The 72089-nt window shown below is 48.4% G+C and overlaps 2 pseudogenes; one reads left to right on the forward strand and one right to left on the reverse strand.

Moving 5' to 3' along the window:
* Nucleotides 1–29506: 29506 nt before the first annotated feature.
* LOC147748857 (5.8S ribosomal RNA) lies at nt 29507–29660 on the reverse strand (annotated as a pseudogene).
* A 5367-nt stretch (nt 29661–35027) lies between these two features.
* LOC147748858 (18S ribosomal RNA) lies at nt 35028–36797 on the forward strand (annotated as a pseudogene).
* The last annotated feature ends 35292 nt before the right edge of the window (nt 36798–72089 follow it).

The following is a 72089-nucleotide window of genomic DNA, read 5'->3' on the forward strand; positions in this document are numbered from 1 at the left end:
CTCCTACCTCACTACATTGAAATTGTATCTATGGGTCCTCAGAGACCAGGTTTGTGGCTGTGGTGGTAAGTGGTACCTACTGTATGTTTGATTGGCCTGGGGGAAGCCATGACGATGATGGATTTCCCAGGTACTGGAGATGGGCTGCCTATGGAGCCAAGCAGCTCTTGAAGGGTGTCCTGGTCGATGATTGTGAGGTCTTCTTTCACTTCATCATCATCATTTAATAGTGGGACAGGCTGCTGAGCAGGAGGCGATGTTTCATCCTCTGCAATGAAAAGGGCAGATACTGTTGTACGTGTTCAGGTTTTTCAAACATTTTGGGAGACAGAGGGAGTGAGACGGAGAGAGAGGGAGACAGATGGAGAGAGAGACAGACAGACAGACAGAGATACAGACAGAGACCGACAGAGATTGGAACAGACATAGACCGATAGAGGCAGAGACAGGGACAGGGGTATACAGATAGCGGCAGAGACGAAGAGGGAGACAGAGGTAGGGAGACAGGGGCAGGCAGAGACAGGGTCATACAGACAGATAGAGGCATAGAGAGGAACAGGGACAGACAGATAGAGGCAGAGACTGAAACAGACAGAGGCAGAGAGACAGAGAGGAAGAGGGAGACGGAGGGAGAGAGAGAGGGAGAGGGCGACAGAGAAAGGGAGACAGAGAGCGGGAGATAGAGGGAGGGAGGCAGAGGGAGACAGAGGGAGGGAGTCAGAGGAGACAAAGGGTAGGAGCAGTAGTCAGACAATGGGAGGGAGACAGAGATAGGGAGAGAGAGGGAGGGAGACATAGAGAGAGGGATAGAGAGAGAGGGAGACAGAGAGAGAGGAAGACAGAGAGAAAGAAGAAAGAGACAGACAGAGCGAGACAGACAGAGAGTGAGACAGAGGGTGACAGAGGGAGGGACACAGAGAGAGGGAGACAGATGGAGGGAGACAGAGAGAGGGAGACATATGGAGTGAGACAGGTGGAGGGAGACAGGGAGAGAGACTGACAAGAGGGAAGATGACAAGAGGGAGACAGACAGAGCCAGAGAGAGAGGGAGGGAGACAGAGAGAGGGAGAGACAGACAGAGTGAGGGAGACAGAGAGAGAGGGAGAGAGAGATAGAGAGAGGGAGGGAGGAAGACAGAGAGAGAGGGGAGGTCGACAGAGAGAAAGAGACAAAGAGAAGGAAGGAGACAGAGACAGACAGAGATAGAGACCGAGACAGACCGAGACAGGGACCGACAGAGACAGATAGAGGCAGAGACAGGGATGGGGCAGAAAGATAGAGGCAGCGACAGACAGAGACAGAGAGACAGAGAGGGAGACAGAGGGAGGGAGACAGACAGACAGGGACAGACACACAGATAGAGGCAGAGACAGGGACAGAAAGATAGAGGCAGAGACTGAGACAGAGACAGACAGAGACAATGAGGCAGAAAGACAGAGAGGGAAATGGGGAGGGAGATGGAAGGAGACAAAGGGACAGAGAGAGAGGGAGACAGAGGGAGACGGAGGGAAGAGGAGGGATACAGAGGGTGACAGACAGAGGGGAGAGACAGAGGGAGGGAGACAGAGGGAGAGGGAGACAGAGGTAGAGGGAGACAGAGGGAGGGAGACAGAGGGGAAGAGACAGAGGGCGAGAGACAGAGGGAGAGAGACACAGGGAGACAGAGAGGGAGACAGACAGAGGGAGACAGACAGAGGGAGAGCTAGAGGGAGGCAGGGGGAGAGAGGGAGGGAGAGGGAGGGAGACAGAGAGAGGGAGACAAAGAGAGAGAGAGAGAGGGAGACAGAGTGAGTGAGATAGAGGGAGACAGAGGGAGACAGAGAGAGGGCAAGAGGGAGGGAGAGAGAGAGAGATAGATAGAGAGAGGGAGGGCGAGAGAGAGAGAGGGAGGGAGAGATAGAGAGAGGGAGGGAGACAGAGAGAGAGAAAGATGTATGTATGCCGGGTCTGGTGGCTCAGTGGACAAAGACATCTGCTGCAGGGGCCTCTGTTCAACCTCATGGTCTCAAATTTTCTTGAAAATGCACTATTTGCTCACTTTTATTTCAAAATTTTCTCCCAGCGGGAGAACCCCCTTTAAGGGGTTCAGGCTCGCCCGCTACACTGCCTTACTGTGTCCCAAAATGAAACAGATCCAAAAAGTGTGTCACCAACATGAAAAGTTTGAAAAGCTGTGGCCTAGGGAATCGCTGGGGCTACACTAGACAACCAAAGGTTAGGAAGTAGGAGACCCACGGGAGACGCGTGCAGTGTCTAAATACAGTCGCAAGTTACCTTTGACTTAGAATGGAAAACGTAAACGTTACAAAGTTATAGATTTAGGGCACTTCCAGATGGACTACGACAAAACCACTTTAGACTAGGACACTTGGATAGTCAATACCCACGGGAGCACCGGAGTACTCGAGTTACCTCACCCAGGGAAGCCGGGTGCGTAGGTGTCTTTTGGTGTTGGGTTTCGTTGATGTTTTCTATGGAGATCTGCGAAGAAGTGCAGCCGGCGACCAGAGGAATAATGTGTGGGTGGGTCCAAGGTGGATTGAAGAACTGAAGAACCTGAAAGCAGAGGGCACAGAGTCTGGGTCACTAGCCAATGACCAGGAAGGAACCAAGCGATGTTGAGGAGATTTCAGGTGAAGAGGTGAAGCTTGTCTCTGCAGCCACGAGGACCAGGAGGTGTTGATGACAACCAGGAGCTGGATTTGTGCTGTACCACAAAGGATCTAGTTGACTGCGGTGTCGGTATCCGGACTGGACCCAGCAAGCCTGGGCAAACACAATCCATGCATGAAGTGAAGATTGGCTTCGAGTCAGACCAGCAAGATCTGGGGAGCTCCTCCTTTGGAGGAAAACTGGAGCAAGCCTGAAGCAATGAGGCCAGCAGTGTAAATTCAAAAAGAAGTCTTTGGAGGGCTTACTAGCCAATGGGCTAGCAACTGGGAAGATGCGTCGAGCTGAAATGCAGGAGCAGGCCCCACGCGGCACTCATGGAGTGTGGAGAGCTGAGCTTTTTGTGCAAATGGCGATCGGGTCTGGGGCTTCTCAAACCCAAATGCACAACTGCGAGGGTACCTCGGGAGTCAAGCAGTTAGCAAAATGCAGGAAGTCCAGGGTGTCCGGTCCCACGTCTCTTGTGTCCGTCACGGGTCAAAGCTTTGCTGTGGATCAGAGTCAGAGAAGTCTGGAAGTCCAGTTTCTGAGTCGCTGAGTCTTCGGGTTCCGGCAGGAGTATCGACAAAGCAAACCGGCAAGTTACTGGTGGTGCCTGTTTACACAGAGTGATCACTCCTTGACCACAAGGGAGATGTCTTCAGTCTTCTAGTCAATATAGAACATCGAAGGGCCAGGTGTTCTGTATCAGAGTTTCATTCCAGGATAATCTAAAGTAAGTATGGACAAATTTTGCGAATCTCGCGTTCGCGAATTTTGCGGATTTGCGAACTCGCAATCCGCAAAATCCGCGAATTCTTGCGAATTTGCGGATTTTTTTTGTGTTCGCAAAGGATTTCTGCCAGTTCGAGAGGGTTTTGTACCAGTTCGCAATTGCGAACTTACATTTCGGCTCGCAACGGTCGCGATTATGTTGTTTCTACATCTGGTTCATCATCACAGGTTCCCGGCACCCTCTGTTTCACCACTGCCACCCTCTGTTACATCAATGCCACCCTCTGGTTCATCATCACTGTAGATTATGGGGGGAAAAGCAAGCACACCAGCCCTGCTTCAACTGACATGAATTAATTTGGGGTTAGTTTATTAATCTGTCACTGTTTTAAAATTCCAGTCTGGCACCTGCTTCCTTATCTGTAATTTGCTTTCTGTTGCAGTGCATTTTTTTTTCCAGGACCTTTGTGGCCTACTTGTAGCTATTCTATGAGCCTGCTGTGAGGGTCAGAGCAGGGTCATACAATTGTTGCAACTAGCAACTGAACTCTGGAGGGGCCCCAGTCAGGAAGCACTACAGGGAATTGTTGCTAATGATGAGTTTGAACTCTTGCACCTGCCGAGTGCTTTCAGTTTTGCAAAACTCGTTTTACTGCAATTTCGCGGGATTTGCGGGGCGCGAACACTCGCGAGATCGGATTCGGAAGCCGCAAATTCGTGCGAATATGTGATTTGTTTTTTTGCGGCGTGTTAGTTCGCAAGGTTTTGTGCGTTTTTGCGAGCCGCTCGTAGCGCAAGGCGCGAAGTTACCCTTGCGGTCGTTCAAGGGCGCGGCCATCTTGTTTGCCTGACGTATTTCCGTTTCCGGGCGCGAAGTGTAATCTCGCAAAGTGTGCAGCTCGCCAGTACAGTTTCGCGAGTGTTCGCGAGGAAAATCTCACGCGAACTTACCCGCGCGGTCGTGAACGGGCACGGCCATCTTGTTTCTCATTCATTGCTATGGTTCTGGGCATGGTCTTTGTATCCTCTCTAAATCTCTGCCATCCTTTGCTTGTTTGAAGTTTTTTTTGATCTATTTTACTTATTATCTATCCCTCTATTTTTCTAGCCCTATATTTTTGTGTTTACTGGTACTTTTGGTTAATTTTAAACTACTTTTTTTAAACTCTTTTCTTTTCTTCTCTTCCCTATTCTATTTTCTTTATTCCTTTCCGCCCAGACCATGGTGAAGGGAGCCGGGAAGCATCCCGAGAAGGGGAAGGGTCCCGCACCCTGTGTCCGGCTCCCGTGCGGGCGTTTGAGGGGGGAGGAGGTCGTACCCAGGGAGATCTTTAGCCCGGAGGAGGTGGGCCAACTCATTTTTTATGTTCAGCTCCGCCTCCCCAGGACCATCATGGGAGGCGGCAAGATCAGTGCCGGGTACGGGATCCGGGAGCGCCGGAAGCGGTGGGAGAAGGTGTGCCAGGCCATTTACCACCACTCTCGGGTCTGGCGCACCTACAACCAGGCCACCCACCGCTGGACGGATGTCCTGACCCGTGAGCGAGATTTGCTCGACCTCCTTGGCCTTGAGATCCCCGGGCTTGGTGAGTAGTAGTAGCTATTTCTTTACTACTATGTTTTCTACTGCTGTGTTATTATATTGCAAATTGTTGTTTTTTACCAAGAGCAATAATGCTGCTCATTACATTGTAGGTAAATTATATTTCAAAATCTTCTGTGCATTTCAGATACACTGCTCTCCTTCTTCTCAGTAGTGTTGCTACTATGCTTATTTGTTTTAGATTTTGTGTTCATTTCATTGGCCTGTGAAATTATGTATGAGTGTAGTTTAAAGAACTGCGTAATGCTACACACTAAGGTTCAGATTTTTAATTACTGGCGCATCCCTGCAAAGTAGCAGGGATGCGCCAGTAATTGTGCTTCACGCCACCATCACCCATGGTGCGCCGTATTTACAATGCGGCGCACCATGGGCCCAAAATACCACCAAAGCGTTAGGCATCTGTGCCGTAAAGGCGGCGCATTGCTGGAGTTGCGTCGCAACGATGGTGCAGCTCCATGAATGCTCTGGGGTGCCCTATCTCCCCAATGCTGCGTCAAGCCGTACGTCTGCTTCAAGCAGGCGCAGGGTTTGAGTCACGCATCATTGTCCTCAAAGTGACTGATTGAAATCTTGTAGATTTCCCTCAGCCACTTTTAGGATGCGTTCGTACGCAGGAACGCCCTCCCTTGCGCCAGAACGCCCCCTATTGGCGCAGGGCTTTACAACGTGATGCATCTCCCATATGCGTCACGTTGTTAATATACGCCGCACCATTGCGCCGCTTTTGTGCTGCCGCTGCGTCACAAAAGTCACGCAACAATGGAGCAAAAGAGCCGCAAGGGGCTTCTAAATCAGCCCCTACAGACTCAAGTCCAGTCCTTTCTTTGTACACATGGCGATAAGAAGAAATAGTGGTGGTGGATTGATAGTTTGAGTATTTTAATGACTGGTTAATGTAGTAGGAAACTTTAGTGTTGTCGCTGATCTTCAATCACAATGGACTTTGGCTGTCACTTCACGTGCTGCGGACTGCTGCCTGCCAATCCTAGGCAAACCTTTTTAGTACTTTGTTTAGTGAGTTACACAAGGTAATTTCCAATTCGACGGTCCGCAAATCAAGCAATACTAAAGTAATAACGTAGTCGACCACATGAGATTGGTCAATAATATATCCCGTGGAGTAGTTGTCTATTTGCTATTTCGCAAAAATATTTTGTTAGTTCTTTTGAAATGTTTGATTTGGTTGACAAATATCATCCATGTTTTCTGTTTTTCTTTCTTTCATGTTGTACATCAGCTTCCACCAGGGGCAAGAGGAGGACACAGGAGGAGGAGGAGGAGGGTGCTGTTGACGATGCAGGCCAGGACCGGGCAGGCGAGGGCTCCTTTGCTGGCCCCAGTAAGTTTTAATTTTAATATAGAGTACTTATTTTTTCCTAGCGATCCTCATTCGATTTTTTCTAAATCGTCTTTGATCTTCTTGTAGACAGGATCTAAATTCTTATCCTGCCTCGACTATGACTCCGTGTGGTATTACTAGATTATTCTTATTAGTCTGTCTGTGTAGCTAACTAAGATTGCACATTTGGCATTTCCATTGGACTCCCATTCTAGTCAGCAATAGCTCTATGCACTGAGTGCAGTCCTCTGGGATTGTCCATAATGTCTTTTCAAGTATTCTAAATGTTTATGCTTTGACAATTGCCAACAATAAAAAGGTGAATGACCACCAAGAAAGAATAAGATACTACTTTACTTTTGGTTTGGATAGGAGGACAATCCATTCTACTACTGTTGCAGGGACAAATTTGCACAAACAGAACTATGGACACTAAATAATGCATTGCTTAGCTTATCAATTATAATAGGTGCTGTTAGACTTTCCACATACCTCAGTGATAACAGACTTTGTAGTTGAACCCCCAATATCCTTACTGACTAGATAGTGTGGCAGAGTCATTTAGCTCCCAAAGTCACCGATGGCAGAGGCACGGACTTATGCTTGCAAAAATTCCAAAACCTTTAGCTCATCCACTCTAGTCTGGAGGACCAAAAACCACAGAGTCTATTTAAGTTTAAAAGCTTTATTAAAAGTAAACACATTTATTAAAATCAAGTTTGTCATAAAAGTAAACGTTTAACTGGAAATGGAAAAGTGCTTAATGCTGACGATTAATTGGACACATTTCTTGTGGTCGAGCCAAGCTCTCACCTGGTTTGAACTTGATCCTGCTCGTGTTCTTAGAAGTCAAGCTTCTGTCTGTTAGGAGAAAAAGTGGTGCGTGTTAAAAATAAAAAGCAAGCAAAACTGTTTTTTTCACATTTCTTTCTTCCTCCTAGACCAAATATTATATAGTAGTGAGTGGTGTATTCTAACATTATTAAATGTACTTTGTAGGTGGAACATCTGGAGGCGGGTCCAGCGTCGAGGTGGTGGTGGCATTGGACGAGGACAACTCTGGGGAGGAGGCGGTGGAAATGCCGGACAAATCTTTGGGGGATGACACGGTGGTGGCGGGCAGAGGTAAGCTATACATTCCTTACTCATTTGAGATTGAAGACTGCAGAGTGTGCTTTCTGCACGGGTGTATTATAAATAAACCAGGTAGTAGCCTCCTCTAAATGTACTTCGACTTAGCTGTGAAGTTTTTGGCGAGAAGAATCCCAATCAGATCTGAGGTGAACTTGATTGAAGGGATGAACGAAAAGCGAAAGAAGGGTGTAAGTAAGTGTGGAAGGACGAGAAATGTAGAACATGTAACACCGCACCCGCACGTCCGTTCCAGTGTAGGAAAGGCAAGGAAAAGAAGTTGTAATTTTGTCCAAATACTACCATGAATAGTAGCAGTAGTTTGTATTGCAACTGCAAGCACAGCATATATCCAGTTATTACGGTGGACACTCCCTACCTCTCTTAATAACTTTAGTTTAGTAGTAGTACGTCATTCATGTGTGGGGGTATCACTGTTCACTCATTAATAAGCAAAGCACCTAAAGTCATCCCATATGTCACCATATGTCATCAAATACATCCCATGTGAAGTGATAGATAATCAGATTATTTAGCTTCTTTATTTTCCTTTTCTAATACTCATTTGCACTGTAGGGTGAAAGCTAAATTAATTAAGCAGTAGCCCTTTTAACAGAGTATTCTCAGTGCCACCCGTAATAGAAAAGTAAGAGCTTCACCACCTGCATGTACTGGACCGGTACAGTAACGCAAGTCTGTCTCACTCACCATGGTGTGCGTCTGTTTTTCTCGGGTGCAAGTTCACTGCGCTGGCATTATGCCGGCTTGCATAAGATAACGTACCAATTTTCCTAAACAAGAGAGAAGAAGAAGAATTAGACTGGTGTACTGTCATAGTCGACTGTAATGGAAGTCCATAGTGCTTGTAGAATTTGTTCCTTAAACTCCCACTAATGTTAGAGCAAGGATGAAGAAGTCGGAGGTTACATAGATACTGTCCTCAATAGTTATGTACTGTGCTTTCAATTTGCTACTTGTACTGTGACAACTTTCTGCTCAATCATTTTTTGTTAATCTTAAGGAGCATTGGTTACAGACTATGTCTTTCTTTCTTCATGTAGTTGCTCCTTCCAAATCCAAGAGACCATCAAGGAGGAAGGAGCTGGCTCGAATGGCCCGGCAACGGAGGCTGGATGCCACTGTCGCTGAATATCGGCGGCTGGTGGCCCTGGAGGAGGAGGAGACGCAGTCTGGTACAACAACAACGTCCACGGGGACAGCTGCATCCTCCTCCGTGCGGGCTGCCAGCCAGCGCAGTGCTCCAGCGCTACGGAGCCAGGCTACCAAAGCCAAACGCCACCGCCGAGCAGCAAAGACAGCAGCTGCCCCCCACAGGATTTGCAAGGCACACCGGCGCCGCTTATCCCTCAGACTGTCCTACCTGGAGCAGGAGGTCCTGAATTATAAGAACTTGGTGGAGGGCCTCCGCTTCGAACATGCCACCCTCCGCAAGGAGCATGATGCCCTGGCTGCTAAAGCCAGCAGCACCCTGCCATAGTGTCCCTTGCCCCTTTTTTAGAGACTTTTGGGGGGTGGGAATTGGGAGTTGGGTTTTTTGGGGACTTTTGAAGGACAATCGCTGGGGTTAGGGAGGGTCTTGCGGGAGATTATTTTGTTAGGGCTATAAAAATATACTTTTTGAAACTTTATCTGACCATACCTGTTTTTTACTGCTTTTGAGTCTGGTGGGTGGGGGTTTAACAGTAGGTTTGTTTTCCTGAATAGTCCTAGGACTTTAGTAGTACTACCGTCAATCTCTCGTCTCTCCTAATACTCCATTATACTACCTCCAACCAAACGCCTATCTTACCTGTAATTTCTGTTTGCAAGTAGGGCTAGGCCCAGGGCTGGCTCCACGGGAAACAGCGAATAAGGTTGGCAATCCTGGGCGGATAAAATTTCCTCATAGCGGTGGTACTAGTGGTGTGACACAGTGGCAGTTGCATTCCTATGAAAAAAAAGAAAAGAAAATCTGGTTTGTCCTCCTGAGCAATACAACGGTACAATAGAGAATATAGCAGGCGACAGTACACTAGAACAGTGCCACATTGTAGCCTAACAAATGGTAAAGTATAACTACTAATTCGGTTGAAGTTCTTTGACATTAGCCATGGGTCTTTGTCAAGCAGAGTAAGAATATATCCTTGGATTTCTTCACCAGCCTGGTGGTATCACCTTATCCTCCCCAGCAAGTGTGTGGATTTATTGCTGTAATTTAGTCACACATCAATCAAAACCACACAGCCCGGGGGAAGAGGGTTAGGGTTTGAAAAATGGATGGGTACGGGGGTTTTGGGAAAGGTTTTGGGAGACGAGAAAAAATAGCACAGCATGGACAAACAATTGTGAACATAAACAAATCTTTGGGTACAAACCTATCCATCAATCTTTGAAAGTGCATGCACTACTGCATGCATGTCAGTGAAAAGTAAGTAGTACTTTCGACAACTGTGGAAGAAAAAATGCGACAGTACAGGGCGTGTGTGGAAATATTGATAACTATATTCATGATAAGGTCTCTTTTGCCAGATACCTGAGAGCCTTTCTGGTCACTATAAATCCATTCACAACACTCAATGGGGTTGGTCTGGAAGGTATAATAGATAGAAAAGGAGAAATTGCTCTTTTTCTAGGTGTCCCCTCACTCACCAGGGTTGCCCCTTGGTGACATGCTTCATCATTGGGGCCATCCCAGTCCTCTACGGGCTGGGGCGTGCTGCGACTTGCGAATTACGTAGGAGCACTTACAAATGACTATGCGTGGTGCAGATGTGATAGTGGAGTGGACTAAGTGATGTGTTAAGGGATCAATTTAGAAGCAGAGAGATATCCAAGAAATGCAGTCACAGTCATAGAAAAACACAATGGATACTGTATCTGTATGTTGTTGTAGTTGTCCTGTTGAATTTGGTAAGTAAGTTGCATGCAGAAAAAAATTCCTCTTATTAGCGGCACTCCTCCATTCCATCTGACGCTTCGTCAATCAATGTTGGTGACCAGAAGACACCCTGTCCACTGCCTGCCTGGCGGATGCTGAATTGCGGCTCGCTAATGTGAAGCCTGACTACATCCTTTTTTCTCCATTGCACAGACTGAAACCCGGCCTGTAATTATTCAACGAAAAACAGGAAGTGATATAATATTACAACACCACTGATAAATAAATATAAGGTATGTAAGCTGTGGAGTGCAAAAAGTCACACTTTGATTTTCCTAGTAGACAGTACAATATTTTTGAAAGTGCGTACTCTGCCTGAGTCACCTTTTGAAGGATAACTAAGTATGGGCAAATTAATGTAGCTGATCTTTCCCCTCAAGCTAGGTGTACTGTAAACTGTGTTTTAGAACAAAATTAGATCTTCTCAGCAGTGCTCCCACCCAGACCCTTACTAAAGCCAGTCGCAAAAATGTAGAAGACCCCCAATCAAATCTAAAAAAACGAGGCCTAGCAGAAAACTGGTGACAAAACGTACTTTGAAAGTAAAAGTAGGCCCAAATACCCCCTTACCCACCGTGGATTGCTTTCAAACCACTTGCAAGCAACCAAGCAAAAGTATCCATAGCCAGCATCGCTCCAAGACTCGAAAACCCCCCCACCCAAACACATGCAATAGAAATACTGCTAACCCTAACGAACCCTAAGTTAAGAATAGTGGCAAAGGCTTTCTTTAACTATGCCAAATCCCCCCTTTCCCACCATGGATTTTCTTCAAATGACTTGCAACCAAAATTACACATTCTCACGAGTGCTCTAAGACCCCAGAACTCAGTTGCAAAAATCTAGAACACCCCGAAACACATGCAATCCTGCTGCTAGGGCTAACCCTAATGAACCCTAAGTTACAAAAAGTGCCAAAAGGCTTTTCCGCGTGGATTTTGTCCCAACCACTTCTATCCGGTATTAGACCTTCCCAGGAATGCCCCAAGACCCGCCAACCCACCCGCCAAAAAGCATAACACCCCCAAACAGGCCAAAAGCAAACTCTCATACTTACAATATTTCTCGGCCTTCGGTCCAAACGCGCTGTGTAGCTAGGCCATAAGTCCGGTTTACCACCACGGATTTCATGAAAAGCAAATGCAATCAAGATTAGAGTGTCCCAGCAGTGCTCACAGACCCCGAAACCCACCCACAAACACCAGGAAGCCCCCCAAACAGGCCCCCGGAAACGCTACATTGAGCAAAATGTCAGAAATAGCAACAACATAAAAACAGCGTGGATTTTGTCCAAACCACTTTTATCCGGTATTAGAGCTTCCCAGCAATGGCCCCAGAGCCGTCAACCCAGGAGAAAATGAGTAGAAGACCCCCAAACAGCCATAGAGCAAAAGTACAAAAATGGGGACTTAGTCATTTTTTGGCAAATTTCCCAAATCACTCCACGCGCGCTCTGCAGCTAGGCCCTAACTCCCCTCTGCCACCATGGATTTGCTTCAAACCTCTTGCAAAGTAAAGTATTCATAGCCAGCAGTGCTCCCAGACCCCGAAACCCACCCACAAACACCAGGAAGCCCCCCAAACAGGCCCCTGAAAACGCTACATTGAGCAAAATGTCAGAAATAGCCAAAAAAAATCGGCGTGGATTTTGTCCCAACCACTTCTATCCGGTATTAGACCTTTCCAGGAATGCCCCAAGACCCGCCAAACCACCCGCCAAAAAGCATAACACCCCCAAACAGGCCAAAAGCAAAATCTCATACTTACAATATTTCTCGGCCTTCGGTCCAAACGCGCTGTGTAGCTAGGCCATAAGTCCGGTTTACCACCACGGATTTCCTGAAAAGCAAATGCAATCAAGATTAGAGTGTCCCAGCAGTGCTCCCAGACCCCGAAACTCACCCAAAAACAGCCGGAACCCCCTCAAAGAGCACCTCAAAGGCAAGCAAGTCAGCAAAAACACCAAAAAATGTTCGCCTCGGATTTGGTCCAAACCCCTTTTATCAGGTATTAGAGCTTCCCAGCAATGGCCCCAGAGCCGTCCACCCAGAAGAAAACGAGTAAAAGACCCCCAAACCGCCAAAGAGCAAAAGTACAAAAATGGGGACTTAGTCATTTTTTGGCAAATTTCCCAAATCACTCCGCGCGCGCTCTGCAGCTAGGCCCTACCTCCCCTCTGCCACCATGGATTTGCTTCAAACCTCTTGCAAAATAAAGTATCCATAGCCAGCAGTGCTCCCAGACCCCGAAACCCACCCACAAACACCAGGAAGCCCCCCAAACAGGCCCCCGAAAACTCTACATTGAGCAAAATGTCAGAAATAGCCAAAAAAAAATCGGCGTGGATTTTGTCCCAACCACTATACAGGGGCTCACTGTGGTGACCCAATACCCAATCTGGTATGTACCTCAAGTACATGGAATCAATTTGGAGAGAGAACAGCTGGGCTGTGTATCTGATTAGCAGGCCCACAGCCACACTAAAATCGAAAAACCAGAGAATCGCAGCAAAAAGTGGGGGTGACTATAGGAAGCAGAACGTACTCTCCTACACCCCCCCCCCCCCCCCCAAACGCAGGGACTTTAAACTAACCTTGACCAGTTGAGTCTTCATGTTCTAAGTGGAAATATCTTGAGAGTCCATATGCATTGGCATGGTTAGTCCCAGGTCTATGTACCACTGTAAAGTCCATCCCCTGTAGGGAAATGGACCACCTGAGCAGTTTGGAATTTTCACCCTTCATCTGATTTAGCCACAAGAGGATGCTTATGGTCTGTCTGAATCCTGAAGTGAGTACCAAACAAGTATGGCCTTAGCTTCTTCAGTACCCAAACCAAGGCAAAGTCCGCCCTCTCAATAGCTTACCAACCTTTCTCTCTAGGGGTCAGCCTTCTGCTAATAAAAGCTACTGGCTGGTCTTGACCATCTTTATTCAGTTGTGAAAGAACAGCACCTACACCCTCTCAGAAGCATCTGTTTGAACAATAAATTATTTGGAGTAGTCTGGACTTTGCAGAGTAGGAGCAGTGCACATGGCCTGCTTCAGGTCATCAAATGCCTTTTGACAGCTTACTGTCCACTGAACTTTCTTTGGCATTTTCTTGGAAGTTAATTCATTAAGGGGTGTCACTATGCAACCATACCCCTTGACAAATTTTCTGTAGTACCCAGCCAGGCCCAAGAAAGCTCTGACCTGTGTCTGGGTGGTAGGAGCAGTCCAGTCCTTTATGGTCTGGATCTTGCTCTCAAATGGTTGAACCTGACCTCCACTCACAAGGTGGCCAAGGTATACAACCTTGCTCTGCCCTATCTGGCACTTGGTAGCCTTGATAGTTAGGCCTGCCTTTTGCAGGGCCTCCAAAACATTCTTCAGGTGGAGAAGGTGATCCTCCCAAGTGGAGCTAAAGACAGCAATATCATCTAGATAGGCTGCACAGTAGTCATCCAGACCTGAGAGGACTTGGTTCACCAACATTTGGAATGTGGCAGGTGCATTCTTAAATCCAAAGGGCATTACCACAAATTGATAATGTCGACCTGGGGTTGAAAATTTGGCTTTTGCATCATCAGCTAGTCTGATCTGCCAGTAGCCAGCTGTCAAGTCAAATGTACTCAAAAACTTGGCAGATGGATGCCATTCTGTCAATGAGTTCATCTGCCCTTGGTATTCGGTGGGCATCTGTCCTAGTGACAGCATTGAGGCCTCTGTAATCCACGTAAAACCTCATCTCTCTCTTACCATCTTGGGTGTGAGGTTTAGGCACCAGGACTACTGGACTGGCCCAAGGGCTCCCTGAGGGCTCAATGACTCCTAATTCCAACATCTTTTGGACTTCTGTCCTGATACAGTCGCTTACATGATCAGGTTGACTATAAATCTTACTTTTAACAGGCAGACTGTCCTCACTGTCCACTACATGAGTGCACCAGGTAGTCTGACCTGGAGTCAGAGAAAACTAATGTCTATAGGACTGTAGAATTTGTCGGCAGTCCTGTTGCTGTTGGTCAGTGAGGCTGCCTGCAAAAGCTACACCATCAACTGAACCATCATCGGGGTTCTGAGAAAGCAGGCCTCGGAGAGGGTCACTCTCATCCTCCTATCCCTCATCTGTAGCCATGAGCAAGCCCATGTCTGCCCTGCTAACATATGGTTTCAATCTGTTGACATGAAGCACCCTGTGGGGGCTCCTGGGAGTTCCAAGATCAACCAAGTAGGTTACCTCTCCCTTTTGCTCAACAATAGTGTGGGGTCCAGACCATTTGTCTTGGATAGCTGCTGGGGCCAGTGGCTCCAACACCCACACTTTCTGTCCTGGCTGGTAAACAGTCAGAACAGTCTTTTGGTCATGCCAGGCCTTTTGCAATTCCTGACTAGCCTCAAGGTTTTTTTCATGCCTTTTTCATGTACTCAGCCATACTGGAGTGGAGACCAAGTACATAGGCCACAATGTCTTGTTTGGGAAGTTTGAGAGGTAACTCCTCTCCCTCTTTCACCAGACAAAGGGGTCCTCTCACAGGATACCCAAACAGAAGTTCAAAAGTGCTTTAGCCAACCCCTTTCTGTGGGACCTCTCTGTAAGCAAACAAAAGGCAGGGCAGTAGGATGTCCCATCTTCGCCTAAGCTTTTCAGGTAAACCCTTAATCATACCCTTTAAGGTCTTCTTGAATCTCTCCAACAGACCATTGCACTGTGGATGATAGGGTGTGGTGAACTTGTAGTTCACTCCACACTCCTTCCACATAGCAGTCAAATATACAGACATAACGTTTGCACCTCTGTCTGAGACAACCTCCTTCAGAAAACCCACTCTTGAGAAAACTCCGAGGGGGGCTCTTGCCACAACAGGTGCTGTTGTGGTCCTTAGGGGAATAGCTTCTGGGTATCTGGTGGCATGATCCATTACCACCAGAATAAACCTGTGCCCAGAGGCTGTTTGGGGATCCATTGGCCCAACAATGTCAATCCCTACTCTTTCAAAGGGAACCCCCTCCACAGGTAGTGGTATTAGGGGGGGCTTTGTGGTGCCACCTGATTTGCTCTGGCTTGGCACGTGACACAGGAGTGACAAAACTCCTTGGTGTCTTTTGACATGTGGACCCAGCCAGTGAAAGTGAGGGACAAGCCTGTCCCAAGTCTTGTTCTGGCCAAGATGTCCTGCTAGGGGAATATCATGGGCTAGTGTGAGAAGGAAGCCCCTGAATGCCAAAGGTATGACCAACCTCCTTGAAGCACCAGGCGTGGGGTCTCTAGCCTCTGAATACAGGAGACCATCATCCCAATAGGCTTTGTGGGTCCCACTAGCATTGCCAGAAGCCTCAGCAGCAGCTTGCTGTATGAGGGGTTCAAGAGAAGGGCAGTCCAACTGCGCCTGCCTCAGGTCTGTCTTGGAGGGTCCCCCTGTCGAAGAAACTCAATCTGAGCAGGCTTAAGCTCTCCTAGGACAGTTTTCTCCTGGGTCTCATAATCAGCTTCCTGGAAAGTCTGACTCTCTTCCTGAGGCAAGGGGGAAGGCACTGCCTTAACCCTACTGCTTCTTCTCCTGGTAGGCAACTGGTCCATTCGTTCAGGATCCAGGGCATGTTCAGTGTTGCAATTTTTGACCTGTGACCTGATCACAGCAAGGGCATGTGCCGATATACCTAACATCTCTGCATGAGTCCTATACTCCACTTCAGACCAGACTGAAGATTCTAGGTCATTGCCAAGCAAAAATTCTACAAGGAGGTTTGAACTAACAACAACTCTTTTGAGGCCAGTTACCCCTCCCCAGGAGAAATTAACAATTGCCATACTATGGGTGGTGGTGACATTGCTTGCATTGGTCACTTGGTAATTGTCACTTAGTATTATCTGCTTAACCAGCTATACTCCACATCCTGACATTAATGAAATGTCAGATGTAGAATTACGAACTCTGCTCAAAGAGTTGATAAAAATCTACAGACAATTGGTTCAATATGTCATGCAGACTCTTACAGTCCAACCTGCAATAATGATTCCACAACATGCCCCTCACCAGGGGAATACACAAAAAATTACACCAAAGACTTTACACTCAGTCATTGGTAAATTACCTCCAAAATGGGAACAAATTCCATTCTGGATAGCTCAAAAAATTACTCAAATCGAAGAAGTATTTCCTAATACTAGCCCTCATGAGAAACACTGATCTTAACAATCTGTTCACCAATGTGGATTGCACCAAATCTGGAAGACTGTGACACTTGGGGTACAGTCTTTGCTGCAATCTACACAAAAACACATGGTGTTCCGTCCATGGCGGTAATACCTGATGTCCTGAAACTATTTCAAAATGAATACGGGGCAGAGCCTGCTTTAAATCTTGGTATGAAATTACTAAAAGATTTCAAACAGGTCTCATCAATAATATTAGCTAATATTAATGGTGAAGCAGCATCTGTGACGATCCACCAAAAATTAAGGGAAATTGATGTAACTGAGCAGCCACAAGAACTAGCCAGAATAATTGAAAAATCATATGAAGAATTTGAGAGAGACAGCTTGGGTGGGAATCCAGTAAAACCCCAACTGTCTGAAAGTCCTGAAAAAGTCTTTACTAAAAACACTCCTACTCCTTCTAAAAAGGTGTGGGAAAATAGCAAACCAACTTCTAAAGAGAAGTGTTCTTATTCCAGAGGTAGGTCTCCTCAAAAGGAGCCCTCTGAAAAGAGGTATAACCTCAGGAATAGGGATAATTTGAGAAAACCTGATAGATATCAAGATACTGATACACGTTCCTCTCGTACCTTTCAGACTTCATCACAGAAATCCAAAAGAAGAGGACGGTCAGAACACAAGGAAGAACGCGTGAAGTCCAAAGACGATCAGCACGTTCAGAAAAACAAGAAACTTCAATTCACCAAAAAGAAGGTAGCAGGTCTAAAAATCAGACATGCAGAGGATCTTGAGGACACAACTCAAGTATGGGGAATGGGCTCAGACAATGTTGGACAGCCCAGCAGAAGTCACCATAGCTCGCAAGAACTTGAAGGATCATCTGGAGACAGTGGACTTGAATGAATTCATTCAAGTTGAAACTGCAGATACCAGGGTTAGATGTCCACATAAGTTATATGAAATAACACTCCGGATGGAGGGAGACAAACCACAAAAAGTGAGAGAACTCTTTTAGGAGCGACTTTCTAAGGGTTATGATATTCTTCTAGCTGAACAAGACTGGCCACCAGAATTTGTCAGGGAGTGCCCACATGGCGACGACATCATTATGCCAGCCTTCTCCAACCACATTCCAATTCATTTTAAATATACTTATACCAGGAAATGGGCAGTTGCCCAAGCCCCAGCATTATACAAAAATCATGTAGGATGGGATGAGGATTCTCCTCACCATAAAATACAGTTAAAAAATCAACCAACTGCACAAAGGCAGTACCCAGTAAAGCTAGAAGCTAAAAATAGGTCATGAAGATCTTAGATCAACTTCAATACCAAGGGGTGATTGAAACATGTGTAGGAGAGTAGGGTCTGCTTCCTATGATCACTCTCACTTTTTGCTGTGATTCTCTGGTTTTCGACTTTAGTGTGGCTGTGGGCCTGCTAATCAGACCCACAGCCCAGCTGTTCTCTCTCTAAATTGATACCATGTACTTGAGGTACATACCAGGTTGGGTATTGGGTCACCTCTGTGAGCCCCTGTATAGTGTACCATAGGTACCCAGGGCAAAGGTGCATCCAAGGCCTACCAGGGGCTGCAGCATGTATTATGCTACCCCTGGCTGGCCCTCCAAACTTACACCACAGGCTGATCACTCAGCTTGGGTAAGGTGGTGTAATCACCCCTTACTTAGATATAGTATACCTATTTCTACCTTATATATAGACACATATGCACCTTTAAGTCACTCCTATGGTAGGCCTCGACAATCCTGGAGGCAGATTGCTTGGTTTTATGTGAGAGGGTGCCATAGCATGAGCTGAGCCCCTCTGCAGCTTTCGGAACCATCTCCTTATAGCTGTTCTATGATATAGCCATACCATATACTCTTAAGTGCATTATAATCCTCGCATTTAATGCTAACTTTGGTTTGGATTTATCAAAACATGCTGTGTATGGTGCCAAACACTTTGAAATACATCCCCCCCCCACCAATTCTAGCGGCGGGGTAGCATTCCACCCTTCTAGAGGGAAAAGACATGCATGTTACTGCTTTACCCGGTTAAAGTTAAACAGAGCCTCAGCAGCACAAAATGAATGCTGCTGCCACAGACACAAGTCTGACCACCTGGTGCTGGGGGAAACTCCAGCAAGGGTGGCCTGGATAATAGGTTTACTGTCCAGGGAGGTGCCAGCACCTCCCCAGACAGGGGTTATGTGTATTGAGGCATGGAGGGCTGCATTCAGTGAATGCATCTAGACATTGCCTGGGGCACACAAGGTGCTCCATGCATAGCCCAGTTCAAACCAGTTGCTGGGGCACTCCAGCCCCAGCTCTGGCGCGAAACTGGACAAAGGGAAAGGGGTGTAACCACCCCCTTCTCAGGTCCACCCATAGGAGGGACCTAGGCAGGTAATCCAGCACCTTAGCTTAGTATAAGTAGAGGAGCTGTGTCCCCAGGACCTTAGATTATCCTGGAAAGAAACTTTGATACAGAACTCTTGGACCTTCGACATTCTATTCTGACTAGAAGATGGAAGATATCTGAGGTACCCTTGCAGTTGTGCATTGGGGTATGAGAAGCCCCAAACCCGAGCGCCATTTGCAATGAAGCTCAGCCCTCCACACTCGACGAGTGCCGCGTGGGGCCTGCTCCTGCATTTCAGCTTGACAAATCTTCCTGGTTCCTTGCCCATTGGCTAGTGAGCCCCCTGAACACTTTCTTTTTGAACTAATCTCTTTTCCTGGTTGATCCAGGCTTGCACCAGCTTCCCTTCAAAGGAGAAGTGCCACAGACCTTGCTGGTCTGCAACAGAGCCAATCTTGTCATCCTGCGTGGGTTGTGGTTGCCAAGGCTTATTGAGTCCAATCCGGATCTGGATACTGACTCCGCAGTCCACTAGATGCATTGTGGGCAGCTCTTATCCAGCTCCTGGTCATCGTCAATGCCTCCTGGACCACGTGGCTGAAGAGAAAAACTTACCTTCTTCACCTTCAAGCACGCAACATCGCCTGTTCCTTCCTGGTCACTGGCTAGTGACCCAGATTCTGTCCCCTCTGGTTTCAGGTTCTTCACATCTCCGATCCACCCTTGGATCCACCCGGACAATTTTCCTCTGGTCGCCTGGAGCACTTCTTTGCAGATCTCCATAGAAAACGACCACAAAACCTGACACCAAAAGGCACCTATGCACCCGGCTTCCCTGGGTGAGGTAAAACGAGTACTCCGGTGCTCCAGTGGGTCTTGACTCTCGAAGTGTCCTAGTTTAAAAGGGTTTCATCCTAGTCCATCCGGAAGTGTCCTTAAACAGTAACTTTGTAACTTCTTTGTTTCCCATTATAAGTCAATGTTAACTCGCGACTGTGTTTAGACACTACAAGCGTCTCGAGTGGGCCTCCTACTTCCTCACCTTTCTTTGTTTAACGTAGGCCCAGCAATATCACAGGCCCTAGGCCCGCTGTATAACTCTAACGTGGTTCTTATACCACTTCTTTAGTATATGGTTTGAGAGGCCCCTAGGACATAACTGTATTTTTGCACCTTATCGTATGCTAATTGAGTAGCTTGTGATGTACTTCTATCTCTGACCTCATAAAGAGTACAGAGGGGTTGTGTTTAGAATAAATACATACATACTTGATATATATCTTGTGTGGTGACATTTCTTTTGGTATTCAAGGGATCATAATTGGTAAAACAGCTTGCTTCACATGCTCTCTGAAGTCTTAGCCTAAGACTGCTGGCCCATGCTACCACTAGGATAGCTTGTCTATAAGGTTGACTTTACACCCACCATCAATAAGGGTTGATTAGACTGGTGTAAGGTGCCCACTAGAATAGTGGACATCATATGCCAGGCTAACTTCTCACATTGGTGTGCAGCGGATGGGATAAGAGCTTGCTGTTGTTTTACCACATAATCTTGAGATATCAGTTAAAAGATGACATTAAGGTACCTGTAGGTACATATAAATCAAGTTCTTATAATACATAAGTTCTACTGAACTTAGCAGTTGTAGGTGGTAAGGGCCTAGCACACCCTGACTACAACTCCTAGAGAGGTTCTAGTAGGAAAACATTTAGTGTAGGTAGGTGCAGACTCCACACCTCACTAGAAAATGTCATTGGAAGCAGGCACTAGTGTACCTCTTCAAGAAGAAACCCAGAGGGTGCCTTCTAAGTAAAGATTATGAAAGATTATGCTGAAAGATTATGCTAAAAACCAGCTGCGTGACTGAATGCAAGTGACGCCGCTTCTCCTGTATTTTAAATAACTTTGATCTTCGATCTCTGACCGAGCAGCGCTGAATACTGAACACATGTTCGAGCGCCACACTCTTTTATCTCACTGCGCCGATTTGATTTTAAGAAACTGCACCGTGTGATTTAAATTGTGTATACCCACCTTTTACATAGCTTTCAAAAAGTATCTGTGTCCACTGTAGCCCCGGTCCTCCGCAAACGCTAGGCTTGTTTGTGGGGAGGGCGCAGGGCGGTACCTTCTTCCGGCCTCCTGGCTGGGGCAGGCACTGATTGGGCAAACTGACTTGTAGAGGCGGAGCTGACCAATAGCCCGTCCTCTACAAAAGCCCTTGAACTGTCACTAGCCTTTCTGTTGACACTGACGAAAGAAGGTTAATGCTGAAAGATTATGCTGAAAGATTATGCTAAAAACCAGCTGCGTGACTGAATGCAAGTGACGCCGCTTCTCCTGTATTTTAAATAACTTTGATCTTCGATCTCTGACCGAGCAGCGCTGAATACTGAACACATGTTCGAGCGCCACACTCTTTTATCTCACTGCGCCGATTTGATTTTAAGAAACTGCACCGTGTGATTTAAATTGTGTAAACCCACCTTTTACATAGATTTCAAAAAGTATCTGTGTCCCCTGTAGCCCCGGTCCTCCGCAAGCGCTAGGCTTGTTTGTGGGGAGGGCGCAGGGCGGTACCTTCTTCCGGCCTCCTGGCTGGGGCAGGCACTGATTGGGCAAACTGACTTGGAGAGGCGGAGCTGACCAATAGCCCGTCCTCTACAACAGCCCTTGAACTGTCACTAGCCTTTCTGTTAACACTGACGAAAGAAGGTTAATGCTGAAAGATTATGCTGAAAGATTATGCTAAAAACCAGCTGCGTGACTGAATGCAAGTGACGCCGCTTCTCCTATATTTTAAATACCTTTGATCTTCGATCTCTGACCGAGCATCGCTGAATACTGAACACATGTTCGAGTGCCACACTCTTTTATCTCACTGCGCCGATTTGATTTTAAGAAACTGCACTGTGTGATTTAAATTGTGTAAACCCACCTTTTACATAGATTTCAAAAAGTATCGGTGTCCCCTGTAGCCCCGGTCCTCCGCAAGCGCTAGGATTGTTTGTGGGGAGGGCGCAGGGCGGTACCTTCTTCCGGCCTCCTGGCTGGGGCAGGCACTGATTGGGCAAACTGACTTGTAGAGGCGGAGCTGACCAATAGCCCGTCCTCTACAAAAATCAGTCCCACCGGATGACGCGCAGCGAATACGCGCAGCAACCGCAACAAAAACCGCGACAAAGACTAGCCTAAGACATGCCCGTCTGGGCCCGTCCGGGACAAGACGGGGCACGGGGCAGGACACCCTACCCCTACCACCATTCAGGTATGAGCTCCTTGCAATTAAAAGCTTTACGCCCCGCAATACACCGCAACTGTATACGACTCTCGCCATTAGGTGTTTCACTCTGCACCAATTGCAATTTCCAACTCTCAAATATTCAACCTTACCAGGACTCGACACCTTTACCCCTAATCCCCACCAAACGTCCACAACGCACCAGCTGCAATTACTCCTTTTTTAGCGTAAATTGCAGATCCTTGCCACAGCACAAACTGGACATTCTTACTCTTCTATTAGAAGAGGCGCCAAGTGCCCTCTTCCTCACAGAAACTTGGCTGCATGAAAGCTCTGGACCGGATGTAGCAACTGCTCTCCCTGCCAACTATGCTATCACAAGACGAGATAGACAAGGCCAAGTGGGGGGAGGAATTGCCATTATATATCGCAAAGATTTTACTTGCAATCTGCTCCCAGTCAATATCCCAGACTGTGAAGCCGCCTCCTTCCAAATTACCCTTAACCCCAATTTTACTCTGTCCGGACTCCTAATATATAGACCGCCTGGAAATGCAAATACATGGACAGCCAACCTAGCAAACCACATTGCTCCTTTCCTGCTAGATTTAAAAAAATTTACACTCCTAGGAGACCTAAATCTGCATCTTGAGGACCAGACAAATGTGGCCTGCTGCAATCTAATAGATGATCTTACTGCCCTAAACCTATCTCTCCTCAATTCCGGCCCTACGCACAAGGCAGGACATTTATTAGACCCTAATATTACGAATATCCCTGACTTAAAATGGACCCAAACTAGCCCTATATGCTGGTCAGATCACCATCTCATCAATTTCAGTCTGACGAGTCCATTCTCCCCCAGTAATACCACCTGGCCTACACAATCCATGAGAAACTGGAAATTACTAGACGTAAACAAACTGAACCACGCACTTACAAGTAACACCCCCTTCCACGACCAAAATATGGATAGTTTAGCCCACGACCAAAATATGGAAAGTTTAGCCAAAGCTACCAACCAGTGGTTAGAAACGGCAGTAAATCAATGCCTACCTCTCACTGAGGTAAAAGGAAACTTTCACCGCCCCCCTGTCCCCTGGTTTAATGGTCTTCTCAAAACTGAAAAATCTAAATGTAAAGCCCTAGAAAGGAAGTGGCGCAAAGATTATAACCACGAAAATAAGAAAATATACAACAAGGCAAGAAATGCATATCACTCCTCCTGGACGAAAGCCCGGGCCCTTCACGTGGCCAACACAATTAACAATGCCACAAACAAAGCAAGGACCTTATTCAATACAGCTACCAATCGCCCGTTAACAAAAAAACAATGTCAACACCTTGCAACATTCTTTAATGATAAAATAGAAAATATTATCATCAACATCTCTACTAGACCCCATGAAAACTGCTCACAGCAGAAGATCTTAAAACCACCGGAGAAAATGTACTCTCTTGAGAAATGGCCCCCTGTAACCTTGGACTCTCTAAAAATGTCCCTGAAGTCCATTTCGTCAGGCTCCCATTGCGATCCTCTCCCTGTCCGTATTCTAAAGCAACTTGACACCCCCTCCTGACTACGATAGCAGACACACTAAATGCTTCCCTCCTTTCCTCCACTGTCCCGTCAAGTTGGAAGCACGCCATGGTAACTCCACTACTAAAAAAACCATCAGCCGACCCCACGGTCTTATCGAACTACCGACCTATATCTTTACTCCCTGCATTTTCCAAACTCATGGAAAGGCATATCCATTCCGCTCTCACTTCCTTCACAGAGGAAAACAACCTCCTCCACCAATCGCAATCTGGCTTCCGAGCAGGATACTCCACGGAGACCGCTCTACTGGGTGTGATGGAAAAAATCTGAAAGCTTCTGGATGAGGGTCAAACAGTCGCACTCATTCTTTTAGATTTGAGTGCGGCGTTTGATACCATATCGCACAAAACTCTTCTGGCCACTCTAGAGAGAAATGGCATCCGCAAGGATGCTCTACAGTGGATAAAGTCCTTTCTCACCGAAAGAACCTTCCAGATCAAATCCAGTATTGCATGCTCAGATACGTTTCCCGCCCCACATGGTGTCCCACAGGGCTCCATCCTGAGCCCGCTGTTTTTTAATCTATACCTTAGACCATTGGCCGATCTAGCTGACTGCACAGGCCTAACGTTATTGTCTTATGCGGACGACTCTCAAATCATCTTTTCCCTATCTGAGTCAAACCCCTCAGCCCCATCTCTACTTAAAACTGGGCTTCAGGAAATTTTCAACTGGATGACCACCAACCAGTTGAAATTAAATGGGGATAAAACTGAGGTCCTCCTATTAGGAAGGAATAAAGAGCTCTGGAACCCCTTACACTGGCCACCAGAACTGGGAAATCTCCCCTCCCCAGCTACACAGGTAAAAAACCTAGGAGTCATTATTGACAACACTTTGTCAATGAAACAGCAGGTAAATAAAATCGCGGGCCCCTGCTTCACCATAATAAAATGGTTGAAGAAAATCATTTAGATGCTGCCCCAAAACACACAAAAAACCGTAGTCAACGCATTATTAACATCGCGTATTGACTACGGAAACATTCTCTACCTAAACTCAAACCTAGCAGTGATCAAACGACTCCAAATGGTACAAAACACGGCTGCACGACTCCTGTGCAGGATACCAAAGTCTGAAAGAATATCAAAACATCTGAACGATTTACACTGGCTCAGGATAGAACATCGGATCAGCTTCAAAACCCTGAGCTTCATGTTTAAAATCAAAACCAAAACAGCGCCCAGCTACCTACAAGCCTTGGCCTCCCCTTACCTGCCAACAAGAAACCTTCGCTCTCAAACTGCAGCGAATTTCGCTGTACCCAGATTCAAATTGCAAAGAACCGGAGGACGATCGTTTGCTGTCAGAGGGCCTATTCTATGGAATCTACTCCCCCCCGCATATCCGGAAAGAAGAAAGCTACATGAAATTCCGGAAACATGTAAAAACCTGGTTGTTCCAGAAACAACTGTGTTAAAATGTACCACTTCAGCATATATTTCCTTCAATCTAACTGTATGTCACAGGCGCCGGGAAACCCTTTTTGGGTAGCTGAGCGCCATACAAATGGAAAAAATAAAAAAGAAATAAGTATGACTCATTCGCTTTTCATGAGGCGAGAAGCCTGTGTGCAGTCAGAAAGTTGAGACAAGGACAGAGTCCAACCTTTAACCACCTGGTAGATATCTTAGTGGCTAATGATGTAGAGAATGCATCAGACCCAGGTAACCATGGTAGTGGAGATGGGGGGCCATCTTTCAGCAGAGGAAAATAACACTGGAGATGATCCATTGGTCTCTGATGAGGATGATGACCAGGATGTAGCCGATGAAGCTCCCCTGGGCAACCTAGGACTATCTGTAGGTGGAGAGGGCCAAGGGAGGCCCCTTCCACTCACCCCAGTAGACCTAACACAGGAAACAGAAGGCACAGATCCCACTCCAGTGGTTCTGATCATTCTGATTCCTCAGTAGGGTCCAGTGCCTCTGCTGTGAGGAGGATGACTTCCCCTCAGAGGAGAGAGCACAAAGCTAGAATGAAGGAAGTCAAGCTTTGGATCAAGACGCAAGAAATTGCCATTGCAAAAGAGACCCTGGCTCTTGAAAGAGAGACAAAGTTGTGTGGGCTAGAGCCCACTGATGGCAGCACAATACCTAGAGATAGGGAAAGGTCTCATGCCTATAGAAACCTGAACAAGATTGTCCTTCCCTATCAGGTTGGGGATAACATCCACAAATGTATAACTGCTTTGGAAAGGGCCTTCAAAGTGCAGAAGGTCCCCAAGGCGCAGTGGGCAGCAATCTTGTGGCTCTCCTTTTGAGACAAAGGCAGAGATAAGCTCCTGACAGTTAGTGAACAGGATGCTGACAACTACAATGTCCTGAAGAGTGCTCTGATAGATTGGTTTGGCTTAACCACTGAGCAGTACAGGTTGCTGTTCAGAGATACCCAGAAGACACAGACTCAGGACTGTACTGACTTTATAGATTGTGCTACTAAGGCTCTGGAAGGCTGGTTACTGGGCAGTAAGGTTAATGACTATACAGGATTGTATAATTTGATCATGAGAGAACAAATTCTTAACAACTGTCAGAACCAGTTATTGCATCAGCACCTGGTTGACTCAGATCTGACCTCTCCCTAAGAATTGGGAAAGAACGCAGACAAATGGGTCAGAACCAGGATGAAGCAGAAGGTACAGAACCAATGTGGTGATCAGAGGAAGCAAGACCAAAAGGGTGGGGGAAAGCAAAAGACCAGTCTTCTCAAGGTCACCAAAAAGCTTCTTATGGTGGAGGTTCCCAGCCTGCAAAAAAGAAAGAAGGTCCTAAGAAACCATGGTGCAAAGTATGTAAGGTAAATACTCACTGGACCAGTGAATGCACCAAGAAGGAGGCAGCTCGAGCCACCATTGCCCCATAGGCAACTGTTCCCCCTAGTACAGCTAATAGTGGTGGTTCTCAACAGAAGGGTGTAGTAGGGTTAACCCTGGGAACTGAGATGGATTCTGGCCTAGTCAGAATACCAACTGAAGCTGTTCTTGTCTGTGATGTGGACATGGCTATGTCCTCTACTGTGAGCCTCAGTAACTTGGGCAAGTCCAGACAGACTCTTTTAATTAATAGCCAAGTGTCTCAGGCCTACAGGGACACATGTGCTAGTGTCACAATGGTGACACCCAACTTTGTGGACCCTGGACCCCTATATTAACAACAGAACAACTTACTGGGGCCAGCAGAAGAGCCTGCAGAGGACCGTTCCTGCCCACTTTGTCCTGCCGGAGTCTGGGGTGTAGTCTTCTTTCCCCTGGGAGGTGCTGATGATCATGAAATAAACACAAACATGGATGATTGTTTTTTTGAAATATTTGATTTCTTTGGCCACAATCTAAAATTATTTTGAGGGAAACAAATTACCAACAATTGTACTACATGTATTGATTGATTTGACCTATCTGATGTGGTCAACTAGGATAGATATTACAGTATTGCTGGATTTGCAGACCATTTACTTGGAAAGTTATGTATATCACTAACCAAACCAACAACAAAAAGGTTCTACTACGACTGCCAGCACTCAGCAGCACGTGACGTGACAGACGCAGTCCGTCATCATGATTGCAGACCACTAACAAATGTCCTACTACTAAATAACAAGTCATAATATACTCAACCTATCAATCCACCACTATCTCTTCTTAGTGCTAGCAGGAGTACAAAGGAAGGACTAGACTTGAGTCTCTAGTCTCTCTAGCATTACGCAGTTCTGCTCAAATGAGCATAGTAGCAACGCCACTGAGCAGGCGAGCACCTGCAATCACAGAAGCTATTTAAACATTAATTTACCTGCAATGTAATCGAATCAGCAGCAAGCTTGCTCTTCGGGAAAAACATATATTAGCATTATAACACAGAGCAGAAGAAAACAAAGTACTTATTACATAACTTCTCACCAAGGCCAGGGATTTCCAGGTCTAGCACGTGTAGCAGGTCCTGCTCCCGGTCAAGGACGTCTGCCCACCGGTGTGTCTCTTGGTCATAGGTGCGCCGGGCCCCGACTCCCTACGCATGGCCCGGCACACCTTAATCCAAGGCTGGCGATGCTCCTGGAGGCCATACCCTGAACCGGGTCTGCCCCCTGCTGCCACAGTCTTCGAGAGGTGGCGCTGACCATAAAATATAAGTGCGGCCACCTCCACCGTGCTGAAAATTTCCCTGGTCACTACATCCTCCCCTCTTAATTGCCTGCCCCGTAGCCAGCAAGGGAGCCGGCTATGGGGCGGGACCCTTCCCCTTGCTCTTCCCGGCTCCCTTTGCCATGGTCCTGGACAGGAATGTTAAATAAAAAATAGGAAAGAATAAAGAAAAAGTAAATAAAGAAAAGAGTTAAAAAAAGTAGTTTAAAGTAACCAAAAGTAGAAAAAAACACAAAATATAGATGTAGAAAAAGAGAGGGATAGATAATGAGTAAAAAAGATCCCAAAAAAGTTCAAAGAAACAAAGGATTGCAAAAATTAGGGGAGGATTGAAAAAGCATGCCCAGAACCATAGCAATGAATGTAAAACAAGATGGCCGCGCCCATTGAGGACCGCTTGGATAAGTTCGCGTGATATTGCCCCCGCGAGTACGCAAAAATGCACGCGACCACGTAATCACGACCCGCGCACAACGCGAGCATGCAACTAGTGCCCGGAAACGGAAATACGCAACGCGAACAAGATGGCAGCGCCCATGTACGACCGCATGGGTAACTTCCCCGTAGGTGCGCTGCAGGAGACCCGCAAACACGCAAAGCGCCCCGCAACCACGCAAAAAAAAAATCGTCAAAATCCCACAAATTTGCGGATCATGCGGAACGCAATTTCGCTTTCGCATGAATTTGCAAATTTTGCTCATACTTAGTTGAATCCTCGGGGAGGACTGCACGGACCCTACCTGTTTACCTCTCAATGGTTTCATGCCTTCTTGATCTCTCTCTTCAAAGTTCTTTTCAACATTCCCTTATGGTACTTGTTGGCTATCATTCTCAAGCCCGTATTTAGCCTTAGATGGAGTGCTCTACCCGCTTTGGGCTGCATTTCCAAGCAACCCGACTCCGAGAAGATCTGACACCAGCGCACTGGGGGCCGCTACCAGCCTAACACCTTCTGCTGACAAGCTTCGATCAGAAGGACTTGGGCCCCCTGATCAATGCCGGGGAATTGGTCTTCTGTATGCCACATTTCCCGCACCCAGTGCCGGGCGGGTGTTTGGTGCTGTGCTCTTCCCTCTTCACTCGTTACTGGGGGAATCCTGCTTAGATTTTTTTTCCTCTGCTTAGTAATATGCTTAAATTCAGCAGGTCACCACATCTGACTTGAGGTCGTAGTCAGAAAAACGCCAAAGCGTTAGGGGGAGCCGTGGAAGGCCAGCCCCTGCCAGAGTAGGGGCCTTGCATCCCAGAACCATGCGCCATCTTTCCCTGGCTCGGTTGTGGAGGGGGTTTGCCCTCCCCGGGAAGCCGGCCGTGGAAGAGGCGTCTGGGGCATGTGTGCGAGAACAGCCGGTGGGACACCACAGACAGCATTGCATGCAGCCAGGCACCCCGGGACAGGCCCAGGTTAGACCGGTCACTGGCACCTCCTTCCCGCTGAGGTGGGGAAGCAGGGTTAGGTGCACCAGTGCCATACATCCTCAACAGGACCCGGTGAGGGACGCTGCCAAGGACAATCGGGGGGTCTGACCTTGTGAGGGGTTAAAGGGAAGCGGATCTAACCCTACAATAGCCCTGCTGCGTCCTGGGTAAGCCCCAGGGTGATTGAAGATCAAGTAACCCTCAGACAGGTGCAGCCCTTGGAGGAACCCAGGGCCGCAAGGTGCATTTGAAGTGTTGATGATCAATGTGTCCTGCAATTCACACTATTTCTTGCAGCTAGTTGTGTTCTTCATCAACGTGTGAGCCGAGTGATTCAACACCAAGAGTCACAGGCAATTTTTTGAAAATGTTTGCGGACCTGCTGGTTATGAGAGGCAGGAGAAAGGTGACACAGTCCGTCCAACGCCCGCACCGCGACACGGCTCAGGCGCCCCATTCAAGGATTCCCCTCTGGGAGTCAGACTGCACAGTTGGGAGAAAAAAAGTGTTGCCAGAAACCCTGGGCGGAGCTGAGGTAGTACCACTACGCTGAGTTCCACAGAGTTATGAAAAAACTCAGTGGAACTCCACTTCACTCTGCCACCTGCCTCCATAGAAGCAGGGCTAAAGGCCTGGGCTCCGGTGGGCCCAAGAGTGCAGGAGCCCATATCCTGTGACCAGCCGAGGGTCTGTGTGCCAAGGACAGGGGTCCCTCGTGCCTGGGCAGGCTCCCAGATCCCCCTGGCTGGGTTAAGAAGCAGGGACCGGGCTTGGGCCTGGGCTTTGGGCAGGGCCTGGGGTGCAGGAGCCCCCTTCCTGTGGCCTGCCAAGGGTCCGCCTACCCAGGATGGGGGTCCCTGGTGCCCGGGGAGGCAGCACCTCCCCGACCTTTCTAGGTTCAGAAGCGGGGACCGTTCCGGTGCCTGGACTTCAGTGGGCCTTAGGGTGCGAGAGCTAACGTTTACAGCGAGCCAAGGGTCTGGGTGCCCATCCAGGGGTCAATTGGACCAGGGAAAGCCTTCCCCCCCTTTGCCTGCATGTCATGGCACCTGTGGGCCCCGGGTCAGAGTTCCGTTGGGAGCCCCCATTGCAGCCTCATGCCCGAGACCCAGCTAAGGGAAGCAGAGCCCCCAAGCCCTCCAAAGGGCAGGTGGGAGCCCTTCGGCGAAGGCTTAGGGCGGGCAGATTGGCGTCCGTTGGGTCCAGTCATCTGGTCGCGCCTTTCCCCTTGGCCATCTGGTCGCACACAATGCTTTCCAATGGGGCGACCAGATTCCCGGGCTGCTCTGGAAGTCCCTATGAAGGCTTGTTTGCCTCCCCAATCCCAGCCAGGGGTCAGGGATGTTAGGCGCATCTGTGCCTTGGGTCCACTCCATCACTCAGTGTGCACGGGTTAGCAGAAAAGGGTGTACCTTCCTCCAGATTACTAAGAACAGGGTATGCTGGAACCCCTCATGGGCTGGGGGCTCTCATCTGGTGAACATATGGGCTAGGGCCAGGCAAACCCCCCCTGTCCAGGGCTCCGTCCTCTTGCCTGCTGTGTGGCAAAGTGGCCAGGACGGGCTCCATCGGGCCCAGGTTGTCCTCACTTGGGTGTCCCGGCCTGAGAGCTCTGGCCAGATGCTCCCTTCACTGGGCTCTGTCCTCCGCTCTGTCATGGGTAAAGGGCCCGTTGGGCATAACCCAGCTTGACTTGGGTTCTGGAGCTCCAGCAGGGGCCCATTATGGCCCTGCACTGAAGAGGGCCCTCCCTACCCCGGGCACCATCCTTGAGACTGCCGCTTAGCAGGGCGCCCAGGACACGGGACGTGGGGAGGCCTCCACTGCGCATGTCAGCCCAGGATCTCTGGCGGAGCACCGGGGAACTGGGCTCTGTCCCACTGTTCCACCATGGTCCCAGGATGGGGGTTTGTTAGGCCCGGGATGGCCTCCCTTCTGCTTCAGCCGCCTGTCAAGGTGCCTTGGGGACCCCGGTTCAGAGGTCCGTCGGGGACCCGGTCCCCAGCGCTGGGTCTGAGGCCCAGCCAGGATCTCGGAGCCCCCAGGACGCAGAGCCCTCCAAAGTGCAGGTGGGAGCCAGGGCTCCGTGGGGTCAGGCGCGTCCATGCCTTAGGTGCTCTTTGTCACTCGGTGTGCACCAGGTATCAGAAAAGGGGGTACCCTTCCTCCTGATTATCAGGGACAGGGTATGCCAGAACCCCTTGTGGGCTGGGGGATTTCAGCCGGTGAACAGATGGGCTAGGGCTGGGTAAAAACCTTTCCCCTTTTCCGGGGCTCTGTCCCCCAGCCTGCCGCTGGGCAAAGTGCCCGGGTCGGGCTCAATGGGCCCAGGCGGTCCTCCCTTGGTTCTTTTGGACCCAAGAGCGCTGGCTGGGTGTTCCCTACACTGGGTTCCAGCCTCCTCTCTACCATGGGCCCATACTTAGTTTGGATTCAGGAGCTCCGGGAAGGGCCCTTGGTGGCCCTGGGGTGGAGGGTGCCCTCCCCACCCCAGTCTCCCCTGCACATGCTTGCCCAGGACTGCTTTCCAAGCCCAGACGACCGGGCTCCATCCCTTGCTCTGCCATGGTCCCAAGACGGGAGTCTGTCGTGCCCGGGCAGGCCTCCCTCCTGAGATGCCCACCTGTCAAGGTGCCAGGGGGACCCCGGGTCGGAGGTCCATCCAGGATCCCCATCCTCAGCCTCGGGCCTGAGGCCCAGCCGGGGTCTCCAAGCTCCCATGACGCAGATCCTGGAGCACTCCAAAGGGCAGGCGGGAGCCCTCCTAGGCAGATTGGAGTCCTTCAGGCCTAGCCATCTGTTCGCTGCTTTCCCCTCGACCATCTGGTCATGCGCAATGTTTTCCAATGGGGCGACCAGATTTCCGGGCTGTCCTGGAAATCCAGACGAGGGCTTGTTTGTCTCCCCGATCCCAGCCAGGGCTCTCGGAGGTCAGGCGCGTCTGTGCCTTGAGACTCCTCAGACTTGCGGTGCACACGGGTTACCAGAATGAGGGGTACCTTTCCTCCAGATTTCTAGGGACAAGGTACTCTGGAACCCCTCTCGGACCGTAGGCCCAAGGGAGGCCTCAACTGTGCCCTGGAGCCCGAATGGGTCCAGGGGCCCCAGGCTCAGTCTCCTGGCCTGCTGCTCCACTAGGGGCCTGAGACAGAATTTCACCATGCCCAGAGAGCCTGCCTCTGCTTGGCTGGGTACCTAAGCTCTGACGGGCCCCCAATGAGGTCCATGGGGAGGGCACCCTCCCCACCCTGGGCTCCATCCTCGGGCCTGCCGCATGGCAGGTCACTCATGACAGGGTACTGTGGGCACAGGGAGGCACAGGAGCCCCAATGGGTGCTCCCGCTATGGGCTCTGTCTCCGGGTCTGCTGCTCTGCCAGGGGCCCGGGATAGGGTTCCATAGTGCCTGGGGAGCCTCCCCATGATTGGCTTGGTTCTGGAGCTCCAGCCGGGGCCTCTGAGGGCCCTGGGGAGTGCAGCCTTCCCACCCTGGGCTCCTTCTTTGGCCTGCCACATGGCAGGGTGCCTGAGATGGGGTCCTGAGGGTCCAGGGAGGCCCCACCCTGCATCTCTGGGCATGGGAGCCCTTGCTGGTTCCAAGGGCCCACTGGGCCCAAGTTCGGGTGCTCCAGCCCTGGGCCCTGTCCCCAGCCTGCCACTCTGCCGAAGGTCCGACACGGGGTTCTGTCGTGCCCAGGGAGCCTGGCCCGCTTGGCTGGGTTCTGGAGCTCCAACTGAGGCCCCTGAGTGCCCTGGGGAGGGTGGCTTCTCCAATCTGGGTTCCGTCCTGGGGCCTGCCGCATGGCAGAGTGTCCAGGATGGGGCACCACTGGCCCGGGGAGTCTCCATCTGCTGATCTGGGCCTGGGATCCCCAGATGGGTACAGGGCCCCCCCGGGCCTTGGGTCGGGTGCTCCAGCTCTGGTCCCCGTCTCCCGGCCTGCCAATCTGCCAAAGGCCTGAGACGGGTTTTTGTCATGCCTGGAAAGCCTCCCCCTGCTTAGCTGGGTTCAGGAGCCCTGAGGACCCCGGGGAGGGCAGCCTCTCCACCCCGAGCTCTGTCCTTGGGCCAGCCACTTAGCAGGGTGCCCGGGATGGGGTCCTGTAGGCCCGCAGAGGCTTCCCCTGTGCCTCTGGCCCCTGGAGCCCCAGCTGGGTCCAGTTCAGGGGCCCTGTCGGGTCCCGGGTTGGGTGCTCTAACCCCGGGCCCCATCCCCAGCCTGCCGCTATGTCAAAGGCCTGAGACTGGATCTGTCATGCTAAGGGTGCCCCCTGTGCTTGTCCATATTCAGGAGCTCTGTCTAGGTCCCCTGAGGGCCCCGGGAAGGCGGGCCTCGGTGAGGGTGGCCTCCCCACTTCGTACCCCATCCTCCGGCCTGCCATGTGTCAGGGTGCTCTGGATGGGGTTCCGCAGGCCTGGGGAGGCTCCTCTGTGCCCCTGAGCCCAGGAGCCCCGATGAGGTCCTGGGGCCCGCCGATACCCGGGTTTGGCACTTTCACCCTTCACCCCATCCTCCATCCTGCTGCTCCACCAAGGGCACGAGATGAGGGTCTGTCCATCCCATGCTAACCTCCGCCACTTTGCTTGCTTATCAAGGTGTCCACGGGCTTCTGGTTGGAGGGCCCGTCGGCTCCCCCTTGCAGGCCCCTGGCTGAGGACCAGCTCGGGCCCCAGTCCTCCATCCCCCCATTCCCCTGTCCCCGCTCACCCTTTGGTTAGGGCACATTGCAACCAGATGGCCACCCTTCGAGACCAGCCATCTGGTAACCCCTTTCCCCTCTGCCATCTGGTTGCACCTATCCCCTCTGCCATCTGGTTGCGTGCAATGCATTCCAATGCAGAGACCGGATGGCCGGGATTCTCTGGAAGTTCTGATGAAGGCTCATTTGCCTCCCCGATCACAGCGAGGGCTCCGGGACTTCGGGCACATTTGCGCCTTGGGTCCCCTCCTTCACCCTGTGCGCATGGATTACAAGAAAAAGGGGTATGTTTCATCCAGATTACTAGGGAGAGGGTCCGACGTGAGGTCTGGCAATTCCGAGTTAGGAAAGGCGGGACCTGGGCCTGCCCACCGGGATTGCCAGGGGCACGGTTCTGTGCCTGCCTCCCAGCCTTTCTCGATGGGCCTTTCCTCTGAACCTGCTTGCCCCAGGAGCAGGCAGAGACGCAAAGCCGGCATCCCTGCCAGCACGGCCTGCCAGGGGGAGGCCCTTGCCGTACTCCAATCAATTGGGCACACTCAGTCCGTTTAGGGATGGACTACTTGGCCAGCCTCAGCTGTTGTTTCAAGCAAATAGCATGCACCCTGCATGGACAGTCTGACTTCAGGGCCTGCCGTCTGGTCTTTTCCCTTACGGAGCAGAGCAAAAACTGAGCAGCCGCGGTAGCTTGCACCCCCAGTGGTCCCACCCAAGCTGAAGGGGTCCGGTGGCACCAGGCATTTCCGCAACAGCTCAGAATGGCCATTCTGAGGCGTGCTGCCACCACTCCTGCGTCTTGCTCAGGCTGCGCCTCGGCCCACCTCTCTCCTCCTGGGGAGATGGATGGGCCCACCGGTGCCCGTGCAACTGCGCCTCTCCACCCCTCCAGCAAACCCTCTGGCCCAGGCAGGTGGGCTCCTTTCCCAAGCAGGCTCCTGAGAGGGAGGGGCGTGCAAAGATTATTGGTCGGGAAGTCTAGTAAGCGGCTCCCAAACTGCACCCTGTCAGCCGGTGCTGCTACCTGTTTGAACCTGCCAGTAGCGTATGCTTGTTACAGAGATTAAGCCATGCATGTGTAAGTACACACAGCCGGTACAGTGCAACTGTGAATGGCTCATTAAATCAGTAATGGTTCCTTTGATCGTTCTATCTGTTACTTGGATAAATGTGGTAATTCTAGAGCTAATACATGCTGACGAGCGCTGACCTCCCGGGATGCATGCATTCATCAGACAAAGACCAATCCGGGCTCGCCAGGCCGCTTTGGTGACTCTAGAGAACCTCAGGCCGATTACACGTCCCCGCGACGGCGATGATACATTCGGATGTCTGCCCTATCAACTTTCAATGGTACTTTCTGTGCCTGCCACGGTGACCATCGGTAACGGGGAATCAGGGTTCAATTCTGGAGTGGGAGCCTGAGAAATGGCTACCACATCCAAGGAAGGCAGCAGGCGTACAAATACCCACTCCCGACTTTGGAAGGTAGTGATGAAAAATAACAATAGAGGACTCTTTTGAGGCCTTGTAATTGGAATGAGTAAACTTTAAAATAATTTAACAAGGATCCATTGTAAGGCAACTCTGGTGCCAGCAGCTGCAGTAATTCCAGATCCAATAGCGTATATCAAAGTTGCTGCAGTTAAAAAGCTTGTAGTTGGATTTTGGGATCGAGCTGGCGGTCTGCTGCGAGGTGAGCTACTGCCTGTCCCTGCCTCTTGGCGCCCCCTTGATGCTCTTGACTGAGCAATGAAAAAATTTGAGTGTACAAAGCAGGCCATTCGCCTGAATACTTCAGCTAGGAATAATGGAATAGGACTCTGGTTCTATTTTGATGGTTTTTGGACCTAGGGCCATGATTAATAGGGACAGCTGGGGGCATTTGTATTGTGCCGCTAGAGGTGAAATTCTTGGACCAGCACAAGATGAACCAAAGCGAAAGCATTTGACAAGAATGTTGTCATTAATCATGAACGAAAGTCAGAGGTTCAAAGATGATCATATTCCCTTTATAGTTCTGACCATAAACAATGCTGACTAGCGATCTGGCAAAGTTATTCCCATGACCCGCCAAGCAGCTTCTGGGAAACCAAAGTCTTTGGGTTCTGGGGGGAGTATGGTTGCAATGCTAAAACTTAAATGAAGTGATGGACGGGAAGCACCAGGAGTGAAGCCTGCGTTTTTTTTTACTCAAAACGGGAAACCTCACCCGGCCCGGACACAGAAAGGATTGACAGATTGATAGCTCTTTCTCGATTCTGTGGGTGGTGGTGCATGGCCGTTCATAGTTGGTTGAGCGATTTCTCCGGCTAATTCGGATAACGAACAAGACTTATCCATGCTAACTTGTTACAACCCTCAGCGGTCAGCATCCAACTTCTTAGAGGGACAAGTTTTGTTCAGCCACACAATATAGAGCAATAATAGGTATGTGATGCCCTTAGATGTCCAGGGCTGCACGCGCGCTACACTGAACAAATCAGCCCTACAGGCATGGGTAACACACTGAATCCTATTTGAGATAGGGATTGGGGATTGCAATTAATTCCCATAAACAAGAAATTGCCAGTAAGTGCAGGTCATAAACTCGCTTTGAATAAGTCCCTGCCTTTGTACACACCGCCCATTCCTACTACCGATAGGATGGTTTAGTGAGGTCCTCGGATCGTCCCCACCGGGGTCGGCAACAGCCCTGGCGGAGCACCGAGAAGACAATCAAACTTGACTATCTAGAGGAAGTAAAAGTCGTAACAAGGTTTCCATAGATGAACCTGCAGAAGAATCATTAACGGTGGAGTAGCCCAAGGGACCGAGGGCACTAGCCCTCAGCTGCCTCCTGTAAGCACACTGTAGGTACAGGGCCTGGGCCTCGGGTGCCCCGGCTGACAGCCCGGTCCGTGGCCGCATGGGGCGCTAGGGTGAGGACCAGGCCTTTGGCAGGCCACTTCCACCGGGGAGGACCCAACTGATGCATGAGGGACTGGGGATGGGGGTAGGCCCCATCCCCTGTCCCTCTCTGGGAGGGGCACAGCAGTAGGCCCTCCCGAGATGGAATCCACGCTAACCCAGCAAGACCCCCCCGGTGGGGAGAAATTGAATGGCAGTGCCTCCTCAGCTGGTACCACCCTCCCTCGAAAGGCCATGCTCCTGCCTGGGCCCTCCTGTGCCCGAGTCCCAGCCCAACTGGGCTTTGGGCGACGGAGAAGCGGTCCTTCTTGTGTAGCAGGGAAGTCTGGAAGAGAAGGAGCCGAGGGCCTGTGAGGGTACCCTGGCTCTTCTCGGTGGGATCCGTGCAGGATGGGGAGCCATCTTGCTCTTCCCTTTAGGCTCCTCCGACCTGGGCAAGGGTGGGGTGGAAGGATCGCCATCCCGCTGGCACAACTCCGGCTGCCTAGTGACGGACAGCTGACGTGCAGGTGGGGCAACCCTCCCTCGTTGCCTGGTACCCGGTTTGACCCGGTCCTGTGCAGCCAGGCTGAGGGGTTTGAAGACTTACACGGTGGGGTCTAATCCCATTGCTCCGGGAGCCTCCCTTGCCTGCAGGTGCTTGTGGGGGACTCCCAGGCCGAGCGCCTGGTAATGCTTTTTTTCTCCTAAGTACAGTCTGACTACCAGAGGGGAAGCCTTGAACGAGGTGCCCGGGCCGTCTCACAGTGCAGGCAGTGGATGGACGGCATTGCCTTCCCCCTGCCTCTCCTGCGGCTGCAGGTGGGCGAACATTTTTAAAAAGTTGCCTGCGACTCTTGGTGGTGGATCACTTTGCATGCGCGCCAATGAATAATGCAGCTAGCTACTAGGAATCCCCCCTAAATCGTAACAATACTACAGTGCTGTGGAGGCTCGGTTAGCCTGGAATAGCTGGCCTATCTCAGGGGGCCGGTGCATAGAGCCACTCACTTGGGGACCGGAGGGCAGACGGAAGGGGGCCGCCTCCATGCCCTTAGTGCACCGCATCATGTTTGTGGGGCACCATTGCTAAATCATTCATAGACAACCTGATTCTGAGTCATGGTTTCATAGGTAGCAAAGCAGCTACCTCGCTGCGATCTATTGAGTCATCCTCTGAGCCAAGCTTTTGTCTCTCCGTCTATGGGTGCTCGTGGACGCCCTCCTCTACCACACCCAGGGGTGGGTCCCTTTGCCACGGAGCTAGTGGGAAGGATGCGGAGGGGCTAATACAGGCCCACAAGAGGCCGCCTCCACCAAGTGCCCTCCATCACGGGGGCCTCCCCTCCTGTCCTTGCCCCACCTGGGTGCGGGGATGGGGCCAACATTCCTTGCGAGTCAGCAGAATGACCAGATGGCCTGTGCCGGCCCTTCCCACTGCTCCCGCACAAGTCGAGCATAGAGGTTAGCATCCCGGGGAAGGAGCCTCCCGAAGCTGCAGCCTTGGAGTGCCTGGCTACCCTTGCCATTATCAGACTGGAGGGCGACTGGGTCCATCTGTCCCCAGCCATCTGGGTGCTGGGTCATCCGGGTCCATCTGGTTGCCTGGCTGCATGACCAGATGGCACTGCAGGCTTGGTGACCAACTGGCCCTGCGGGCTGGGTGACCAGATAGCCCTGCAGGCTGGGGACCAGATGGCCAGCCTGCGGGTCGGCCGGGCTAACTCCAACTTTCATCCTTACCCAGGGTTCTGTAAGCCCCCACTACATGGGGGATTAATAATCAAGGAAAATGGGCTCTTCGAGCAGGACGGCGGGGAGAGGACGGGGCCTGAGCTTAAACCTCCTTGATTCCTGCCCCCCCGGGCTCCAGGAAGGTGGAAGGCACACCCACCGAGTAAGCACCCTGATGCCCAAGGGTCTGGGTGTGGGGGTAACAGTCAGTAGCCAGGGCAGGGCGGCTGAAGAGCAGGGAGGACTGCCTAGCTCCCCACTGTCTCCAAGGCAAGGAGTGGCTTGAGTCCAGCCCTTCGCGAAACGGGGGCCAAGCTGGAGCTGGAGCCCCTGGAGAGCTTGGAGAAGGCTTGAGAAGGGGATACCTTTGATCAGTCCAGGATGGCAGCGACTTGCAAAGGTCATGCGCTGCCCAGGGGGGTCAACTGGGGCCTGGGAAGGCTCTCCCCAGCCTGGCTGGGTTCGGTAACAGGCACAGGGCCTGAGATTTGAGCTCTGTCTGGTGGGCCCTGGGGTGCGGGAGCCCCCAGGTCCTGCAAGCCAGCCGAGGGTCTGGGTGCTAAGGACGGGGGTCCATTGGGGCCTAGGGAGGCTCCTACCTGCCTGGCTGGGTTCGGAAGCAGGGACTGGTCTGGGGCTTGAGCTCCGTCTGGCAGGCCCTGAGGTGTGGGTTCCTTGGTCCTGCAAGCCAGCCAAGGGTCCGGGTTCTGGGCACAAGGGGGTCCACCGGGGCCATGGGAGGCTCTCCCGGGACTGACTGGGCTCAGAAGTGGGGACCGGGGCCCAGGCTTGAGCTTCATATAGCAGTCACTGGGTTGCGGGAGCCCCCCGGTCCTGCAAGCCAGCCATGCGTCTTGTTGCTGGGGACCTGGGTCTATCGGCGACTGGGGAGGCTCTCCCCAGCCTGGCTGGTGTGGAAGCAGGGACTGGGCCTGGGGCTTAAGCTCTGTCTGGCAGGTCATGGGGTGCGGGAGCCCCCCTCCTGCAAGCCAGCTGAGGGTCCTGGCGCTGGGGATGGGGGTTCCACCGGGGCCCGGGAAGGCATTTCCCGGCCTGGCAAGGGTATAGATGCTGTGACCTTGTCCAGGACTTGAGCTCCATCCGGCGGGCCCTGGGGTTTGGGAGCTCCCTGTCCTGCAAGCCAGCCGAGGGTCTTTGTGCTGGTGATGGGGGTCTATCGGGCCCAGGGAGGCTTTACCCAGCCTGGCTTGGGTTTGGAAGCTAGGATTGTGCCTGGGGCTTGAGCTCCGTCCGGCAGGCCTTGGGGGGCCTAGGGAGGCTATCCTTGCCTGGCTAGGGTTTCTTTCTACATGAACTTCAATATTATTTGTATATTGGATCAGCTAATATGAATTTCACCTTTGGGGTAATTATATCTGGAGCTTTTTTCAAGGCAGATAGTCATTATATAAAGTAGTCATAATGTTATTACAATGTTGAGGGATAGTAAAAATAGAATGATTATATGGTGAAGAAAACAATGTATTAGGTGCTACACACTGGTGGGGCACGACCCACGTACATTGCACAAAAAAGTACATGCAAAATAGATAGAAAGGTGAAAAATGCTTCTATTTTCATAGCTTTCTATATCAAATATAAAAGGCATATGTGAAAGAGGATATGTCCTAGAAGAATTTATTTTGGTACGCAGTTGAAAACCAATAAGGAGTAGGTAAAACATCTAGAGTTGAAAGTGGGAAGTATAAAGGTAGGTGGGAGTATTGGATGGTACTCTTATACTGGATATTGTCAGAAAAGGAACATAGAACTCATCTATAATCTATGTAAAGTAGAAACTAGTTAGGCAAAGGTAAGAATCACTGATAGACTACAGATGAAGGGGAAAGGGCTTACCAGGAAATAGTGGTGCTGCATCGCACCTGCCATGGTATCTTGTAAACAGAGTTGGATGAACCTAAGACAAAGCACTGTTAAACAGATAAGCAGGCCCAAGTGACCTAGCAACATCTTTGCCTATTCTTCAGGCATGGTTTCACCAATGCAGTCTTCATCAGAAGACTGCATTTGTTTATTCAGCAGGGCCAAGGAACAGCTCAAGTGGTACAAGTTTGTCTGCACAATTGCCATATGCATGCTGTAGATTCTGATGGCTGCGGCAACAAATGATGGACAGAATGCTGAATGATTCAAACATGCAACCCCATTCAAGAGGTCTGGGTTAAATCTATTGTCCTGTTGCTCGCTACACCACCCCAGTTTGGGACCAGCCATATGCAAATCAGTCTTGACCCTGCTCCTCATGGGAACAGTCCAGCCCGAACTGCCAAGCTGGGTCCTCCCTGGAATGGAAGCCAGCTTCCTGGGACCTGTTTCTGGTTAACACCCCTCATCATCCAAACTAGCTTGAATCCAGTGACCCAGTGAACAATGGACCCTCATCTAGGCATACCCATACCACTTAGGACGAAAAGTGCTGCAGCAACAAATGATGGACAGAATGCTGAATGGATCAAACATTCACCACTAGTATGGAGATATGGGTTAAATCCATTCTTCTTTTGCTCACTACGCCACCCCAGTTTGGACCCAGCCATATGCAAGTCAGTCTTGACCCTGCTCATCATTAGAACAGTACAGGGAGGACCTGGCCTGGCAGTTTAGGCTGGACTATTCCATGGGGAGGGGGTTCAAGACTGATTTGCGTATGGCTGGCTCTAAAATGGAATGGCGCGGCATGCAAAAAAACTATGGATTTAACCCAGATCTGTGACTGGGGGTGAATGTTTGATTGGTTCAGCATTCCTTCCATCATCTTTTCTTTTTGCAATTGTCAACCTAGGAGGGAAGGGAATGTCCAAACGTGGGTCGTGTGCTCACTATGCCACCAGATTCAAGTTAGCCTGGCTGATGAGAGGTGATACAGTGAAACCGGTCCCAGGTTACTTGGTTCCGGTCCAGGAAAGACCTGGCCATTGCAGTTTGGGTTGGACCAGTCGCATGGGGAGCAGTGTCAAGCCTGATTAGTATTTGGTGGGTCTGAGCTGGAATGGAGTGGAGTGGAGTTCAAAACAACTAGGGATTTAACCCATTTCTTTGACTGAGGGTTGATGGTTGATTGTTTCAGCATTCAGTCCATCATCTGCTCTTTTTGCAATTGTTACCCTAAGTGGGTATGTTATGCCCAGACATGAGTGCCCTGCTCGCTACACCACCAGATTCAAGCTAGCCTGGCTGATGAGGGGTGATACTCCTAAACTGGTCCCAGGATACTTGTTTCTGGTCCAGGGAGGACCTGTCCTGGCAGTTCAGGCTGCACTGTTCACATGAGTAGCAGGGTCAAGACTGATTTACATATGACTGGGTCTATACTGGGGTGGCATAGTGAGCAAAAGATGGATGGATTTAACCTAGATCTGTGACTGGGAATGAATGTTTGGGTCAGCATTCAGTCAATCGTCGGTTCTTTTTGCAATTCTAGATTCAGATGGCAGCATTCATAGCAAGATCTTTTCAGGGTATATTTAGGGTTGGTAAAGTCAAGGGATTTTACCTCCTGTTGGCCCTCCTCTCAGTTAATCTGTGTTTGAAACACTTTCATGTTTTTCTGTCCATTTTCAGTATTTTGTTCAAGTTACTCCACTGAAGCAAGAGGACAAAAAATGGTTAGAGAGATTTTCGCTGGTCACATACTAACTTCCCATATGCAGATGATATTTTGCCGTGAAGATCCGTGGACTGTGCAGCCCAGGCATCCCAGCAGATTCAGTGTGTATTGTTGAAGCCAGGGACAGTTTCTTTATTGGGGCGTAGGGAAATGCCCTCCTATTTGTTTTGTTCCATCCGGGGTCATGCCCCATAAAAGTTGGGAATCAGTTTTCTGCCTGGCCACAGAACACTGCTTTTATTTCATCATGCCAGGGCCGCATTTGCTTATTGGATAAGTTAGGCCAGTCATGGGTGGTGGGGGGCTTAATAAGTGATTAACAGATTCAGCTGGGCTGCCTTGGGGTGAAGTACGTATGTCTGCTTGGACAGGTGCCTTGCTCTGACCAACCGAACATGCACACTTGAAACCTCAACTTTGTGTGCATTGTTAGGTGTTGGTGGGATTTCAGCCACATCCCCCAAGTCTCCTAAGTAGCGCTGGGTTCGCCTGACTGAGTCAATCCATGCACTGCTTTCATGCTGTTTACTAAAATATACAGCAAGCAAACAGCATGTATATTGGCTCAGGAGACACAGGGTAGGGGTGGGGCTGGAGGGTCGAGGTGCTACGAGAAACAATGTTTGGTCACAACAATTATTTTTGCTGATTAACACAACTAGTCCTGCACTCCATGCCCGGATCCATCGGGTGAGACTCAGGCTTGCCCATCTCCTTAGGAACAGGCTAGGTTTTTGGGGTTTCTTGCATTAAAATCTGCAGTGAATCCAGCCAGGCAGCCACCCTCTAAGTGCCTTGTGGAGCTCCGGGGCTTGGTAATGGGTAATAATGAGTTGGGCCGCAGCCGCATGAAACAATGGCTGGATGCCTGGTTTGGGTAGATAAGCTATTCACAGATTGAGTGGCGCCCCTAAATAGTGCCTCAAGTCATTCCAGTGAGGATCTCTGGTCAGGCTAAGTCCTTCCCCCACCATTTAAATGCATCTGACTGTACTTTATTATATTATTATTAAACTACTCAAGGCATTATTTAGGGCCAACATTTATATAGCCTTGCTCTATCTACAGGCACTGCACTTCAGTAATTTGTGATCTGCTTTTATAATAAATAAACTATTAGACATGGCATCATTGGCGTGAGTCTCCCTTCCATTTTGTCAGATTGCCTCCTCTGTTTTTGATATACCCTTGCTGGTTATGTGCTTTGGGCACTGTGCCACTGCTATTCAGTGCCACAGTGTAAGTGCTCCCTATGTTAAATTGATGTATTGATTAGTGATTCCATGATTGGGTTATTTGATTTACTTGTTAGACCCTAGTACAGTGCGCCTTGTGTGCCCAGGGCTTGTAAATCAAATGCTGCTGGTGGGATTGCAGCACTGGTTGTGCCACCCACAGAAGCAGCTTGTAAAGTGTGTCTCAGGCCTGCTATTGCAGACCCTATGTGCATTCTAGTACTGCTATGTTGACTTGGCCAGAGTACCCATTTGACAGTCCCTAAACCTTCCCTTTTCTTCATATCAGACACCCCTATGGTAGGCGCAAGGGCAGGGTGCATTGTAAGTATAAGGTAGGACATGCCCTGGTGTGTGTGGCATGTCCTAGTAGTGAATTACAGTCATTTTCGTTTTTCAATATTTCAAGGCTACCTGTTCTCCATAGGCCAGAATTGGCAGTTAGACTATTGCATCTTATAATCCTAACTGACTCAGGGAACATGGTAGAAATTTGAGTTTAGTATGCCTAAACTCATAATGATAAAAAACATATTTTAGTGAAGTTGGTTTTAAAATTCTGTGTTTGAAAATACCACTTTTAGAAAGTAGGTATTTTCTTGTCTAACTATCCAAGCCTGCCTCTGCTAGGTTGTGTATTCCTTGTTTGGGGATTGACTGACAGGGTTGTGGGATTCCAGGAGACAGAATGAGTCAGCCCAGTGGTGAATAGAGAGATCTGCATCTAGATGGGAGGGAGGAGTTGCACCTGGGACCTGAATAGGGCTGTGTCCTCCCTCCACAATGCTGGCTCCACCCCCTGGGGTGCGGCTGATGTGTCTGCCCTAACCTGTGAAAGAAGAGAAGGAATCATGTAAACAAAGTACTCCAGGGCTGTGTTTTCCCTCCACAATGCTGGCTCCACCTCCTGTGGGGCGTCGGATGTTTCTGCCCTGCACTGTGAAAGGAAAGAAGGAGTCATGTAAACAGAGTGCTCCAGAACTGGTTTGGACTCGGCAAAGGCCCCTCTGCCTTTCGAGAACAAAGAGACAAGGAGTATAAATATTGGGACTAAGCATGGGCGAATTTTGCGAATCTGACGTTCGCGAATTTGCGTATTTGCGAACTCGCAATCCGCAAAATCCGCGAATTCTCGTGAATTTGCGGATTTTTTTGTTTTTATAGTGTTCGCAAGGGTTTCTGCCAGTTCACGAGGATTTTGTACCAGTTCGCGATTGCGAATGTACTTATCGGCACGCAACGGTCGCGACTATGTTGTTTCTACGTCTGGTTCATCATCACAGGTTCACAGCACCCTCTGTTTCAACACTGCCACCCTCTGCTTCACCCATGCCACCCTCTGGTACATCAATGCCACCCTCTGGTTCATCATCATCACTGTAGATTATGGAGGAAAAAGCAAGCACACCTGCCCTGCTTCAACTGACATGAATTGATTTGGGGTTGATTTATTAATGTGTCACTGTTTTAAAATTCCAGTCTGGCACCTGCTTCCTTATCTGTAATTTGCTTTCTGTTGCAGTGCAATTTTTTTTCCAGGACCTTTGGGGCCTACTTATAGCTATTCTATGATCCGGCTGTGAGGGTCAGAGCAGGGTCATACAATTGTTGCAACTAGCAACTGAACTCTGGTGGGGCCCCAGTCAGGAAGCGCTACAGGGAATGGTTACTAATGATGAATTTGAACTTTTGCACCTGCTGAGTGCTTTCAGTTTAGCAAAACTCGTTTTTCTGCAGAACAGCAAATGTAATGCCCCAAACAAACTTACTTGTGAAAGTTGATTTCTAATCCAAAAGTGATCCAAAGAAAGTCAAAAGGCCTCAAATCCAAAAAAGGGCAGGCAAATGTCAACCTGAGGAGTTATTCTGATAAAAATCATCATTTTCAGAAGGTCTATGCTGCTTGCTAGTGGATTTCTTGTGCAGAATTGCAAATTTTGTAATTTTTCCGAGTACGAGATTATTGCTGCCCGCCGCACCTACATGTTCGCAATTGCGAACTTACGCCCCACGCCGCAAAATTGTATCACCAGAAAAAAAAAATCCGCTGCGTGCGAATTTGCGGATTTTCGGTAAATTCGCGAGCGTTCGCAGATCGTGAATTTACCGAAAATCCGCAAAATCCGCAAGCGTAACGGATTTTCCGCCCATGCTTAATTGGGACCCAGACCCAAGGACTTCAGATCACTTCTGGGAACAAGACAAACCTTTTGCCAAGGAGAAGAACCAAGGAAGCTGAAGGAGTTAGATTGCCCCTCTGCCAGTGTGCTATTTGCTGGGTTGGCCTGCAGTGGTTTCTTCATTGCCAAGGAAAGGAGAAGGAACTTTCAAAAGACTTTCATCATCTTATAGAATATTTCTCCACAGGCTTGAACTTGTGCTTGCCTCCTGCTGAAGTCTCAAGGACAATAGACATCACCTCCAGCTCCCATCTGAATTCCCTTGCTGGGAATTCTATCTGCAGAAGCCTGCTTGTCACTGGGAGCTGGAATGCGCGATGCAACGAGAAGAAGCGTGACGCCGCCGCCGCTTCTCCCAGGAAGCGTGTCTTTGTCGAAGCTGCCTGCGGTCGCTTCACCGGAGAAGCGTGGCCATCGGCACGGTCGCCATCGCATCGCTGGAGAAGCGTGTCGCAGGGCCATCGTGGCTCCAAGTACAGAGTCGTCGCAAGGCTGCCAGGGCATGAATGCATCGTCGTCACATCGTCGCATCAAGGGCACCATGTTTTCGCATCGCACCGGGATTGTTGCATCACATCGAGGTGCCATCTTGCGCATTGCAACCGGGCCGCAGGCCGAGAACCTACGGATCACCCCTGCACCGGTAAGGATCACAACACGTCCCCTACTCTGCGTAAGCATTTAGGCGCGATGTGTCATCTCCCCCGGAGCACGTAACCGACGAATACCCCTCTGCGAGCCGTTTGTTTGTTTTGCATTACGTATCCAGGTACTTTTGTGAGAACTGTGCCACATTTATCACCAACTTCAACTAAATAACTTCTACCATCTTTAAGTCAATCTTAAGTACAGTGTTGTGGATTTTTGTCGTTTGTGGTATTGTGTTAAGTCTATATAAAGAATACTTATTTTTATAAAATCTGTGTGGTGTTCATCTGTAGTGTTTTCATTGTATTGCTGTGTATATTCACACATGCTTAACACACTTCCCCTGAGATAAGCCTGTCTGCTCGTGCCAAGCTACCAAGGGGGTGAGCAGGGGTTATCTAGGCGTGTAATCCCCTTATCCTGACTTTGAAGCAAGGGTCCCTACTTGGACAAAGGTGTATACTATTGCCAACTAAAGACCCACAGATCTAACATCAACCAAGACTACAACATTCATTTAATCTGTTAACCCTCATACAAGAGCACCTGTGTTAGAAATGGGGGTCTCGAGTTGGCAGAGGTAGGTATATAAACCCTGCCCACCCCCTGGGTTGCTTGGCACAAGCAGACAAGCCTATCCCAAAAGCAGTGTGTAAAGTATTACAGTGATAGCACCACAAATGGACACCACACCAGTTTAGAAAAATAGAGTATCTTTATCTAAACTCAACAAGACAGAAATGACAAAAATCGAACATACATGTGATAAGAATATTACTTAAAAAAGGTTTTTAACAACCTGGTCTATAGAAAACTATGGAGCGTGATTTCTCTCAAAGTACCTGCAGGGATGGGAAGCATTAAGAACACAAAGAGATGAGTCAGTTCCTGAGACCATGGGGAGGTGATGTGACAGTTCTACATGCATCGTGTCCGGTCATTTGGAGGAAGTGATGTTTCGACTCCAAGACAATTCCGGTCTGCAGTTGGTACATCGGCAAAGCTTTCCGCACAGGTACGATGCGTGGAAATCCGGGATGCATCAGCGGTCGATGTGGAAGCAGGGAGCGGCACTGCATCAGTTTTTTCAGCTACAATACCTTGATGCATCGGTATCGGCAGCAACACAGCGAAGCGTGCTGATTCTTCTCTCACCAGGGTGCTGCATCGGGAAAACTGCCGCTAGAAGACTGATACGTCGGTTTTCTTGTAGTTCTGTTGCTTTTCCAGCTCCCAACAGAAGGAATAACCTCCAGAGGCCCAACACAGTCACAGGGACCTCTTGCCAGATCAGAACTCCTGGTATGGGAGTTTGTAGGGAGCTGGGGGTGAAGTATTTGTAGGTTTCAAAAAAGGGGGAGGCGAGAGGACACTGTTGACCACTCAAGGTAGTGGAAGGTCCAGTAGCAGCTTAGTGTCCGTACTGAGTACTAAGGTTCAAACCAAAAGGGGGGGTTGCTGCACTGTTCCTGGAGACAGAAGAAGGGGTGGGGAGAGTTTTTTCCTGGCGTGACCAAGGGTGATCAATGGTACCCTGGGGCATCCATTATGTTGGATGTATTTGCCTCACACACCCCGAGGAGTGTCATGCTTCATCATCGGCAGTTGCTCCTCGTCGGGGAGGCGGTGCAATCCCCGACGGGCACACCTCAGAGAGGGGCTCTTTGGCGGAGATCTTTTTTCCAACTGCCTTTTGGTGAAGTGGGGGTATGTGGGCAGGATGGTATGTTCCTGTGATCAGGTAGTTAAAATGTAACAAGGGGTACCGGACTCGACTTTATTCTGGGGGTCCCCTGGCTACAGTTAAAAGGTGGGGCTAGTATCCTAGGTGTCAACTAGTTATGTTGTGTGAACCTAGAAGAGACTAGAAGTGCATGTGGTCAACATGTTTCTCGCTAATGGTATCTTAACCGCGATTCTTCAGGACCAAAGTGAAAACAACAACATGCTAGTATCATATGTGTTGTATTGTTACCTTAGTGGATCCTCCTATGCCTATACATAAAAAAGGATAAGGAAACATTAATTGAACAGAAATGCAAGTCACAACAATGCCAGGGAGAAAAATATATACATTTACTTACATGCTGGTGGTATTGAAGGTGATTTTACACATCCACCGCATGCCAAGTGTATTGAGTGTGCAATATAAAGGTGAAGAGCACACGCCATAACTGAGACTGTGACTGGGACTGTGATCAGTGAGGGTGAAGGTTTAAAAACATTAAAGTATAACTTCTAGGTTAAAAATGCAGCAGTCTTAATATAAATGCCTGCCTGTAGTGTGTCAGGTGTTGGGCAGGTCTTATGCGTGTCAGGTATTGGGCAGGTCTCTTATGCTAACACCAATTGGCAACATTATAGGTGCAGCAGCACACTTTTACTGTGACCCGGATCAAGGCATATGCAGTAACACGTTTAAGGTAACCTACTCACCTACTGGTCATATGTAAGAGGCCACATGAGTGATCGGCAGGGCAGGACTACGGAGCTGTGCCCTAAAGGTGTGGCTGAAGTAGGGGTAGAAAAAACGCGATCAGGAAAACGTGTTTCCCTGCATAAATATAGGTGGACTACATAACACAAAGAGACCGGGATTGGACCTCGTGGCTCACCCTCTAACCAGCGCCAAACGCACTCACCTTGAAACTTCCGAGTCCGAGTGTTGTCACCTACCCATTCCCGCCGAGCTCGAGTAGATGTGTGAGCTCGGCGGCGGGGGTTATTTAAACAACACCGGGCGATCTGTTTGATGCGTTTGGTCACCGCCCCCTGTTCAGGTCACGTGTGCGGAGCCGAGTGCGTGGCGGCCCTCTTGTAAAGGTGTAAATACAACGCAGTTGATACTGGCCCGGGTTAGACCTCGTTTAAGAAATGATTAACAGTGCCTCAGTTGCCTCGGACCTCTGAATAGTGAACGACATAGGAGGGAGTAGCGAAAAAGGGGGGCGTTTCAAGTCGATCTGTTTGTTGAGCCCCTCATGTTAATGCAAAACCGGGCTTCTGTCTTATCATGGATGGTGGCCATCTTGTAAAGGTGTAAATACAACGCAGTTGCTACTGCCCCGGGTTAGACCTCGTTAAGAAATGATTAACAGTGCCTCGGTTGCCTCGGACCTCTAAATAGTGAAGGACATAGAAGGGAGTGGCGAAAAAGGGGGGGTTCAAGTCGATCTGTGTGTTAAGCCCCTCTTGTTAATGCAAAACCTGGATTCTGTCCTATTATGGATGGCGGCCATGATGAAAGGGGTCCATGGGAATGTCGGAGCATCGGGATGCAGTTGACTAAAAAAAGTCATGCTAACCCCCGGCGGCCTTGGTGTTAGGGGATGACCTAAATGTGCCATAATATGTCAAATGACAGAAACGGGTCTATGTGTGTAGTGCGACCCGGTGTCCACATGGTGGGGTGCCCATGTCAGTAGGTCAGTGGTGGCGCTGGCGGGGGAGGGAGTAACCCATGAATGGTCTTTGGTCTGTGTATCTGACAGGTCTCTTGGCACGGGAATGTGGCTGGTGGCTGAATCTCATGGGGGGATTTATGGAACATTAGAACTTATAATGAGTGCCAGGGAATGTCTTCGTTAAGCCCCTGTTCATCGGATGACAACCGATGCACCCATCTCTGTTCCTTGTTGAAGAGGACCTTAGTCGGGCAGTTGGGACTGGATTCCAAAACTATCCACTTCAAAGAATTCTCATCATGGTTAGCTTCCACATAATGTTTGCACATCTTAGTGTGGGTCTTCCTGCAGCGGAAATTGCTTCGATGTTCTATGATTCGAGTCTTGATGGGGCGGGTTGTCATCCCCATGTACTGTAGGCCACACTGGCATATTAGCAAGTATACACAGTGGGATGTGTTGCAATTAGTATGTTGTCTGAGTTCCCATTTGAAGGTCTCGGAGAGTTGTATGGTTTTGAGAGTCAGGGTGTATTTACAGACCCCACACATGCCACAAGGGTAGTGGCCCATCACGGGGGGTAGGTGCCATAAGGTTAGTTGGGTTTCTTTCCTCACATTTTTGGGCCTGGTGCTAATCAAGATATCTTTCAGATTTTGTGACCTTTTGAAAGCAAATCTGGGTACCTCTAGGGTCATGTCGCCTGTGTTAAGTATGCCCCAGTGATGTTTAATAGTGTTCCTGATTTTATTGGACAGGGGGGTGAAAGTAGTTACACAGGTGATCGGTTGATTTTCAACAGGAACTCTCTCCTGCCGTTCCAGCAGGGCTTCTCGATTATTATTTCTGGCCCGTTTCCTTGCCTTGAGAACATCACTCTTGGGGTAGCCCCTGTCAAGAAGGTTCCTTGAGAGAAGTGCAGATTCCTTCTTGTAATCAGCTACTGCGCTACAATTCCGCCTAATTCGTAAGAATTGGCCAAAGGGTAGGTTAGTACGTAGGGATCTTGGGGTGGTGGCTCGTGTAGTGCAGGAGGCTGTTACGATCTGTAGGTTTACGGTACATGGTGGTTTTTATGGAACCTGCTTCCAATCTGATAGTTAAGTCAAGGAAGGAGATTTCATGGGGTGAGGATGCCATGGTGAAGCGTAGGTGAGGGTTAAGTGAGTTGACCCAAACCAAAAAACCTTCGTGTGAGGTTGGTGGACCGCTCCACAGGATCAGGATATCATCTATGAAGCGTTTCCACATTCTGATGTTATTAAGAAAGGGATTAGACTCATGGTGTATGTGAGTATCTTCAAATGTAGCCATGTACAAACAGGCCACCGAAGGGGCAAAGGTACTGCCCATAAAGGTCCCCTGGGTCTGATGGTAGAACTTGCCTCTGTACTCAAAATAATTTTCCGTCAATGCTAATGTTGCGCACTCCATGATGAATGTCTGGGGAGTGTTGGAGCTCCAAGGTTCTTGACCTAGTCTTTCCTCAATTACCTCTAGAGTGGCCCTCTGTGGGATGTTCGTGTAGAGGGCTTCGACATCTAGGGTAATTAGGAGGTCAATCTCTCCTGTGTCTTGGACTGTATCCAGTATTCTTAGAACATCCGTAGTGTCCTGAATGTAGGAGGGGATGCTTTTCACCAGGGGTTGCAGGAAGTGGTCACAAAACTGTGACAGGGGCTCCAACACGGAGTCTATCCCGGAGACAATAGGTCTCCCTGGTACTGGCCTAGTGGCTTTATGGATTTTAGGCAGGATGTAAAAATATGGTACCCTAGGGTCCTTTTTCATGAGAAATTCTGCCTCCTTTCTGCTGATCCAGTCATCACATTCAGCGCTGGTTACCAGGCTCGTGATTTTGGTCTGTAGTCGTGCGGTCGGGTCATCAGTGACTGGAGTGTAATATCTCGAGTCACTGAGCTGTCTGGTACACTCCAACTCATAATCCACAGTGTTCATCAGAACTGTGGCACCCCCTTTATCTGCTTGTTTGATTGTGATTAAGGGGTCATCTGCCAGTGATTTTAGTACAGCCAACTCATTTTTAGAGATGTTTGGATGTGGTCTCAGCTGGTCAAGCCTATTGATGTCTTTCAGTACTGCCTGTTCAAACGTCAACACTTCGTTAGGAACCATTCCGTTGTGAGGTGTAAAGGTTGAGGGATTGTGGAGTCCAGAGTCTTCCGTGGGTTCACTGGGTTTCCCTTCAAAGAAGGCTTTAAGCCTTATTTTTCTAAAGAAGGCTTTGAGTTCCCTCGTTTGCTGGAACTGGTCAATCCTGGGTGTTGGGACGAAGCCCAAGCCTTTTTGTAGGACTTCTTCCTCTTTTTTAGTCAGGTGGCGATCTGATAGATTGACCACCAAGCTTACTGTTGTCCTGACCGGCTCGTGCTCCTCGTGTCCATCCCTTGGGGGCGTGTGTCCTCCCATTGGACCCTTTTCTCTGCTGTGTTCCCTCTTTTTCGCCCTCGCCCTCTGCCCCAACCTCTGCCTAAAAAAGGAGGGTGTGAGGGGTTTTGGGGGGGATAGAAAGGAGGGTATTGTGTCGCAAAAGGAGGTTGGAAGTGGGGAAATTGTGGGTATTGCCAGAGCGGGGGACCCATAGGTTGCCCCTGATTTTGGTAATTGGGGAAGTTGTGCTGTCCCCGCCCCCTACCTCTTTTAGCCCTGGGGGGCATCTGTGCGGGGTTGTTGTTGTCCCCACTGTTATCCGAGCTACTATTTGAGCCCCTCCTTGATGAAGTCGTGCTGGAGTCTGAACTATAGTTAGTACCCGGGGGGACATAGTCATCCCTTAGGTAGGGGTAGACTTTCTCTTTTGAGAATTTCTTGATGTCCTTCTGTAATTTGGCTAACTTTTGGTTCATAAGGTATTCCTTATGTTCTGCCATTTCTTTGTTGATCTCGGCCAGTTTTGTTTTGAAGCCTGGGTTCTGTACCGAAGTCTTCAGGGCAGCTTCTGCTGCTTGTATTTTGACTAGCAGAGCATCTGCTAGTCGTTTAGCTGTGTTAACTATAAGGATTGACGTAAATATTTAATTTACTCTCTTAATTTCTATGCAGGTAAGTACTTAATCAATAGCAACTCAATCGGAATGAAAAAAGACAGAGTCCGTGGTGTTAGAGTTTCTAAGGGTTTTATTCCTCATAAAGGAATGGTCAAGACCAGGATATCATGTTCTGACCACCACAGGGGTGTCAGAAGGGATAGAGCAAACATTATTGACATTACATAGCTTATATACTTGATTTATACCATAAGAAGTAATGTAAGAGGCGTAACAGCTGAGAGAAGACAAGATAACAGTATACACGTGTTACTAGTACGTAATCAAGAGGCGTAAACTAGGCGTGAATCAGAGGTGTGTGCTAGAAACGTCACTGATAGGTGACGCAAGTGGGTGGCACCAAGGGGTGGTGCTAACAGAATTGTTGCAGGGTCAGCAGAAATCGGAAGCTTGGATGCGCGCGCAGCTGCATGACGTGTGATTGACGGGGTGCAGGGGACTTGACATTTACACTGACGGAAAGAGACAGAAGTCTGGCATGTCAGATCAACTTGTACTTTTATCGTATCTGATATCTGATGTTTAGGAACCATACTATCTGGGCGGAAAGGTCTCTAGGGCAGAAGCTATTCTATGCTAACTGTGGATGCGTGTATAAGCGCCTAAGTGTCTGCATGTGAAGCGTGGGGCACGGGGCCTTCCATGGAAACATGGTAACAGAGGCTATGAATTACTTGAATTGAGACAGGTCGGCCCTTTGGCTCTGCAGCTGGGGAGGATGTTTACTGGAGCTGGTAGGCAGGAATGCATTCTCGAGGGGCGGAACAGATAACTCGAAGGTTATAGTCAGTCTTGGCAGAAAGCAGGCTGAGCTGAGCGCGAGGGGCCGCGCTGAAAGTAAGTCAGAGTTCACGGGTACAGAGGTAGCCTGGGCAGAGGCTGTCAGAGTCAGGAAGCCAAAAGAGGCTCGATGGCAGAAATCAGGGCCTACTCTGCCAGAGCAGGGAAACATGTAAAGTGTACTACAAAAAGACGGTGGCATAGCATACTTAGGAACGGACTATATAATCCATTCAGGGTGGATCTGAAAGAGGACAAGTTAACGTTGGACGCAAATGTATTTGCGTCTTCATAGCTGGTACAGGAGGGAAGTTACATGCACTTTAAGCTGGTACATGGAGTCGGTGGGGTACGCGCTAGGGAACATAACATGACCAAAAATTTATATTTCCTCATTCCCTCCTTGTTCCCTACGGACCCTTCATGAAATATCGATCCTCATGAATCGATCAGTTTGTTCTTGCAACATCATTTGTTCTTCTTTCTTTCGTTTACGTTTTGAGAGAAAACTGGAGTGTTCAATACAAGAGGTGGCACACAGTCCACAAATCGCTGGCCCACACTGCAGGCACAGGCAGCAACTGAATACTAGGACTAGGCCAATGCCTAGGAAGGATAGGATCTTCCATCCCCAAGCTGTTAACGTTGTCCAGAACCAACCGGACCAAGTCCAGGTGCCTGGATTCTGATGTATCTGATTTGCAATTTTATGGAGACGGGTGATAGCTTGATATACAGATGGTGCGTTTTGTGGTATGAAAACACAGCAACTTGACCCGATGACCTTACAGGCTCCACCTCTATCTGCCAAGATGACGTCAATAACAAGACGATTCTGAAGGACAACAACCCGCATGGCGGACTGCTCTTCTGTTAAGTTACCTAAGGCGGAGGCAGTTTCATTCACTACTGCTTCAAGTGTTCTAGTTAATCTGCGTATTAATTTACTATTCTGAACAGGGCCTAAAAAGAAAAAGAATCCTTTATTAAAGTCGGTGTACTGTTCCCATGCCGTTTCTGTGTAGTCGACAAGTGGGATATCTCTTCTGGGTCTATTCTTTACTAGATTGGTATTTCTATGGTAATCAGGAGGAGCTAGAAAAACAGGTGGCAGTAGGAATGCAATGTAACAGGTACCATCCCAATCTGGAGGTAGACGTATGTATGCGGTATGACCACAAACAAAGTAAGAGTGACTAATAGCTTTGAAAGACGATTTTCCATGATCACTGAATTCGACCACAGTAGTGCATTTACTATGACCTAAGTGTACTGAACCTTTCTTTTTGATACATAATTCACCAGTGACTGGCAATACTGACATAACGGGTAGAACGGGTGTGGCTTCGGATTCGACAGTGAGAATCATGAGGCTAATTGTATAATTACCTAATCCATACACTTCATTTTCTAGATCAGTTCCTATTCTGGTGGGGAGTCCCTCCTTATCTGGGTAACAGACGTCTAGTAGGACCAAGTTCAGATTTCCCCAAACCCAACCCCCATCGAAAACAGCAATATCAGGATCTAAAGAATTAATTATTTTAAACCATGCTCCACAGGAGCCATTGTGAGTGAACGGATACGGAAAGAGGGGCAGGGCTCCCTTGTAATTCTGGTAGGGAGGGAGTCGGCCACATATCCAGCAATTTGTAGCATTGTTAGTTTGATGAGAATGATGTAGCATACTAATGAATGTATTGTTGCGCAGCGCAAGTCTGTAGGAAAGCTCGTGTGGAGGTAACTCACTAAAAGTGTGTTCAGCAGAAACATTGTAAGCAGAATGTTCACGCTTGAAAATAGGATAATAGATAGGCAAAACGATACTGACAACAATAATTAAAATACTCAGAATAAACAGGATTAATAGTGTCACTATGCAGTGACTACGAAGTGATTTGCAGTATGTACGTTTCTTTGCTTCTCTCTCTCTCTCTCTATCTCGATCTAGGGGATACATGTCAGAAACTATTTAACCGATTCACCTAGGGGAGGACTTAAACAATTAAACTGTCTGACTTGCTAGATCGTAATTTCATGCGATAATTTTCTTGAGGAGTCTTTTCTCGTTCAGATTCTGTAAAGTCCTTTTGTTCGACACAGTCTTTGGTGGGGGTGGACGAGTCTCGGTCAGGTTTCAGTCCAGAGAATTTTTTTATATGACTCGTGTGAACCCACCCCTTTCTTCCTTCTATTTTCACTGCCGTCCTTGTTGTTAGAAGAACGGTCTTCGGGGACTTCCAGCGGGGCTCCAGCGGACTCTTTCTGTCGAAGTTGCGGACGAACACAAGGTCGCCAGGACGGACGTCGTGTGGCTTTACATCAGTGTTGTCAGGGAAGGCTGCGGCAACCTGTGAACGACATGATTGGAGTGCAGACATCAAGGAGGCAAGGTAATCTGTCAACATGTTACAATCAACATCAGTAATCTTTTTCGGAATGGGCGTCCCCCACATATTCGGTGGTCTGCCAAAGACCACCTCGTACGGGGATAGCCCTGATCTCGAATGGGCGACCATCCTCATGTAGAATAGTGCCACTGGCAGGGCGACTATCCAGTCGACCCCTTTCTCCTGACATATTTTGGCAAGGCGGATCTTTAGTGTCTGGTTATGCCTTTCTACAAGACCTGCGGCTTCGGGATGTCGGACACAATGGAACTTCCACTGGTATCCCAGTAATAAGGAAACTTCTTTCATTAATGCAGATGAGAATGGTTGATCGTTATCTGAGTACACGACACGGGGCAAGCCGTATCGTGGGAAGAATTCACAAACCAGCTGCTTGGCAGTGGTCGGAGCAGTGTAATCTGGGACTGGGTATGCTTCGGTCCAGCGGGACAGAGCACAGACAATTACGAGAACATATTTAAATCCTCGACAACGGTCCATCTGGATATAATCCATCTGGAGGACTTCAAAAGGGTGATCGGGAGGATGAAATCCACCTTGCTCTACAGGGACGCTTTTTCCTGGATTGAACTGACAACAGATCATGCAAGTACGCACTTTCTGTTTTGCTGCTGCTCGTAAGTGTTTATTATTCCAGAGATTTTGTAAACTGTCTAACATCGCTTTCTCCCCTAGATGTGCAGGACTATGTGCCGTATTTATCATAACTTGAACCATAGAGTCAGGGAGAAACCATGTAGATTTTCCCTTCGTCATCCAACCTTGATCTGTCTGGATCCCTCCTAGTTCGATCCATTTCTTTATTTCTTCTGGAGTAGCATGTGTCTGAATGTCGATAACATCTAGTGTGGGATCCCTGACTGTCATACAGTTTGTCGGATCTGTTGTCATTGTCGTATCAGTTATCTGAGTGTGGGTCAGTGCTGTATGTTTTGCTGTCTGGTCTGCCAGGTCGTTACCCTGGGAAACAGAATCTGTGACTTTAGTATGTGCTTTACACTTCATAACGGATATGGCTGAAGGCAGATGTATTGCTTCTAACAGTGCTTGAATGAGAGGACCGTGTTGGATTTTGGCACCATGAGAGGTCAGAAAACCTCGTTCTTGCCACAGCATGCCGAAGCCGTGTACGACTCCGAACGCATAACGGGAATCAGTGTATATGTTGACATTTCTGTTCTTGGCTAGAATACAGGCTCGGGTCAGAGCGATGAGCTCTGCCGCTTGAGCAGACAGTGTATCAATACGATGTGTTTCTTTAACTTCAGTTTCAGTGGTCACGGCATACGCGGCCACTAATTCTCCTGTATTTGTTCTCATACATGAACCATCCACATAAAGTGTCAGGTCTGGATTTATCAATGGAACATCTGTTAAATCTCGTCGGGGCTTTGTTACTGCATTAATGATCTCTATGCAATCATGCGGAGCTGGATCTGTCATAACTGTAGGTAACAGTGTTGCTGGGTTCAAGATACTGCAACGTCTGATTTCTATGTGTGGCTGGAATAATGTCAATTCGTAACCTGTCAGTCGTGCTATAGTCAAGTGTTGAGTTTGGGTTCTGTTTAAAAGAACCTCTACAGAATGTGGAACTTGTACTGTTAACTGATGACCTAGAACAATTGAATCGCTCTGTCTGATTGCTAACGCTGTTGCTGCTACTGACTTTAAGCACGCAGGGAGTGCCTGGGCTACTGAATCCAATGTACTTGAAAAATAAGCACAAGGCTTATGTGAACCTGCTTGGTCTTGAGTGAGGACAGACAACGCTGTACCATCACGTTCTGTAACAAAAAGTGTAAACGGTTTGCTGTAACATGGTGTCGCCAAAACTGGTGCTTGGCATAATGCTTTCTTTAATTCCTCAAAGGCTTGTGTATGTTCCTGAGTCCAAGGGAGGGCAGGCGAAGTTGCTGCCTCCTGCGTCGTTAACTGAATGAGTGGTTTAGCTAGAAATGCATATTGAGGAATCCATTGTCTGCAGTACGAGGTGAGGCCTATAAAGGCCCGCACTTCCTTTTGCGTCTGGGGTCGTGGCATATTTACAATTAACTGAATGCGATCGGGAGTGAGCTGTCTCCCCACTTTGGACAGCAAGTGACCCAAGTACACAACTTGCTGAACACAGAATTGTAGCTTCGAAGGAGACACCTTGTGTCCCTTGTCGGCCAGGAAATGTAAAACTGTCAATGATGCTTGTTCACATTCAGGCTCACTTCGTGCGGTGATCAGTAGATCATCGACGTATTGTAGTAAAGCGGTGTTAACTGGCATTTGAACACAATCTAGTTGTCTTTTCAGTGCTTGACTATAGATGCTGGGGCTTTCTGTGAATCCTTGAGGTGCGCGGGAAAATTTGAAACTTCGTCCATTTAAACTGAATCCGAAGAGATATTGGCTCTCCGGATCAATAGGTACACTGAAGAAAGCGTTCTTGAGGTCAATTACAGTAAAGAACGTTGCTTCGGAATCAATAGCAGTCAATAGGGAAGAGATATCGGGGACCACAGGGAACTGCGGTACGATGCACTTGTTCAGTTCTCGAAGATCAATCACCAGCCGATATACTGGCGGTGCATTGGGGTCTGTACGTTTAAGAATTGGAATGATGGGTGAATTACAGATATTGGAGTCGGTCTCTACGACCACTCCCTGGACAATAAGCTCTTCAATGATTTTCAGTAAAGCCACTACAGCATCGGGTGGTAACTTGTATTGTCTGATTCTGGGTAGAACAACTCCTGTCTTTAGTGTAACACGATATGGAGTGATATGCATACAACCTACGTCAGCTGGGCCTTTTGCCCATAGGTGATCTGGTACATTTTTCAATCTGACATCAAAATCTCTTAAAACATAATGACCCTTGAAATCCCGTAGAAAGAGTCTGACCCCCTCCGGGGAACAGCATATTATGGCTCCTAGAGCCTTCAGTGTTTTAATTCCTAACAGATTTTCTGGGCATGATTTCGTAAGTAACAAGTCTGTAACTCGTGATAATGGACCCACAGCCAGTGGTACTGGTTCCGATACTTCATTTACAATAGGCTGTCCTGAAAAACCAAGGGAAACATTCTGTGAGCCTGAGAGGGGTGCCCCTGGGACTTCATTATGACTGATTGTAGTGCGACTTGCCCCTGTGTCAATTAAAAACTTTCTGTCTTTTCCCAATACGTGACTGTGTACATAAGGACCTTCTTGATCTACAGGAATTTCAATAAGAGGCAAACCACCTTCCCTCTCTAGGCTGTTTCATGTGTATCGGGGGTAATCTGGATATGCAGATTGGGCATACTGGTACATCTGTTGTGAAACTTGCTGAGTCGCGGCAATGGGCTGTGGCTGCGGTACTGCTACTGTCTGTGCTGTGTGGGATGGAGCATGCATAGGCTGTGTATTCTGCATCGGCTGTACATTTTGTGAAGTCTGTTGCTGGACCTGATCTTGTCTAGGCGGATGCGGTCTTTCTTTAGTTTTACCTGTTGAGATGTTATGTTTTAGGACTGGGCATTCATGTACATAGTGACCTGGCTGCTTGCAGTAATTACATGTCCCTTTAACGGGAGCTGTATTGTGATTTGTCTGGGCCCCACCTTTTCTCTGACCGTCGGCTGGGACCGTCTGAGCTACCAACATTTTCATTTTTGTGTCCTTCATACGCTTCTGTTCCTGATCTTGTTCTTCCCTAATTCTGTTCTGATGATATTGTAACATTTGTAACATCTGGGATGGCGTATTTGCCTGCCAAGTACTTTCAACTTTGTACACTCTATTTTTAACTAACGGTAGGGAATTCTCGACTAATTTTGATACGAAAAGGTGTGGATATGACTCGCTACTAGGTTGTAGGCCACTATTTATAATGAAACATTTCTCGAATCTGGAATAGAAGTCACTAGTATCTTCATCTTGTTTCTGTTTACAGGACGAGATTGCGTCCCAATCTTCCTTTCTAGTTGTCAATAATCTTGGCAAAACCTGTACTATTAATCCGGGCAATGCTTTAGTCCTATCCCCAAGGCCTACCCCTGGGATTCGTTTGCTTTCTTCGTCTTCTATTTCTGCCCATGCTATCTTTGTCTCTCCCACCTCCCAATCCTTTTCCTTTAATTTCTCGTAAATGCCCGTGGGCAAAAGTACTTTTAACATTTTCATGATATCATCATACGTGTAATCTCCCATCAGTAACATGTCTTTGAGCTCTCTGTGAAAACCTGCAGGGTCTTTATCGTGACACGGGACTAATTTCTTCATTTCTAACAGTTCTAACTTAGTCAGTGGTGTGTGGACATACACACGCTTCAAAACTTGATCCGCACCCATAACTGGGTGTACTTCTCGTAAGGGGTTCTGACTTTCAATGCCACTCAGGCATTGCATGTGGTACGTTTTTCTTTCTGGAGGCGGGGGGGGGGACATATTCAGAATTTATAAAGGTGTTATATTTACGTCGTTGTTCTATAATTATTTGTATTAACTTGGTACTGAAACCTCTCCATCTATCCATGAGTAGTGCTTCTAATGTTTCGTGTAAGGGACCTGGATCGGAATGGTTGTTTCTGAACTTGATGAGGAGGTGCTGAATCATGTATACACCTGCTAATTTCTGCTCGTCTGGGGAAAGGTTCAAGAATGTCTGTGCTAACGTATCGTCATTATATATGTCTGGGTTTTCGGCCCATAACACGGCTGACCGGGCTAGTTCCTGTTCATCCATAGAATTGAGTACATGGTACCCCATTCGGTCTCGGAGCCTTTTATCAGTTTCCTGGAACTGATGTTCAGAAGAATTCGGGTTTGTTAAAGCAGAGAGAAAAACTCTCTTGTTTTCCGGACGGATGCCTTTCCTAAGGTAGTTTCCCTTACCTACATACGCTATAGTATCTGTAGTCCTTCCTTGTTCTGTAAGTTCTTCTTCCTCCTCGGAGGAAGCTTTATCATTCCCTTTCTGATGTGCCGTTATCACTGCCCTTCTAATTTTCTGGTACATACTGGCTATGCAAGCCCCCTTGTCATGTTTTCCTTCGGCTATATTTTGACCCCACTTTGTTAGTCCATCTAATTCACTTTGATCTGTCTCGGGCCTGTCTCGTTCTCTTATTAGGCAATTTATGAAAAATCGTAATATCTGTGCTTGAATGTCAACTTTCTGTTTATCCATGGCATCCTTGATACTGTCAGGGTCTTTCCCTGTCTGTATAAACTCGTATATTCTATCGAGACGCTCCTTCATTCCTACATAGCATAGCAAGATATCAGTGGCAGATCTTAATCGTAGTGATGCCAATATCATTAGATCGTTTTTTCCGGGTACTGGATCATATCTGCAAACTGACATGTTTTCCTTTAATGCGTCAAGACGCGTCAAGTGGGGAGACTGGAAAGGATTCTGCGTGTCCCTTAAATTGAATCTGTGTGTTAATGACGGGGTCTGAGGACCCGCCGTCGCACCTCCTGAGGCGGATGCTTGGGCATTATCTCTCCGCGGAGTCTGGATCTGAACTTGAATTTGTCGTTTAGTAGGATCAGGTAGGACTGGTTTCGGTAGGTCAATCTTGAGTGCGGGAAGTGGCGGAGCGGGCGGGACAGGGGAGGTCTGTCGCGTTACTGGCGGAACATGATCTGGGGGCGTAGTGCCACCCCCTTCCCTGTCGGTAGGCAGGGCACGAACAGGCAGATTGGCGTAAACTGGTGCTACATCCTCTAAATATGAATTTAGGAATATGTCTTTAGTAGTTTTATGCATTACTTTAGTTGGAACTAATGGTGGCGGTAAATTTTTCGGTAATTCTGATAGGCCTTCAGATGTGCCCTCGGCCGCGAGATACATTCCGTTTACAAGATTGTTTCGGGCACGGTCTATTTGTTCTGTTTTTACTCGGATCCCTTCAATAACTAATTCGTTTTCTTGGGCTTTTCCTGATTCTTTAAGTCTGTCCTCTCTACGGAGTGCTTTCTCAGCACGCTTATGTGATTCCTTACGCCAGAATTCTATGGCGTCTTTCTGGGATTGTCTAGCTTTCTTTTTCCATAATGCTTCTTCTACCTTCATGATGCACTCGGCATCCCATGTTCCAGTAACAGGCCATCTGTGTCTTTCGTCTAGATGTTTGGTGTAATCGGCCCATAAATCTAGATATAGTATGGCATCTATGCCATGCTTGTGGTACATAAAGTTACCTGGAGTGTCCCTAGGGGGAATAGGAATTTCTTCCTCCAGTATCCCTTTCCTAGTTCCTATCTGCTTTAACTTGTTGAAAAACGGCATTTTGCTTACTTATTACTGAGTGCTCGATCTTTACTATTTAATACGAGTTACAGCTAGTTGATACAAGAAACACAATAATGCACATTAAACAGTCACATTCATACCACGACATTAATCACATAAGAACATTGAAGACATAGATGACTACCCCCCTATACTGGATGTACTGCTCAACAGTACAGATACACTGATGTAACAGTGCAGAAATTCGGAATACTAGATATACTGCTAAACAGTACAGATACACTGCCTAAAAACAGTGCAGACCAGACTTGCGTACCCAAACCCGTCTAGATACGACCCAGCAATGGTACTCACCGGGAAGCACGGAAACAGAAGGCCTCGGAAAACTCGACTGGACTCGACTCGGTACTTCGGAAAGCTTCGGAAAACTTCGGAAACCTGGTGGGCCTCTTGACACCTCGGACCTTGCTTCTTTCGGCTAGGCTCTGGTCGGGATCCTCCGCACTCCTCACCGCCTCGTCTGGGCACTGATCGCAGTCTTCGTCACCTCCTTGGGTCAGAGGGAGATGCAGGAAATCCTGCCGGTACGCGTAGGTTCCGTCTAACTGACGGCAGGGGACAGAGCTTGCAATGCGCCAACCGGCGCGTGAGGTGGGGGAGGGGTCCCTATTCGGGCGCCAAAATGACGTAAATATTTAATTTACTCTCTTAATTTCTATGCAGGTAAGTACTTAATCAATAGCAACTCAATCGGAAAGAAAAAAGACAGAGTCCGTGGTGTTAGAGTTTCTAAGGGTTTTATTCCTCATAAAGGAATGGTCAAGACCAGGATATCATGTTCTGACCACCACAGGGGTGTCAGAAGGGATAGAGCAAACATTATTGACATTACATAGCTTATATACTTGATTTATACCATAAGAAGTAATGTAAGAGGCGTAACAGCTGAGAGAAGACAAGATAACAGTATACACGTGTTACTAGTACGTAATCAAGAGGCGTAAACTAGGCGTGAATCAGAGGTGTGTGCTAGAAACGTCACTGATAGGTGACGCAAGTGGGTGGTACCAAGGGGTGGTGCTAACAGAATTGTTGCAGGGTCAGCAGAAATCGGAAGCTTGGATGCGCGCGCAGCTGCATGACGTGTGATTGACGGGGTGCAGGGGACTTGACATTTACACTGACGGAAAGAGACAGAAGTCTGGCATGTCAGATCAACTTGTACTTTTATCGTATCTGATATCTGATGTTTAGGAACCATACTATCTGGGCGGAAAGGTCTCTAGGGCAGAAGCTATTCTATGCTAACTGTGGATGCGTGTATAAGCGCCTAAGTGTCTGCATGTGAAGCGTGGGGCACGGGGCCTTCCATGGAAACATGGTAACAGAGGCTATGAATTACTTGAATTGAGACAGGTCGGCCCTTTGGCTCTGCAGCTGGGGAGGATGTTTACTGGAGCTGGTAGGCAGGAATGCATTCTCGAGGGGCGGAACAGATAACTCGAAGGTTATAGTCAGTCTTGGCAGAAAGCAGGCTGAGCTGAGCGCGAGGGGCCGCGCTGAAAGTAAGTCAGAGTTCACGGGTACAGAGGTAGCCTGGGCAGAGGCTGTCAGAGTCAGGAAGCCAAAAGAGGCTCGATGGCAGAAATCAGGGCCTACTCTGCCAGAGCAGGGAAACATGTAAAGTGTACTACAAAAAGACGGTGGCATAGCATACTTAGGAACGGACTATATAATCCATTCAGGGTGGATCTGAAAGAGGACAAGTTAACGTTGGACGCAAATGTATTTGCGTCTTCATAGCTGGTACAGGAGGGAAGTTACATGCACTTTAAGCTGGTACATGGAGTCGGTGGGGTACGCGCTAGGGAACATAACATGACCAAAAATGTATATTTCCTCAGGATGAGGAGGTCGTGGGTACACTTCCATGAGACCTGTGACCATTCCACTTTAAATTGCCCGTCCTCCCAGAATATTCTTGGGAAGTTTTTGACTATCAACCCATTGGGTGCAATTTTAGCTTTGAAATATTGTGCCATCATGGCTCCATGGATTGTTACCCTAATCCATTCCCGTTTAAGGTCTGAAAGGGATTGCCACTCGGTGGTGTTGCTACTCGTTCCTGGTTCGATATCGATGCCAAAGAGAGAAGGTGTCCTCTTTATGGCTGCTGCATCCTCCTCACCAAAACTCAGTCCCTGCCCCTCCATGGCGGTGAGGTCTGATAGGACTGGTCCTGGTGTAGTGAGGTCCTTCACAGAAGGTAGGGAAATGAAAGAGAAGGGTAGTTCACACTGGAAGCAAACCCTTTGAGAGAGATGAGAGTAGGTCCAATGCCGGATTCGGCTATTAACCGGGTGTGAGCCACCGGAAGAGTGTAGGCTCAAATTTTTTTGGGGGATTTGAACAAACTAACCCACCATATGAGGGCTCCCACGGTTCACACCGTGCACGAGTAGGTTTCAAAAAAGGGGGAGGCGAGAGGACACTGTTAACCACTCAAGGTAGTGGAAGGTCCAGTAGCAGCTTAGTGTCCATACTGAGTACTAAGGTTCAAACCAAAAGGGGGGGTTGCTGCACTGTTCCTGGAGACAGAAGAAGGGGTGGGGAGAGTTTTTTCCTGGCGTGACCAAGGGTGATCAATGGTACCCTGGGGCATCCATTATGTTGGATGTATTTGCCTCACACACACCGAGGAGTGTCATGCTTCATCATCGGCGGTTGCTCCTCGTCGGGGAGGCGGTGCAATCCCCGACGGGCACACCTCAGAGAGGGGCTCTTTGGCGGAGATCTTTTTTCCAACTGCCTTTTGGTGAAGTGGGGGTATGTGGGCAGGATGGTATGTTCCTGTGATCAGGTGGTTAAAATGTAACAAGGGGTACCGGACTCGACTTTATTCTGGGGGTCCCCTGGCTACAGTTAAAAGGTGGGGCTAGTATCCTAGGTGTCAACTAGTTATTTTGTGTGAACCTAGAAGAGACTAGAAGTGCATGTGGTCAACATGTTTCTCGCTAATGGTATCTTAACCGCGATTCTTCAGGACCAAAGTGAAAACAACAACATGCTAGTATCATATGTGTTGTATTGTTACCTTAGTGGATCCTCCTATGCCTATACATAAAAAAGGATAAGGAAACATTAATTGAACAGAAATGCAAGTCACAACAATGCCAGGGAGAAAAATATATACATTTACTTACATGCTGGTGGTATTGAAGGTGATTTTACACATCCACCGCATGCCAAGTGTATTGAGTGTGCAATATAAAGGTGAAGAGCACACGCCATAACTGAGACTGTGACTGGGACTGTGATCAGTGAGGGTGAAGGTTTAAAAACATTAAAGTATAACTTCTAGGTTAAAAATGCAGCAGTCTTAATATAAATGCCTGCCTGTAGTGTGTCAGGTGTTGGGCAGGTCTTATGCGTGTCAGGTATTGGGCAGGTCTCTTATGCTAACACCAATTGGCAACATTATAGGTGCAGCAGCACACTTTTACTGTGACCCGGATCAAGGCATATGCAGTAACACATTTAAGGTAACCTACTCACCTACTGGTCATATGTAAGAGGCCACATGAGTGATCGGCAGGGCAGGACTACGGAGCTGTGCCCTAAAGGTGTGGCTGAAGTAGGGGTAGAAAAAACGCGATCAGGAAAACGTGTTTCCCTGCATAAATATAGGTGGACTACATAACACAAAGAGACCGGGATTGGACCTCGTGGCTCACCCTCTAACCAGCGCCAAACGCACTCACCTTGAAACTTCCGAGTCCGAGGTCTAACCCGGGCCAGTATCAACTGCGTTGTATTTACACCTTTACAAGAGGGCCGCCACGCACTCGGCTCCGCACACGTGACCTGAACAGGGGGCGGTGACCAAACGCATCAAACAGGTCGCCCGGTGTTGTTTAAATAACCCCCGCCGCCGAGCTCACACATCTACTCGAGCTCGGCGGGAATGGGTAGGTGACAACATTCGGACTCGGAAGTTTCAAGGTGAGTGCGTTTGGCGCTGGTTAGAGGGTGAGCCACGAGGTCCAATCCCGGTCTCTTTGTGTTATGTAGTCCACCTATATTTATGCAGGGAAACACGTTTTCCTGATCGCGTTTTTTCTACCCCTACTTCAGCCACACCTTTAGGGCACAGCTCCGTAGTCCTGCCCTGCCGATCACTCATGTGGCCTCTTACATATGACCAGTAGGTGAGTAGGTTACCTTAAACGTGTTACTGCATATGCCTTGATCCGGGTCACAGTAAAAGTGTGCTGCTGCACCTATAATGTTGCCAATTGGTGTTAGCATAAGAGACCTGCCCAATACCTGACACGCATAAGACCTGCCCAACACCTGACACACTACAGGCAGGCATTTATATTAAGACTGCTGCATTTTTAACCTAGAAGTTATACTTTAATGTTTTTAAACCTTCACCCTCACTGATCACAGTCCCAGTCACAGTCTCAGTTATGGCGTGTGCTCTTCACCTTTATATTGCACACTCAATACACTTGGCATGCGGTGGATGTGTAAAATCACCTTCAATACCACCAGCATGTAAGTAAATGTATATATTTTTCTCCCTGGCATTGTTGTGACTTGCATTTCTGTTCAATTAATGTTTCCTTATCCTTTTTTATGTATAGGCATAGGAGGATCCACTAAGGTAACAATACAACACATATGATACTAGCATGTTGTTGTTTTCACTTTGGTCCTGAAGAATCGCGGTTAAGATACCATTAGCGAGAAACATGTTGACCACATGCACTTCTAGTCTCTTCTAGGTTCACACAACATAACTAGTTGACACCTAGGATACTAGCCCCACCTTTTAACTGTAGCCAGGGGACCCCCAGAATAAAGTCGAGTCCGGTACCCCTTGTTACATTTTAACCACCTGATCACAGGAACATACCATCCTGCCCACATACCCCCCAGCCCCTCTCTGAGGTGTGCCCGTCGGGGATTGCACCGCCTCCCCGACGAGGAGCAACCGCCGATGATGAAGCATGACACTCCTCGGGGTGTGTGAGGCAAATACATCCAACATAATGGATGCCCCAGGGTACCATTGATCACCCTTGGTCACGCCAGGAAAAAACTCTCCCCACCCCTTCTTCTGTCTCCAGGAACAGTGCAGCAACCCCCCCTTTTGGTGAAGTATTTGTGTCACTGAGACTTCAGATCAGGAGACAAGTTCTACTCAAGCCCTTGGAGATCTTCCTCAAGCAGGGGACACAGCAAAGTCTTTGTATATGTATTTCCAGAAACAGCTACTGCAGACCAAGTCCAGACAGCACACAGGAAAGGGGCAGTACTTCTCATCAGTTTCTCAAGCTCCAGAAGTAGACAAAAGTTTTGGGGTTTTTGGTCTAATACTTATATCCCAAAATATCCTTGTTCCCTTTGTGCATTGGTCTCTGAGCCCAGTTCAAACCAGTTCTGTCGTCACTGGTGCAGCATGACCCCAGGGGGTGGATCCAGCATTGTGCAAGGGAGATAGGCCCTCTGAGGTTCCGTGACGATTTGAACCCGTGTTTTCAATATTGTCGGAAATACATAATATTGGTATCAGCGAACCGCAAATGATCCATTTAGTATATCCTGGTGTTTTCGCTACGCTACGAGCAAGAGCACTCCTTTTATAAACACATTTCTGATCTACCCACGGCATCCATCTTAGATCATGGCCGCCATTTTGTGTTTCTTGCCCTCACATACGCAATAGCCTTTAATCACTTCATTTCGATTAAGGACACGTAGCCTTAGCCGGAGATTCACCTCTTACAGGACACGTGCACCTTAAACCAGATCACGCTGTAGCTGCATGACTCGACAAAGGCTGCCTCCTCTGCCCGAGGCCAGCCCTGCCAAACTGGTCTTCGTATCCATTGTCCTGATCACGATTAGGAGGCCGAAGCCGGTAGCCTTGCCCATTTACAACCCACAAACATCTCTTATCCTGCTTTTCTATCTTCTGCACCTGGCTCTGCTCCTTTCCTTCTGGGCCTTTATTAGGGGGAGGTAACGAAATTTACGATGAGGCGGTCCGGCTCTTGAATGAAAAGTTGACATGGGATTATGATGGAAAGGTGGGAACCCCTCGTTCGTAATGTTTTGTCATCAAGATATTGTCGATGATTCCTGTGTACGCCAAATATTTATTGTTCATGACACAAAGGTTTGGGAATGTACTAACATGTGAAGAATTCGCCTAAGGGCCAAAATTTAGTATATAAGGAGCAACCCTCTTTGTACAATTCGAACAGGCTCCTAGTTACTGCCCATGCGTAGTTTCTGTGACTTCTGTGTCCCTGCAGTAATAAACCTTTGGTCTTTGACGCCACCATCGAGAAGCCCGTGTTTCTGTTCATTTGTGCACCAAGGCAGGTGGAACTCCGGGGTCTTTGGGTGTTGTTCCCTGACACCTCTGGACGGAACCAAAAAGTCCAGAACTCCAATTGGCGCCCAACGTAGGGCGACGTTATTCGGTACCGGTCCAAAAGCTTGAAGAGTTCGAGAAGCTTCGTGTGAAGATTCCTGAGGGAGGCGCCCCACTTCATCGATCCCGGCATATCGCAAAAGTGGCCCGACGTTCTCTTCCACGAGGGTTTCCCGTTCAGGACAGCTGCAGTGGGCCGTTGCCTTGACCGTCGCCCTGTCTTGGACCCGAGGTGCAGTCCTTAGTACAGCAAAACGTGACGGGTTTCTCCTTGGTGACGTCTTCAGTGCCTCAGTTAAGTATTTAGTGATAGCTAGCTGGTTACTTTGTGAGGGTTGCTAAAATCCTTGATCGGTTCTTGGTTTGGTTTCGTAAGATTATCACTGGTTGTTCTAGTTACGATAATCTATTTGGTTTAGTTTGGGTATCGATACATCAGTTCGTTTTGGTAGGCCTAAGTTCTTGGTTCAAGTGCACATATCTGTTCTGTGTTTTGTTTGTTTTGTGTTCCGGACTGAAAATGGTAAGTCGGAAAAACTGTATGTTGTCCTGTTTTAGTTGCAACAGTGACTCACGATTGGAGGACTCATGTCTGGTTCCTCCGATTGGGACTCCCCTATATGACTTGTATTGTAAATTTGGTGTGGGTCCTATATCTTATAATGAGGTGTGGGTCCGTTACTGTAAGAAGGATGGTGTCCTTAGTTGGCCACTGCATGGTAGTTTTGAACCCGAAATTCTCGACAATTTAGAAGCGAAATTGTTTAGGAAGAAAGCCCGGCCGGCAATGTTTGATTCTTTCCGTTACTGGCGAAAATAATCCAAACAGAGAGAAATGAAAAGGTTAAAGAAAGAACAAAAAGAGCAAGAAGAGTTGACCCTAGAACAAGCAACTAAGCAGTTGCAGGCTAACGAGTGTGAGAAAGCCATAGAGGTGGCCATTAGAGAGCACAATTTAGCGATTGACAAGTGCTATCCTGCCTTGCCATCGAAAACGGCTAAGATACTGGAGGATTCCGAAAACGATCCTCTGCTATCTTATTTGTTACGGTCACCTCCACCGTATGCACAGGGTGCTACGGCTCCACCTTTACCGAATGTTCAATTGCCGGTTGCTGGACAACCTGGTGTTCCTGCTCCTGTCCCTCAGAATCAAGCTCCTGTACCTCCTGTGGTCAATGTAAATGTTCCTACGGCTCCTCCTCCTCCTCCTGGATTGCCGACTTCTATACCTGTATCTGTCTCGCTTACACCTACTGTTCCGCAAACTATCTTCCTTGATACTTCTACTAATCCGTTATCTGTTCCTACCTCTACTGTGTTTTCTACATCTGCAAGTGTGTTGACTCCACTTTCTGTTCGTCGGAGAATCACTGATTCTGTGTCTAATATTCTGTCTCCTTTCTATAAAACTTTAATCAAGACTCCTACTTCTGACTCTGTTCAGAGACGCAGTCAGCTTCCGAGTATTGAGGAACGGGGAATTTTAGATTCCACGGCTCTCAGATGGATTTCGAAGAGTAGGAGATATAGTACGAGAGATGTGCTAGATACGTTTATGCAGTGGAAAGAACCAACTCAACGGTATGTCTTTGACGAGATGTGCTCGTTGTTACGTGAGGAGATAGAAGAAGACGATGTTGAATCTAATTTAGAAGATTTAATCAAGGTTCAGAAAGACTTTGCTGCTGGAATGATAGTGGGTGATAATATAGAAGAAGCGATGGAACTGATTTTAAGTTATAGGAATGATCCATCACTTCGTTCACCAAGAGATTTAGAGAAAAGCAAGACGAAGCTAAGTCGCCAATATCCAATGAGGGAGGTTCCTCCAATTTGGCGCGAAGCTGTGCAAGCTGACGCACCAAATGGTGTTGTAGCCGCTCCGGCCCAATTCCAAAGAGTGTGGATACACATTCCGTGGAAGCGAGCTGAAGTGCTAGCAGTGAAGCAGGCTTTGCCAGATCCGCGTAAGAATCTTGCTGGATATTATAAGGAATTAACACAGACAGTTGAGGCTTGTATAATGAACTTAGCAGACATCGATATGTTGTTTGGTAACGTAGTTCCGCAACCAGTGTGGGCTAAAATTCGTAGAGAGGATCATCAAGTTGCCTTAGGTGGTGACTGGGCAGCTATCACTGCAGCGGATGGTCAGCAAGTAGGTGGTGCAAAACCCGAACCCCTAATTGCTAATCTTCCAGGTAGAATAATTGATCTAATGAAGACTCTGATGCCCGCATTGCGTGTTAATTGGGACAAGTTATCAGCATGCAGGCAGAAGAAAGACGAAAGTGTCTCCGACTTCTTCATGAGGTTTGAAGAGACTTTTGTAGATCATAGTGGTCAGGACATGAGCACAGAAGGAGGGCAAAGACTGTTTGTTGATAAATTTGTGCATAATTTGTTACCTGAATTATGCAATAAATTAAAAGATTCAGAGAGTGCGTGGGCTGTGTCCACAACAGCGCAAATACTTGCGACTGCACAGTACTACGAAAACAGGGATAAAGAGGAAAAGGAGAAATCAGAGAAGAAAACGAAGGATTTAAAGACTAAAGTTCTTTTACAGCAGGCGTATCCGCCTCGCACCAATCAGACTAATATGCAACAGGGTTCGTATCAAAGAACAGATTATAGTACATCAAGACCTCAATATCAGTGGAACCAATGTGCTTACTGCAAGAAAGAGGGTCACTATAAAAATGAATGTCCGATCTTGGCGCAAAATAATGCAGCAGCAGCTCAGAGAGGTCATGGTGGTTTCGTGCAAAATTCTAGAGGTCGAGGGCGAGGTGCTATGCCTCCACAAACAAATGATCGTCCTTCAAATCACTTTGATCAACGAAATGGACAGTCTACTCAGCAAAATAGATCTCAACAATATCTTGTTGAAGACTATTGTGAAGTGGATGAGGGATTTCAGCAAAATGGGTACTAGGACAGCCATGGACAGAGAGAGGGAGTAGTATCAGTTCCAGTGGATCAGAGTGGGCCTTATGTCGCAGTAGCAACATCAGGTGTAGTCGAACCGTTTCTGTTGGATACTGGTGCCGCAAAAAGTTCTATCATTCATGCGAAACGCCCTGGCGCACCTTTGTCTGGCTCAACAAATGTTTCTGTAGGTTTTTCAGGCGCCCCTGTTTACAATCCGATATCTGGTCCTTTGTCTATTTCTGTTGGGCCATGTCACTTGAAAGCACCTCTGATTTTGACGACAGGTTGTAATGAAAATCTGCTTGGTTTAGATTTGTTAAAACGACTATATGCGACATTGTACTGTTCTCCGGAGGGAGTACAGCTTACGTTGGGTAAAAATATCACTTCTCCGATGTACTTGTCAATGGATGCACTCCCGCCAGAGCTACGCTCACTCCCTGATTCTCTTTGGGCGACTGGTCCTAATGATGTAGGCCTATTAGA

Source organism: Lissotriton vulgaris, chromosome 1_1 (assembly GCF_964263255.1).
Source record: "Lissotriton vulgaris chromosome 1_1, aLisVul1.2, whole genome shotgun sequence".
Classification (NCBI taxonomy): Eukaryota; Metazoa; Chordata; class Amphibia; order Caudata; family Salamandridae; genus Lissotriton; species Lissotriton vulgaris.